Genomic DNA, 72,089 nt, shown 5'->3' on the forward strand with positions numbered 1-72,089 from the left:
TCTAGGTGGTGGTAGTGGCCCCTGGGACACCCAGTCTGATGCTGGCTGGTACATTGCAGTTCCTTTTCTGGCCAAGTCCAAATATGATTTTATGTGTATTCCTATACAGGTGGCTTATTTTTACTACACTCAGTACATAATAGTAATTTCAGTTTTGTTATAACATAGATCCTTCTAATAGCAGCTTTTCCCACACTGAAGCTCTTTCCCTGGACTTGTTTCAGTGCTTCTAAATGAATGGTTTCTCCATACTCAAGACCTGAGGTTTAATTACATAATGTAGGTTCCAATGAAAAGGCAGTAATTCCGCTGGATAAAAGCATCACTTTGTGGCTTTGTTGATGTAAGTTCACTTTGATACGCTCAATGCAAGTAAAGAGCCAATAGGGTTTAGAGGAGAGCTCTCCATTTGAAAGGAGCTGTGAGTGAGGGGCAATGGGGGAACTGCATGAAGTTTGAAGATGGAGATATGGGGGGGTACAGACTTGGGAGGATGAGCCGGGGGGCACAGAGATCATGGGGGAGACCACATGCGCACTGGCCACTGTTTCATGGGTTTCAAAATATTTTCAGAGTGATATTATCAAGGTTAGAATATGAACATATGGCCCTGGAATCATTTCATTCAAGCACCAAATTGCACAAAAACATTTTTAAACAGTATTGCTTAACTATTTGTAACACACTGCACTATAAACTGGTATTGTTTGTCCCCTCTCCTCCTCTTCATATCTTTCTTTCTTCTAAACTATATGATGTTTCCTGGTTCTTATGATATGAATATAAGGCTCTTCTCAGCTTGTTGGCACTGTGAAATCAATGCTGATAATTAAAGGAGAAGGAAAGGCTAATAAAGAGTTAATCTCAAGCTGCAGGCATACCTTCAGTTGTCTCAATAGTGCCCTTAAGTCTCCCCATATTTCTCCCATTCAGATATCAGAAGCCTCATAGGAAAAAAAAATGCTGAGCTGTGTAAAAGTTCCCATAATGCCTCACTCCTGCACAGACACCCAGACCAAGTGAACATGCTCAGTTAGTAAGACTATGAGTCTGCTTCCTGCTGATTGGCTCAGATCCACATTCCTAAGGGGTGGGTGAGTTCTTAGCATTCTTAAGGGAGGGGGGAGCAGGAGAGGGGAGAGAACAGAAAGCTGCGTGTCTCTGGCACAGGAATTACAGACACAACTAATCTTTTTACAGAGAAGTCAGTGCAGCATTTCTGCTTATGGCTGTATTTACATAGACCTTTCTGATAAAGCTTACTTAGTTTTTACCTTTCCTTCTTCTTTAAGACCCCTGAGGGCTGATTCACTAAAGTGCGATAAATTTTATTGCACGTTTTTTTGCGTTAAATTAGACGCGAAAATTAGTGCGCGATTCACTACAGTATTACCGCATGCGTTAAGTCGCATATCGCATGCGTTATTTTTCGTGCAACCGCATGTGTTAGTTTTAATGCAGTGCACTGAAAAGAATACTAACGCATGATTCACAATCACTTAGACGCGCTAAATATTGTATTAGTCTGTGCGAAAATTAACACCTACTTGGGGCAGGAGGTAATTATAGAAAAGTACAGCTAATGAGCTTTTGGCAACACAATAAGGACTTTGCAGTGGGATTTATTCAAGTCTGTGTTGGCCCTAGAGTGATGCAGCCGCCAGTTTGCAGGGAAATGGGCATTTTTAATACAGTAATTTTACGAAAGTATTGGCGTGTATGGCTAACATGGCGTGCGTTTATTTGCGCGACTATTTATATGCGGCTACAATTGATGAAATGTTTCGCCAGGCATGGATTCGCAGCGAATTTTGGGACGTGTTGCGTTTCGCAAAACAATCCACCAATGGCAAAACGCATGGAAAAATTTGCAGTGGAAAAATTTGCCGCATGTCCAAAAATTTGCCGTGAATCCATGCCTGGCGAAACATATCATCAATTGTAGCTGCATATAAATAGTCGCGGGCAACAATTTTTTTGGCCCACGACATTGCAAATTTTTTGCTAAAGATAAACGGAACAGATTCGCCCATCACTAGCAGTTACTATTTATAAGCAGCTACTAATTATATGCTACCATATATATGTGTCGACTATTCAAGTTTGCTCAGGTCTAAAAAAACAAGAAATAATTGCTGGAGAGAACTGCACAGGAGAAGCATCTACCATATCCATGGCCTTTCTGTTTTACCCACTGTATGTGGGTGGGGGTCAGAGAATGAGTTCCCTTAAGCAGTTGGATGTGTGATGAAACCATTTCTCAGGATAGGAAAATCTGGCTCTGACCTTCACGTTGTACTGATCCGGGAAGTAAGTGCTTGTGCTACTGATACCGGGGGCTAGAACTCTGGGAACCGGACTCGCCAGCCTGAAACCTTCATTTATTTAAATAGGTTGATAATGAATCTTAGAGGTGGATTTGGCTTTAAAGTTAATGGGTTTTGTTATAATGAATTATGAATCAAAGGAGCATTAAATAAATCAGTATTTGAAGATGGATAACCTAGTGGCCCTCGGCTTCCAGCCTTCATAGAGCTCAATAGACTCTGAGCTAAATTGCAAAATGCATCTCTGGCGCCAGCGTTCAGTTGGAAAGCTCCGCTCATACTGCAGCCTGGGAATTCCTATCAGAGCTGATGGTGGCAGTAGGGTTCTAACGCCTAAAAAAAACACATCACTTTGATAATAAGTGCCAGATATGACACAAGCGCCAATGCATTCCATTTGTTAACACTGCAATTGCACACTGCACTTAGTTACTGCACTTGTAGTTATAAATGGGCCCCAAGCAGACCCCAAATATCCATTAGGTTAGGCCCAGCCCAGAAAGGCATCACATGGTGTTTCTACTATAATATGATTAATATTTTATAGTTAGATGGGATTTCCAGGTATAGCTTATTTCTGGCTGAATTTGATTGATTTCTACCAATTGGGTCACGTTTCTGGCTTTTCAGCTTTGTAGTTGCCAGCTGTTTGGGAACGGTGATCCTATGGAAGGAAATGTTTAGTACAATGCCAGGCTGGTAGTATCCACCATTCACCCTTCCTTATTGTATCAGTTTCCTTTCAGTTTTCTGTTTGCAATAAAGAAAATGGGGTTACGTGATAAAAGTATTTGCTACTTGAGAGGGGTCATTTACTTATGCAAGTGCAAAGTGTAATTTTTTATCTAATTTGCCATGTTTCTTACCCAGAATGCAGTGTTCGGGAGGTTGCACATGATGCAATTTACATTAAAATGTGAAATCCGAATGTCATCATTTCTGGTGCTCAGTGTCAAAATTACATTTGTGTCACAATCTTAAGGCCACTGTGAGTAATTATCAGTTAAACTGTGGAACCCTGGAGCTACTGACAGTTTGAAGATGGCAGTAGCAACAGGGATCCTCAGTTCCTTGCACACAGGAGGCGGGAGTGACACACAAAACGTAAGTACCTTTAAAGAGTACATACAATTGACACATACAATGGCTGCGTACACAATGTAAATGAGCCCTACAATATAGTGGTTCTGTCCGTACCCTGTAGGTAGCCATGGCCATAAATTATCTTTATTATGTTAGAGCAATATACCGGCTAAAGGAATACAGTAATGTTTATAATGCCAATATAGTGGCTATACAATGTTATAGATATATTCACTCACTATATATATACACAGAAATGATATGATCTGGCAGCATTCATTAAAGGCACTTTTGTCTAAAGCTGCTCCTTGCACTTGTGCATTTTTTGCAAAGCACCATCGCTCATCAGCACCGTTTGAATGAATTGTGCAGAGTGCGCCTATTGATGATAGGGAACCCTTAATCTACTGCAACCTCAGCGCCATGGTTCCCACAGTGGCCCAAATAAATTGACACAATGTTCATACCCAGGTGTCATTTTGACATTGAATGGCCAACATAATGATTGAGCCATTGAACCAGCCATTCTATGCCATTGTGGCCTATTCACATTGACACATCGGCCACAATTGCATTAAGTACATCATATCCTTGCAGACACTATTACGCTGGAACTGTTGGGAAAACACTTCATTGTGTCCAAAATTGCATTTTGCACACTACATATGTGATCAAAAATGAGCCCTTATAAGTCCCACCGCATAGCCTTTGGTCTGGTCCTGTGATATAATTTGAGGGCAGCATATTAATCTGCTTTTTATATTCCTGTCACATTGCTCTATTTCCAGTCAGTCCAAATGACCCAATCAAGTTGCATTAACACACTGCTTCTTTGCGCTTGGAAAGCTTTTGACCACTAGATGGCGCCCATACTTTATTCAACCTACAAAGCTGCCACTTCAACTTGTGCAGGTTCCTGTAGATCCAAGTTAACACTTTACCAGCCTGACATGAAATATTGAAATTAATTTGTATTAATGATCTGGAAATGAACTACATTATATGCTCTATTATCACTCCTCCGTCGGAATAAACATGGGGCCGCGACTCATTTTCTTTGCAACAAGGTACATGACAAAAATAGTTTAATAGTATACATTTGTATTTATACAGTACTAACATTTCCCAAAAGTGCTGTACAATAGAAAGCAGGCACACAGAGACGGAACGGTACAAAGAAAACATATGAATAACAAAGGGGTCCGAAGGCACTACTGGCAAGAACGTACACATTAGGTCCACATTCACTAAGGTTATAAAGAGAAAATATATTACACATCTCCCGTGGGACTGGTACCTTTAAAAAAATATTGTATACTACTAGGCAAGTTCATTTTGATACTGATCCCCTGTAACTCGAGCCACAATCACACAATCTGCCCCTTTATAATGGTCGGGTGATATTATATCAATCAATAAACACCTGTTTTAGAGATGTTGAATCTGTAACCCTCCGGTTGCTATTGAACTGAAACACCCAAGCACCCCATTAACAGCTGAAGCTATTGAGTGGTTGTATGTAAGTGTTACAGTTAATCTATAGATGTAGAGCCTCCAATTGAGAATCTATTTAATAGGTAATTAACATGGCAAGATTATAAAACAATTGATTGGTCTCCCATGTAATTACCCTTTGCAGTGGGATATGCCCTACTGCTTGTCTTTCTGAAGTATTCTCTGTAGACCTCAAAAGAAAAGCTCTTTATAGAAGTCTATGGAGACCACCTCAGATGGCGGAACAATATGGAGGCTTCCACTATGGGCTACAAATACAATTATGCATATATTTGGTCCAATTGTAATCCACATAATTAAAACCTGGCCCATCAACAATACGAGTAAAAATCCTTTTTACAAAAATAATACTATTATTCAAGTCAAACAAAGAGAAACACCATCTTTGTGGTTGGGGGAGGGAGTAATAAAGGTGACCCAACCCCAAAATAAGTTTTTATTTCCATTAAAGGTGACCACAGTTTAGTAAATCAGCTTGTCGCTTAAATATGCCCTTATTTTATACATAAATCGGTTAAATAATTTGGTAGCAAGGGTCTCAGCCCCCCTAACCCACCCAAAGAAATTTAGTTTGGAAAAGGGGCTTCTCCAGGGGAGGTAACGAATACTGCACAAAATAGCTGAATAATACCCACAATGTATCTATGCCCTATACTCACACTAAATATTTCTAAGATATATCTATCCTAACAGATGTGCAGGACAAGGAGTATTAGGTGGTCTGTCTTCTTACATTGGATTCTTCTGCTCTTTGCAGGATCCATTTCAACTGCCCCAGGCTCTATGTCGTCCATCGGAAGATTGGCCTGAAGCCCAAAAGGTAGTGATGTCCTGTATTGGGCGCTGTTCTACAGGTTGTTTGATTATACAGAGGACCTGGTCTGCTGTAATGCGCCACATGGAACTAGGGACACACCCAATCCAGGATTCAATTTTGGATTTGGCAAAGATGTGGCCTTTTTTCAGCAGGATTTGTGTTGGGCTGAATCTAATGTACTTCAGGGGGGCCATGGCAGACCCATCCACAGACAAAAATCTCCATCTGCCTAAGCTCCCATACACATATAAGCCCCATAAATAGATTTGGAACAGCTCATAATCACAGCATTTAAATGCAGGTAACAATATGGCTTCCTTCTGGCCACTTGACTATGGTAAGAGCTAATCCTGCCAGTAAGATCGGTATTTATATTTCTGTGTTGATCAAAGGCTGTTATTGGCACCTATTATAGAGGTGAGTAGCAAAGACAGCGAGTGTAGGCCTGCATTGATCTGTAGATCGCCTGTCCTTTAATAAATAGTTCATGAAAAAAAACTCCTGGCACCCTTCAACTGCACTGTACTAGGACACACACTAAACAGCACCATATAGTTTATTCCACTTACTAAGGCTCACACCATTAAGATGGGAAGGGGAGGGGACAAAAAAAGCCTAGTTTTGCCCAGACCTACTCCTACTGATTGGGCAAAGCCCTCCGCAAGGGCCGAGGGAACAGTTCATTTCTGGCTACCAGTAGTGCCACACAGTCTATGCAGACAAGAGCATATAAATCAATAGCCAATGCTTTCACATTTGAAAAGAAGTCTGAAATACATCACTACGAAGCTTCCAGACATGACAACAGCTTTAACCTCTTAATCCGGACGAGGCAAAAATAGGAAATATATCATTTTGCTGCACCCAGTTGTTGTTATTTTTAACTATTCAAAGTAAAGTTTAAGAGAGATGAATTGAAGCAGCATACTGGGTAATTCAATGTACAGCACGTGTAAACTGGTTACATACTGGATTTTGTGATCCTATACTCAGTGCATCGGATGGAACCAGTGCCAAAGTAATGTCACTGGTATATTTGGGGCAGAAATATACTGGCCTTCAGCTTCAGGACTCCCAACAGAGCAATTAATTCAGAACTCGGGAAAACAATGCACATTTCTTTGATATGAAATCTTCTGTTTGAAGCACGTTATCGCTCAGGGTGGGGGTTGCAAATGGTTTAAAGATGGTTTTGTGCTAATGAACAGCCTGTGGTTCCATAGTGAAGAATCTCAGGTCTCATTCCCTACAGAATTCTTTGGTGTGAGTCTGACAACATGGAAAAGACATCTGCATAAAAACAAGCAGGTCCACCATCTTTGATGCCATTCTATCATTTGACAGGAAAGAGAAAAATATCTGTTCTTTAGGTGTTTCTGCAATCCTTGGGTGGAGTGTTTGTCCCTGATGCTCAAACGATGCTGTTTAGTACAACCCAATCTGATGCTCAATACTGAATTCTACACAGGTGGAACAGACCATTCCAAGGGTAATACATGGATGATGCAACAAGTCTGATTAAAAGAGCCTGTTATGTGAATGAGGTGTAAACAGTGCACTGCTGGGGGTCCTGATTAATTATTAATTAGCCCATTGATCAGTCTGAGCTGAAAAATCATCTGTCCTTCTCCCTGAGTCAGTTACCAGCCTGCGGGTACCAAAGTACATGGCATTGACCATTCTCCCACAGTGGTACTCTGGAACCTTTTGTGCTTGGGTCTTCTCCAAACCTGCCCCAGATATGTCTTGTTGATGTCCATTATTCCCTGTAATGATGAATAGTCGTTGTCAGACCCATGTGGAGACATATCAGAAAATTCAGGTATCCGTAAATATGGAATCCTGAGAACAGGAGGTCACTGGCGTCTCACTTCGGCATACACAGTGTTGTCAGGTACAACGTGCTCATTCCTTTGGAGACCTCGCTGCGCACTGAAATCTATGGAGCTGTACTGTAGAGTAGATTCATCCTGGAAGAAAAATATGCATAACAGTTAGCAAATAATACTGAGCCATACCCTAGCTGTGCATTGGGCAGCCTTCTACATAATCCAATCTATAGATGCAAGCTAATGTAAGCAAGCCCACATAAGTTTTCCAACACTCTATAAGTAAATAACAAATCATGTGCAAGAAAGACCTGTGGCTTAATGTTATTGTGCTTGGAATCCACTGATAGGTAGTGGTGGTGGAATTACATGAGTGCCTGCTTTATTTCTTTATTGCATATATAGCACCCCTTGCTGAAGGTCTGAGGTATCTACACCTCAACCCCATGTTACACTTGCTAAACTTCTATTCTTGGATCAGCATTGCATCCTAATACAGGTATGGGACCAGTTATCCAGAATGCTTGGGACCTGGGGTTTTCTGGTTAAGGGGTCTTTCCATAATTTGGATCGCCTATAATAAGTCTACTAAAAAAATTATTTAAACAGCAATTAAACCCAATATTATTGTTTTGGCTGCAATAAGGATTAATTATATCTTAGTTGGGTTCAAGTACAAGGTACTGTTTTATTACTACAGAGAATAAGGAAATCATTTTTAAAAATGTGAATTATTTGATAATGGGTTTCCGGATAAGGGGTCTAATACCTGTAAACCACAGTAACAGAAAAATGGTTATTAACTTTAAAGAGAAAACACCTCCTCCGCCTTCGGCCCCTTTCTGGCCAATTTATTGAAATTTACCCCACTTGCCCTTGCCTTCTGTTCCCCTTCCTGCTGCCTCTTTTCCCAGGCTGTGCAGGGACACTCAGAACACTGCACTGTAGCACAGGAACCAATCAGCTGACCTGATAGGGAACTGAAGCCTGTCTTTGCTTGTGTGAGTGCAGGGCTGTGATTGGCTCTCCCCCTCCTGTGCTTCTGGCAGGGACCATTAAGATACTCCCACCCCTCATCTGAAACACAGACAGGGACCTGAGAGGATCTATAGGGAGCTCCAATGAACTGGTCTTTTTTTAAAGATAATATTAATTTTTGGCACAAAGTAAAACCAGCACCATATGTTATTCATCACAGACTGTCTCCTTTTACTATGTAACTGCCTTAAATCTAGAATTTTTATTGCTCTGATTTCACTGAATGTAGTGGAAGCAGGATGTCTGTGTGCTATCTATTCCCAACTGAGAATTTATACCACTGCCAAGAATAAAACAAACCCCATTGATTTGCAACTCTCCTTCCATTCCAGTAAATGTTTACAGCTCAATCTCACTCAACTCTATGGTCTCTAATTAATAGACCAGTACAATTTGCTAGTTACAAATCTCATTCTAAATGGCTTTTGACCAAAAGCGAAAATCCTATAAAAAATGGATTTACAGAAAACAGGATATTTCTGTGTCAATTTTGAAGCAGATTCCCCTTGTTTTTTCCAGTTCAATGAGACAGTTCTTCCCTTGGCACCTCGTATATCTCTGAAGAGGTTTTTTAATGATTGCTCTCTCTGTGTGTTGTACTTACCATCTCTATTCCTTGTGCGCTCGTATGGCCTGAGGGAGAGAGAAGAGAACATTGTTAAGATATATATAATAATAATGATTGACAGGCTATCTCTGACAAAAGAAAACGGCTGCGGTTCTTTTTTTCTTTCACTGAAGGAAATCTTGAATCTTGCGGAAGACTGTTGTGCAAGAAGTAGGAGCATTATTTCAAATTCTTATTAATCCTATTCTTAATGTGAAATATATGCCTGATTTTATTCACAAATCACATCAAGAAATAATGAACATAAAATGATAACTCGGCTTCCTGTGTAACCCATTTATTAATATAAATTCATTAACAAAGCAAAAAAAGTATTAAGTCAGCTTCACTTTAGCGCTTCCTGATCCCAAAGAACTTTAAAAAAAGCTGATAAAACTAATTACCAGTCCACTGAGAAGCCCCTGATAATGAACTGCTCAAAAGCTGCAGCTTAGAGAAGGGGGGTTTGTTTGTGCAAAGGTAGGTATGGAACTTTGAGCAAACTGCCCTGTTTATAAAGAAGGAGGAGGGGGTAAGGTCAGTGAATATAGCCTAACTTTCAAATTAGTGCTTAATAATGGCAAAAAAAAATAGGGTAATATGGATATGTTTTAATTAAACTGATCCAAATAAATGTATTGATGACAATTTTGGTCTTATAATTTTGAAATAACAAGTTAGATTAGAACAATTCAAATCAAACTGTTCTGAATCAATGTAGCTTGGATACATTAGCTATTTATTCTTAGTAAATGATTAGGAAAACAATATAACATTGCCCTTAGCCTTGTAGGAAATTCCACCAGTCATTCTTTGGGACATGCGAGATATCAAATCACTCGGAAGCAACATTGGACAATGTTAAATATTCCTTCTGATCGATTTAACAGAATTTGCTTATTGATCTAATTGGATCTAATAGTCAAATAGACTGAATGGCTGCAAATCCTTTAAGAAATCTGCAGGGCTCCCAGTTTCATTTTTGCTCAACCTATGGAGATAAAGGCAGGAAGACAACTCTATTGGCACTTTGTTTATGTTTAATTGTATTTTGGAAAGCCCCATGTACAAAGCAATCTGTATAATGACTGTCAGGCCTGCACGCCCGGTACAATGGCATTTGGCACCGTATAATTGTGCGTGTATTTATTATATGTGATCAGATAACAGGGAGTTTCCAGCACTTACCAGTAAAGAGACAAATCTTACTGAATCATCACAAAAAGGATAATATCTGTGTCACTTCTGCATTCTATAAGCATCTCAGCTTCCAAAGGACTAAAAGGCATGCATACTCTATATACAGGTATGGGATCCATTATCCAGAAGCCCATTATCCAGAAAGCTCTGAATTAGGGAAAGGACAACTCCTGCCATTTTAATCAAATAATTCAAAATGTTAAATATGATTTCCCTTTTCTCTGTAATAATAAAACAGTACCTTGTACTTGATCCCAACTAAGATATAATTACCCCTTATTGGGGGCAGAACAGCCCTATTGGGTTTATTTAATGGTTAAATGATTCCCTTTTCTCTGTAATAATAAAACAGTACCTTGTACTTGATCCCAACTAAGATATAATTACCCCTTATTGGGGCAGAACAGCCCTATTGGGTTTATTTAATGGTTAAATGATTCCCTTTTCTCTGTAATAATAAAACAGTACCTGTACTTGATCCCAACTAAGATATAATTACCCCTTATTGGGGGCAGAACAGCCCTATTGGGTTTATTTAATGGTTAAATGATTCCCTTTTCTCTGTAATAATAAAACAGTACCTTGTACTTGATCCCAACTAAGATATAATTACCCCTTATTGGGGGCAGAACAGCCCTATTGGGTTTATTTAATGGTTAAATGATTCCCTTTTAACTGTAATAATAAAACAGTACATGTACTTGATCCCAACTAAGATATAATTACCCCTTATTGGGGGCAGAACAGCCCTATTGGGTTTATTTAATGGTTAAATGATTCCCTTTTCTCTGTAATAATAAAACAGTACCTGTACTTGATCCCAACTAAGATATAATGAATTCTTACTGGAAGCAAAACAATCCTATTGCGTTTAATGAATGTTTAAATTATTTTTAGCAGACTTAAGAAACGCCCCTTATCCATAAAACCCCAGGTCTTGAGCATTCTGGATAACAGGTCCCATACCTGTATACTGTATAGGGGAGGGTCATTAATCAAAGTGACACTGCAGACTTACCGGCAAAGAAGCCAAGGTGACAATACAAAAAGCACTGAGGCCGTATAACACCATAAGTTCCTCTCTGACATATTTCAGAAAAAGCGTTTTTTTAAATTGATTTGAAAAAATATATTCCATCCCCAGCAAAGTAAAGTCTATAGAACTTTCGGAGTGTTCAGAAAAATTGTGAGAATGCTGTGGGGTGGTGGGAGAGGCAGTCAACTGCACAGGCCTTACTGGGCCCTTTTGTATGGGGCTCCCCAGTAGCCACTATATTGTTACATCTTTGGACCCCCCTCACATTGACCAGTTCATGGTGCTAAGGAACATGAAGAAGCGAGGAGGAACCAAAGGTCCCCTTCACTTCCTGCTGTTATGATTATGTTTGGGTGGCCTAACCATGTGACCCCCCCTTGTGTTTTGGGGGGCCTATATGCCTCTAGTGGCTGGAGAAGATACTTGGCCTTGGTGTGGCCAACTTAAACCTAATTACTGGGCTCTGAAATATGAACAAGCTGTTTATATAGCGTCAAAATATTCTCAGTGCAGCTGAAAGGAAACTGAGATAATTTTCAGTACTAGATTGGAGATTTAACAGAAATTGTAAAATAGAAATGAAATCTCATTACTTTTCAAGCAATTCAAGGACAACTAAAAGTACTGATGGGCAGTAAGCAGGCACACAGAGTTCCTGAGCTTTAGCTAATAGATTTCCCCAGTACTGACATGAAGCCCTGCCTCTACGAAGTCCTTAACATTTAATTCTAACCACTTTAGATTCCTGTTCTCTAAATCATAAAATTCTTTGCAATCCATTCTGAAGTGTCTGTGGTTACAATCAGCCCAGTCTGTGAGCGCTGTGATTGCCAAGCCTCTTCACATAATTTTTCAGGATTCGTTGAGGTTTGGCATGGTGCCGAGAGACTGGCGGATTGCTAATGTGGTGCCATTATTTAAAAAGGGATCTTGTTCTCAGCCTGAAAACTATAGGCCTGTTAGTCTGACATCAGTAGTAGGAAAGCTTCTGGAAGGGGTAATAAGGGATAGGATAGTTGAATACATTGCAGTTCACAATACTATTAGTTTGTGCCAGCATGGTTTTATGCGTAACAGATCTTGCCAGACTAATTTAGTTGCCTTTTATGAGGAGGTGAGTAGGAACCTCGATGCTGGAATGGCAGTTGATGTCATCTACTTAGATTTTGCTAAAGCGTTTGATACAGTACCTCACAGAAGGTTAATGATCAAATTGAGGAATATTGGCCTAGAACATAATATTTGTAATTGGATAGAGAACTGGCTGAAGGATAGAGTACAAAGAGTGGTGGTAAATGGAACATTTTCTAATTGGGCCAGTGTGGTTAGTGGAGTACCGCAGGGGTCAGTCCTTGGTCCTTTGCTTTTTAACTTGTTTATTAATGACCTGGAGGGGGGCATAGACAGTACTGTTTCTATTTTTGCTGATGACACTAAATTGTGCAAAACTTTAAGTTCCATGCAGGATGCTGCCGCTTTGCAGAGCGATTTGACAAAATTGGAAAACTGGGCAGAAAACTGGAAAATGAGGTTCAATGTTGACAAGTGCAAAGTTATGCACTTTGGTAGGAATAATATAAACGCAAACTATCTACTAAATGGCAGTGTGTTGGGGGTTTCCTTAATGGAGAAGGATCTGGGGGTTTTTGTAGATAACAAGTTGTCTAATTCCAGGCAGTGTCATTCTGTGGCTACTAAAGCAAATAAAGTGCTGTCTTGTATAAAAAAGGGCATTGACTCAAGGGATGAGAACATATTTTTGCCCCTTTATAGGTCCCTGGTAAGGCCTCACCTTGAGTATGCAGTGCAGTTTTGGGCTCCAGTCCTTAAGAAGGATATTAATGAGCTGGAGAGAGTGCAGAGACGTGCAACTAAACTGGTAAAGGGGATGGAGGATTTAAACTATGAGGTGAGACTTTCGAGGTTGGGGTTGTTTTCTCTGGAAAAGAGGCGCTTGTGAGGGGACATGATTACTCTGTACAAGTACATTAGAGGGGATTATAGGCAGATGGGGGATGTTCTTTTTTCCCATAAAAACAATCAGTGCACCAGAGGCCCCCCCTTTAGATTAGAGGAACAGAGCTTCCATTTGAAGCAGTGTAGGGGGTTCCTCACGGTGAGGGCAGTGAGGTTGGGGAATGCCCTTCCTAGTGATGTGGTAATGGCAGACTCTGTTAATGCCTTTAAGAGGGGCCTGGATGAGTTTTTGAACAAGCAGAATATCCAAGGCTATTGTGATACTAATATCTACAGTTAGTATTACTGGTTGTATATATATAGTTTATGTATGTGAGTGTATAGATTGGTTAGTATAGGTTGTGTTCTGGGTTTACTCGGATGGGTTGAACTTGATGGACAATGGTCTTTTTTCAACCCTATGTAACTATGTAACAGGCCACTAACTTTCAAATGCTTGCAATGGCAACAACCAGCTCCAGCCCAGTACTGACTGTTATACAAGGATACTGCCCCAATCAGAGAGAGTAGCGACCTCCTGAAACCCCATTACCAGAAACATGGAAAATGTAGCCTGGAACTGTGCCCCCAACAGTGTTTGGATGGTGAAACATTATTTTGTGGGGCTGTAAGTGCTACAACACAAGGCAGATTTATAAAAGACAATAGGGCCGATTCACTAAAGTGCGTTAAAACGTGCGCTATTTATAGCATGCTGTAAAATTTTTAGCGCGTCTAATTTTTCGGGACTTAACGCACGATTCACTAAAAGCATACTTGCGTTAATTTACGCGCGATACTGCATGCGTTATTTTAATCGCGCAGACTATTTTTGTGCGGTATTTGATGGTACATGCGCTAATCAACACCCTGCGTATAAATAGTCGCCATGTTAGCCATTGACGGAACGTGCGCTAATCAACGCCCTGTGTATAAATAGTCGCCGCATATAAATAGTAGCTGCATAGAAATAGTTGCCGCATATAAATAGTCGCCGCATATAAATAGTCGTGCAAATAAACGCACGCCATGTTAGCCATACATGCCAATACTTGCGGAAAACTACTGTTCTGAAAGTGACCATTTCCCTGCAAACTGGAGGCTGCATCACTCTAGGGCAGTGCTGTCCAACTTCTGCGGTGCCGAGGGCCGGAATTACTCTCTCATACATGGTGGAGGGCCGCTAATGGAAGCCAGTTTTGGCCACTCCCCCATTTTAAACCACTCCCACTTCAAACCACACCCATTTTATCACAATGGTCGCTGCAGGGATATCAACCATCATTCATATGTTAAAGAAATATATTATATCATATTAAGACACACCCTTAAATCCATATGCCTCCTCCTCCCCTGTGGATAGCACAGCAACCCCCAGCATGTAATTCCACACCTTAGGAACCATTATGGCTATTTCCAACTGCTAACAAACTTCCAGAACAAACTCCTGCCAGGTTCACCTCCCACAGGCAGCATAGGACAGGCAGAGTATGGCACACACAGGCAGCATAGGGTAGGCAGAGTATGGCACACACAGGCAGCACTCTGCCTGTCCTATGCTGCCTGTGTGTGCCATACTCTGCCTGTCCTATGCTGCCTGTGGGAGGTGAACCTGGCAGGAGTTTGTTCTGGGTGTTTGTTAGCAGTTGGAAATAGCCATAATGGTTCCTAAGGTGTGTAATTATATGCTGGGGGTTTCTGTGCTATCCCTGCAGCGACCATTGTGATAAAATGGGTGTGGTTTGAAGTGGGAGTGGTTTAAAATGGGGGCGTGGCCAAAACTGGCTTCCATTAGGTTGCTGTGCTATACCCTCCCTGCCCTATGCTGCCTATGTGCCATACTCTGCCTACCCTATGCTGCCTATACACAGGCAGCATAGGCCAGGCAGTACAGTACAGTTCTGAGGTGTGAAGAAGTGAACAATGTGGGTGATTATAGCCCTGAGCCTGAGGTGTGAACACTGCAGGGGGTGAACAATGCAGAGATTAAAAGGTGTGAACAACACAGGGGATTACATGTTTAAACAATACAGAGGGATTACAGGTGATAACCATGCAGGGGGCCAGTTAATCTCAGTACTGATACCATTTAAAGCTTACACAAAGTTAAGACATCAAAGCAGCCAGACAGGTGGGGGGGCCACACAGAGGGGGGTCGAGGGCCGCATGCGGCCCGCGGGCTGCCAGTTGGACAGCACTGCTCTAGGGCCAACACAGACTTGAATAAATCCCACTGCAAAGTCCATACTGTGTTGCCAAAAGCTTATTAACTGTACTTTTCTATAATTACCGCCTGCCCCGAGTAGGTGGTAATTTTCGCACAGACTAATGCGATATTAAGCGCGTCTAAGTGTTTGTGAATCATGCGTTAGTATTATTTCGATGCGCAAATTAACGCATACGTTAAAATTAACGCATGTGGTTGCGCGTAAATTCATGCATGCGGTGTGCGACTTAACGCACGCGGTAATACTGTAGTGAATCGCGCGTTCATTTTCGCATCTATTTTAACGCAAAAAAGCGTGCAATAAAAATTAACGCACTTTAGTGAATGAGCCCTAATTTATTATTATTATTATATTATTTTTTCCATTCAAAGTTGAATAAAAATGACATTTTCAAACTGTGAGGTTTTTTTTTCACCTAGTGCAGTTTTCTCCCAACAGAAGCACTGGCCGGGGGTTCCAGGTAAGCGATTACAATCATGGGGGGGGTAACATTTTCGCACCCCCCAGTAAATATTTTTGTTTACACAAGTTTTCCTGCAAATTAAAAAATTCACTGATGAAAATTTGGGTCTATGTTAGTAATTCTGATACGGGGTATATTTACTAAAGGGGAAAGAGAAATTTTGGAGTATTTTCACCAATAATTCCCCAAAAAATCACTAATTTACTGAAAGGAGAGTATGAAAAGTTTTGGAGAATTAAGTTCACACTGTTGAAAATTCTGTTTGCATTGGCGCAAATTCACGTCTCTTTTAAGCTCTCCAGTGTATTCTCCAATTTTACAGCACAAGAATTAATTTCCGCCAAAAGAAATTTCTTCAGGTTGAGGCTTCAGAACTGCCGTTATGGAGACAGAACAACCACTTTTGCATCTTATTATCTACAATTTTGTCATAAAAATTCTGTAGAGAATCTCCCCCACTTCAATTGTATGGGGAAAATCACTGGCAAATATACACAGAGAATTTATGCCAGAAGTACATTTCTCCTGCAACAGTGCACTTATGATTTTTACTAAGTATGAGATGTGTTGTGAAAATACACCTGGCGAATGAGGTGAACTAAGGTGAAGTTAGATGAGGAGAAAATGTATTCTTTAGTAAAAATGACCCTATGTCTAGTAGAACCTTCACTTTGGGCCATGTTTCCTTTATCATACCTGGAAATGAGAGTTTTTTTTCTTTAATCAAAATAATTTACAAGCTCTGAAAAATGAGGAATTTGTAAATGTAAATAATAGGCAGAACCCAACTCCTATTTATAAACAAATTCAGCCATACACTGCCCATAAAACAGACACTTTCAGTTCCTCCTACCTCTACCTAAAATCTAACTGAAAGGCTCAGCCTTTTGCCTTAGCATGGACAGATGCCCATTTACTTCTGAAGAAAGGCTGGATCAGTCCCTGGATTAGCACTGTAATAAGAATATTGATATCAGTCACCTTGTATTTTCTTACTTGCAAAGAATGAACCCAACCTTCTCTTTAATAAAACTAAATTATCTAGAGATGTTTTACAACTTCAGAGCTCTCACTATCCCCCATAAAGGAAAACAACGCCTTCTAAATGAAGATATAATCTAAATTCTAGTCTTCAAAAGGAATATGCAAAAGCACAGTTACAGTATAATCATGACCCAGTTAGTGCCGACACTTAGTGCCCAGCATCCACTGAGATAGCCATCACTGTACAATATAACATAAAGCATATGAAATAAAGTGATTAGGTCGACAGAGGAAACAAGGTGGCTATCCTAATCAGCACACAATCTGATAACTGTGTCACAGCATGTTCTCTGTAATATACAGGAAGGCTCTCAATAATATACAAAAAGGCACTTGGGTAAAGGACCATCACAGATACCTTATCTATGTCTATGTACTGTATATTCATGTGTACAGATTTAAGGTTCTTAAACCCCATATATTATAAAAGGAACAAAGCTCGCCCAGGTGAACTATCTCATAGCAACCATAAGATATTGGTGTTCAAAAAGATGATCAGTAAATGCTACCTGCTGACTAGACCTGCACCTTGAAAGAGGCAAGGTCACTAAAAATGTGGATCATTACCCTACCTTGAGGTGTTAAATTTCAAAACTTATCTGATTCTGATTGGATCACATTGACGGGATATGGGCCAATGGGACAAGGACCACATTTATGCGTTGATGAGCTCTTCGTCCAATAGTATTTTTAAGCCTGTCTTAACAATTGGACAAATGTACTGTGCATAGAGGAGCTTCTTTTCCCGTCTTGCTGATCTAATCTGATGAACAGAATAATAGAACGGCAGCCATACTGTATATGGTCACGTGTTTGAACCACAGGTAAGGATAATGTTATGTTGTAGCTTGTAGTGTGCACGGGGCTTTTCTTTCAGAATCTGTTTAACAAACTGAACTCAGTTTGGATGAATCTTAGACCGATTCGGCAGCTAATCGGCCTGTGTATGGGCACTAATGACGGGCCTGCCTGACCGACATCTGGCCTGCCAGATCTCAGTCGGACAGGTTAAAAAATTTAGTCGGATAGGGGACCGCATCAGCTCACTGATAGCGTCCCCAAACCGACATACGCCTATAGCCGTCGTTCTAATTCGATAGTTTGGCCACCTATAGGTGAGGATATCGGGAGAAGATCCGCTCACTTGGCCACCTTAAGTGTACTAACCATGGCCTGGGTCAATACATGAAGAGGAATTATCCCTAAAGAATCAGGCTTGGACACTATTACACTGGAATTATGGTACTGAATTCTGGGTGAAAAATATGGTGAATTGCACCCATAATTGCACTTTGAACTCTGCACTTGCACTTGTTAATGTTTTTGTCTAAGACAGTGTGGAATCATATCACAACATCCAAAATAGTCATGTATAGAAGAGTAATTAAACCAAGTGTTACTGTCACAATTATCAGTAGTACAATGTGAGTTATTATCTCTAGGCACCAGGTAACGATCCCCCATTGCATTTTCTCACCAATTAACACCTCTCACTTTTCTATCATATATAATTCATTTGCATATTAAATAAAAATTTGTCTGTGAACATTTCCCTTCCTGCTATAAATAATATAATGTATTTCTTACCATCTTTACTTCACTGTAGGTGATAAAAACCTTTGTGCTATGCCCCAGCTTTATACTGATGAATGACATGATAACACCTAATGCGCTAATGTGTCACACACTGTTACTGAAGTGCCGATATTAATGAAAATACCCCATTTTTTATTAACTAAAATGTTATAATCTGATATCAGTCTTTAGTTTATAGACTCTACAACACTTTTTTAAAAATACATTTTAAGGGGGAACCATATTTAAATACAATTTTTGCATAGTAAAAGAAAAATGTTTGTAAATATATTTGTTATTGAAAGCAGATATCTGAACTATTGATTCTGACTCCTAAACAAGGGGCCCACCGGGTACCTGACTAACCAGCCACCCACTACCCAGCCACCTAAGGGTCTGAGCACCCACTGCCACTCCCGACAATGGAACACACAGCCATCTTTAATTTTTTACAGTGAAGTAAGTAGCACAGTGGAGCACAGAGTAGCGGTGGCTGGGGGCGGATAGCTTGCAGGCAGGTAGGAGGCCCAACTGGTTCGGGGCCACAAGGATTTTTCCCACTATCCCGGTGGGCCAGTTCGACCCTGTTTAGGCACCAAGCATGCACATACAGTATGCCCAAGCTACAATCACACCATATTAAGGTGTATTTTTCTCTGAAAAGGACTGGCAACAATAGGAGTCGCGGATGGAAAGCCCTTGGCATCAATTCAGCTTTCTGAAGTCACGCAAAGTTGCCTGCAGGAGGAAACCTTGAATGACTTCAGATTACCGAAGCAATGCGGAGGGTTTTCCACCAGTGACTCCTATTGTTATAGGAGAGATCTATCGTGGGCGACTCAACCACTCTGTGGGTTCTTACCCTAAAGCATCCAGGATACTGTGCCATTTAACGTATTCAGGGAAAGAGGAGGTGCTTGTGTGGGCATGCCATCAGCCTATGTGCTAGGGATAGGCAGGGGGACACATAGGCACCACCACTGGCTAAAGCAGCTGGTCTCATACCCCAATCCTGTCCACCAGTAAAGCTACCACCTGGTTTGTGAGGATCCCACCAGAAACCCTTAGACACTTGACCTGGACCAAAGATTTCTCCTACTTTCTCCTTCCTCTACTGCAATATTTTCTTCCACTATTGTTTTACTTCATTATCTCTTTTTTGATCCCTTGTCTGTTTTTCTTCTTTTCTACTCTTTATCTCCATTCTTATTTCCCTTTCTGTGTTAAACAGGGCATTTTAATACTGTTATTTGTATATAAAAACCCAGCTGCTAATGGGGGGTTGCCTCCACCGACACCAAGAAAAAAGGCACCCTGCTTTCATGAGGTTTGCAGGGTGACTTGTGCCATTTCCTTGATGTTAATGAAAGGCAAGCAGCAATGAGTGGGAGGAGTTTTAATGAAAAGCGCCTTACAGCACCTCCGCATGTAGTGCCGGCAGCAAGATATTCTGCAGATCTTACCATTTGTATTATACATGAAATACACAGCCGCACAATAAAAAAGAAAAAATAGTGAGCTGGATATTCAAAGCAGAAATCATTTCTTACCATTCTCGGTAGATTTCTTCTCTTGCTTGGAAGAGCTGTAATGGAAAATTGGAACACTAAGCATCCTGTTTGTATGGTAGAAAAGGAACCCAAAGAAGGTTATAGAGAGGCGTGACCAGTTACAAGTGCAGTTGTCTATAGCAACCAACTACAGCTTAGTTTGGATCAGTCTAATGCAATTTAGTTCAGTCATGTGCTCCTACAATTGTGCAGTTTAGAATCTACCTTTAAAAATCTGTCCCTGTAGCTTCAGGATTTACTACAGACGAGAGCCCTAGACAATACAGAAAACCTAGAAAAGTTTGTGAAAGAGGTTGATCAACTTACTGCTAACTTTAAAGGAGAAGGAAAGGTAAAAACTAAGGTCTATGTAAATACAGCCATAAGCACTCACTAAAAAGCTGCACTGAGTCCTAAGTAAAAAGAGACACCACATTCATTCATTTTATTCTGTATACATGATTTTCTGTGTCAGACTTCCTTCTCTCAGTTTGCTCCTCCCTCCCCCTCCCATTCCTCCTCTCTCCCCCTCCCTTTTCTCCTCTCTCCCCCTCCCATTTCTCCTTTCACCCCCTCCCTTCTCTGCTGTGTAATCTAAGTTTAAAGCTGTCCCAGAAGCAATGTGCAGGAACAGTGAAGTCAGACCAAACTAAAATGGCAGCTGCTATCTTAAACGTACAGTGAGAGCTTCTAAGGCTGTTTACTTAGGTACGGTAAAGCTTTCTGCAGAATAAATATAGCGTTATATCCTTACTATAATTATATTATAATATTATATAGACTGACCTACTCTAAGCAATCTTTCAAATGGTCTACTAATTATTTTTAATGGCTTTGTATGGTTTCTGATTTATTTATTTATGATTTGTCTTCCCGGAATGCAGCTAAAATGCTATCTTGTTGTCAGGGTCACTGACCCCTGCAAAAAAACTGACTGACTGAGTGGCTTTACTTTAATTTATATTCTTATTTTGTACTGTCTATCTATCTATTCAATCCTACTATTTTTAGACCCAGTAACCAAATTACCAGATTTAAAGGGATGGTTCACCCTTAAGTTAACTTTTAGTAAGTTACAAAATGGCCATTTCTAAGCAACTCTTCAACTGGTCTTCATTATTGATTTTTTTTTATAGTTTTTAAAATATTTGCAATCTTCTGTCTCTCTCCAGCTTTAAAATGGGGGTCACTGACCCCGGCAGCCAAAAACTATTGCTCTGTGAGGCTACAATTTTATTACTTATTTTTCTAGGTCTACTCCTATTCATATACAGTATGAGTCTCTCATTCAAACCACTTCCTGGTTAGTATGGTAGTATGGACCCTAGCAACCAGAAAGCTGTTGAAATTCCAAGCTGAAGAGCTGCCGAACAAAAAGTAAAATAATTAAACAATTAAAAATAATAAAAAATGAAGACCAGTTGCAAACTGTCCCACAATATCACTCTCTACATTATACCAAAAGTTAACTCAAAGATCAAGAACCCCTTTAAATCCCAGTTCTGAAAACCACAGCACAAAAATAAAAAAGTAATTGAAAGAATACCCCCCCCCCCTCATATGATGACCTCTTTCTGTTTCATGTGTAGGTAGCACTTACCTGTGACGTCTTCGTATGCCGAGCAGGAAAATTAATGCAGCGACTAGAGCAATAACAAGTATGATAGCAATCGCAATGCCAGCTATAGGCCCTGGTCCAATGGGATTGTCACTGGGGTTATAATCTGAAAGAAAGAAAAAATGATATTTTCAAACATTTGAACAATGATATTTTTGCTTTCATGCCCGCTATTTATACATAGTGGTACAGGTGGTACAGTACAATCTTGGAAAAAGAAGGATGGTGCTTACTAGAGAATGTTAGTAAGAAGGAAATAGAAAAAGGTGTGGTTTAGTGGATTAGGGGTGTGGCTAGACATAGCCTAGCGAAATATGGGTGTGGCCGATAATCCACAATGATGTTTTGCATAAAGTTAATCTAAAATCCATAAGCCATAAATGTGATCTCCTGCCTAATTATCTTCTAGTAAAATATATATCCTTATGGCTTAGGGGGGCACTAGGCATTTACCTCTTTTGCTTATCCCTAGCTCCTGGCGTTCTTTAACTTTAGTGAAAGCCGACTGTGGGGGAGGGCGATTAAACAAGCTCTGAGCAAGGGGGGGATTTGGCACAATGTCACCCCCTACTCATTCCCCACTCCGCATCTGGCATGCAAGGGTGGGAACCATCGGGGGTTCAACTCGAGCTTACCTTATTTGAAATTTATGACAAAATGCACTGAAAGTAACATTTCTCAGTAAGGTGAATGATAAAAAGCAAATGTAAATATAAACACATGTCAGTTGCTCAGTATACTTATCACTGCCCAATATTTTTTAATAAGGTCGAGGATCATTAAAAATCCATCCCAGGAGCAACACAAGCATAAACACAGTTCTTGGGGTGCCAAATAAGGCCAATTATTGGCTATTTGGTAGCCTCTATGTGGACTGACAGCCTGCCATCAAGTCAGGAATTAAAAAAAAACACCCACTTTGAGACCCCTGAGAGCAACATCCAAGGGGTTGGTGAGCAACATGTTGGAGATCATTGCAACAGAGATCTTTACTTCCTTTGGATTACTATACCTTAAATTTGCGAAAACATTAAAACTAGGGATGTACAGAACCCAGTATTTTGGGTTCTGCCAAACCGCCGAATCCAACCGAATCCGAATTAGCATATGTTAATTAGGATACTGTAGGGCTTAAAATTTAATAAATAATAAATTTCCCCCCCCTAACCTTTAACCCTTCCAAATGCTAATTCGAAGATGCTAATTTATGTTAATTATGATTCGGATTCGGTTCGGCCAGGACCGCGGATTCGGCCAAAACCGAACCCTGCTCAAAAAGGCCGAATCCTAGCCAAATACCGAACTTAATCCTGGATTCGGTGCATCCCTAATTAACACATTGTTATTATTAATTAAAATTTTGAATTATCTGCTTCAAATTAGGGCTTATTTATATCTGCAAATACAGGGAGAAAAGTGCAATATCAAGTGCAATCGCCATGTTTTTTCCCACAATACAGTTTTTTTCCCCAGAATTACAGCGTAATTGTGGTAGCAAGGGGACATTGGGGTATATATTGGGTATATATTTCCTATGTGTAAGAAATGGAGAGAGGAAGTTCGCTGTCACGAAACGCGTAAGACCTCAAGCTGTGTTTTTTAGATGTGCAAATAAAGGTTGATTGATTTTAATATCACCTGTTGCGGCTTTTTTATGCTGACCTGGAGTGCACTACCAATGTGTGAAGTTTTGTAGCAAGGGGACATTGTGCCTGATGCAGCTGCGCTACTACTTTCGCAATTGTGTCTGATTCATGAAACTGAATGCAACAGTTCTCACTTCTGTGCTGAAGCACAAAAATTTTTTGATGTTCGGTGTATGAGCAACATCTGTGCAGGTTGTTTACGCACAAGTGTACTGCACCTATTGGCGCTGTGTGCTAAGGAAAGCTGGAGCCACCCCTTGGTCAGAAGGTTACAGAAGCCCCAGGGTTCCCATGCGTCAATAGGCCCAGCAGCGCTCAAACCGATATTAAATCCAGGAAGGACTGCGCAGCGTCAAGAACAACTATACGGAAGTGCAAAGAGCGCATTTTGAAGTACCTATAGCGAATGGGGATTAACGCACAACTCACTGCGCGAAAAAGGGTGGGAGCGCAAAGTAAATGACTTTTATGGACTCTATGGCAGATGCCTTCCTGTAATTCTGGATAATCGGTTTCAGGATAACAAAAACAGAAACATAATTGGAAAACAAAACCAGAAAATAAATATGATGAAGTTTAATGATTTAATCTGCTCATTATAACAATGATGATGACAATGACCACCCAGGACAAAGTAATGCCGCATCTTACACAAACTCAATACACAAACTGTATTAATAAAGCAACATAATGATGTCAAAAAAGGTGGCTGGCAGGCAGGCAAATAATATTAAACTTCCCTGTATATAATCCTTCTAATTAAACTACAATATGATACAATTACAGTAAGGCTGCTGCCCCACAGAGCAAGTTCATTGCCCACGCTAGATCTCTGCTATTGGAGGAAACAAAGTGCTCCGAAATGCATTTCCACCAGCAACAATAGGAGTCGCTGGAGGAAAGGCCTATGTATTGCTTCGGAAAGCCAAAGAGGCACATCCACCCGCAACTCCTGTTGTTACCGGTGGAATGCAGGCGCATCAAATAGCAGAGATCTATCATGGGCGACTAACTCGCTCCGTGGGCATTAGCGTACGTGTAGCTCACAGACAACAGATTACATCCCAGAAAAGAACTATGGTAAATCTTTAAATGTAACAGAAATTAGTAATCAAAAAGGAATAATTTATATTTTTATGTTTGAATTGAACTAATGATATCTCAACTGCACAAACAACTGGTCATGTAGTTAATTACATCAGTTGCATCAATTACAGTTACATGGAACATGTAAAATAATACAACCAATGTAAAAGTACACACATGTGAAAGGCAGATGGTTACCCTTACAGATTGTACGTTTAATACAATTAAACTTAAATATACTATTTATATATAATAAATATTACATTTTATTTTTTGCATTATGGAAAGTCACAGTATATTTAAAGGGGTGGTTCACATTTAAGTATGCTATACAATGGCCTTTTCCTAGCAACTTTGCAATTTCTTCTCATTTATGTTTTATTGTCTTTTAATTATTCTTCTTTCTATGCTTCAGTTTTTAAATGGGGGCCACTGACCCTGAAAGCTAAAAAACTATTGCTCTGTGAGGCTACAAATGTATTATTATTGTTACTTTTTATTCTTTATCTTTCTACTCAGTTCCTCTCTTACTCATATCCCAGTCTTTCATTCAAACCACTGCCTGGTTGCTAAGGTAAACAAGACCCTAGCGGCGAGATAGCTGCTAAAATTCCAATTGGTAGAGCTGCTGAATAAAAAGCTAAATCAATGAAAACCCACACACACAAAAAAAAATGAACAAATGAATTACAAAGGTGAGCTATACATTTCTGAGATAATGAAAGGTCAGTAAAAGTGTGGCATTGAGAGCCACTGGAGTTATACACAATTCTTTGCCACTATAATTTGTCAGACAACTTCAGTGGGTCAAGGTATATCGAGCACAGTTTCCAATAAAAACCCAATATGAGGTATGAGCCTGGTGTAAAAAATTGAGGTATTTATAAATACACTATATTATGCCAATTAGCCCTTTGTAATCAGTGATTTTAGTGATCATCCTTATATGCATAGGGATAACAACAGAGCTTTAGGGTCGTGGCAGGCAGGGAGATTAGTCGCCCGCAATCGCATACGCAGTGCCTTGAGAGGAAACTTCTGAGATTTCGGCGCCGTGTATGCGATCCCACCAGCAATTTACATTCTCACAAGAGGCATCGCATTTTGGGGAGATTAGTCGCCCGCAACAAGGGAGATTTGTCGCGGGCGACTAATCTTCCTGTCTGCCATGGCCCTTAGGGTGAAGACACACAGAGCTACTAGTATCAGCTACTTGTCATGGCTACTAAAATAGACAATGCTGATCACTTACTGATAATTATCTCTATGTGTGTTTTAGCAGAGACAGTTATTGTCAATATTGTCAATGGAAGGGGATTTTCTGGAGTTCAGTAGCTGTGTGCTAACCTTAGAACTACAGGTATAGGATTTCTTATCTAGACTGCTTTGGACCTGGGGTTTTCCAGCTAAGGGATCTTTGTATAATGTGGGTCTCTATACCTTAAGTCTGCTAAAAAATCATGTAAAGATTAAACAAAGCCAATATGGATTTATGCAGCTTAGTTACTACAGAGAAAATGGAAAGCATTTTTAAACATTAGATTTGCTAAAAATGGAGTCAATGAGAGATGGCCTTCCTGTAACTCAGAGCTTTAAGGATATCGGGTTCCAGAATAAGGGATCCCATACCTGTACACTGTTTGTTTTACACTATTACTGTGTACTTTACACACCTTTATAGCAAATGCCTCTATAAGTGCCTGGCTGGAGCCTGTGTATCTTTTCTGTATACATGCTGTGTATTTGCTAAAGGGCAGTGCCGGGTATCAGACTTACCATTCACAGACACATATACAGAGGTTTCCCGCGAGAGCTTTGTCACTGAATTAGTCCCTATACAGGTATAATTTCCTGCACTCTCAGGTGTGGCCTGTTGGATGTACAGGGTGTTAGTCTGTGATTCCAAATTAGTCCCATTGAATTTCCACTGGTAGGTTGGTGCAGGAACAGAATCAGCAGAACATTCTAATGAGGTGGAGTACCCAGAAGTCACTTGTAGTGTTCCTTTAATTTTCAGATTTTCTGGGCCATCTGCAATAAGAAGAGACCCACATATAATAAAACAAGTGGAACAAGGTGAAATGAGGTACAACTCCCATATATTAGAAATAAGCACAGAATATGAGTGAAATGGTGAAAGTATCACTATATACCACTCATCAACTCTTCAGATTCAGAGAACTGGGTGCTTTAATAGCAACGGCTCAAAATGACGAATGGTAAGTTTGAGAGTTAAGCAGCTCAGTAGTACCTTAAAATCCTGGTCATACCAGCCAGGTAATAGAAATGGAATATCAAAGCATGAAGAAGGGAGTTCTCAACCTTTCATAAACTTCCCACTTAATACCTAAGTTGCAAAATGTAAGATGCCTTTAAGGTGCTTCTGCTTGATAAGCTACTCATTCTACTCATCAGCTGACTCCATAGGCTTCTTATAGAGTCATTAGCACAAACGAATTGCTGTCTTACTGGACAAGGCACTAAACCTACTAGGGTCTGGGCATATTCCCTGGTCATGAGAGAAAAGCTCTATAAATATAACACTTGTGTATTCGGCCACATAAACCTATAATATAAATGTTAATAAATGTCTAATAAAAATGTTTTTTGTGCTACTGAATGTATTGACTCTGTGGTTTGATTAACTATACTGGATGATTCCTATTAATTCCTTTTCATATTCTTGAATTACTGGCTTAATATTTCTAAAATTCTAATGCAAGGAGCAGTGCATACATGTGTTCTGGATGAGTTGTGCAGGGGTACAGGGGGCACAGGGGTACAGTGTTGTATATTTTTGCATGAGCTATAGGAGTCAGTAACATTTTCACTGAATATAGAGAAACCAAAGCAAGAAGTCAATTAATGTAATGTAACTGCAAACCATTTTTGTGAATTGTTTATATGTACATGTTAACTGTTCTGTCTCTATTCTGTAAAGCGCTGCGTAAACTGATGGCACTATATAAATAATAATAATAATTATTATTATTTAGGTTCTAAAATCAAACAGTCATTACTTACAGTTTACAGTTAATGTGTAGGGATCACTGATAATCTTACTGACGGCATTTGAAGCCTCACATCGATATTGGCCGGTATCTGAGCGAGAGATCCTGGGGAAAGTGAGAGTCCTGTTATCTGCAGACAGAGTCAGCCCGGGAGGGAGAGGGACACCATTCTTGCTCCAAAGGATCTGTTCTGCATTATTTGCACTGCATGTGAGGGTGACTGGCTGATTCTCCTGGGGTTCCTTATTGTCTGTGCTGATCCCTGAGGAACTGACAGGCTCTGTAGGTACAAACAGCACAAGACTATCAAATCATAGTGGGAGAACACATTAAGGATTTAGGAAAAAGATAATTTTATTAACTGCACAACAACCAAATCAAATAAAACATGTTTATAAACATATAATACACCAAGATTTGTAACAATATAATTTGTTTCTATAACAACTTTTGCCTGTACAGGAATATCACTTGATATAACATGCTATATTGTGGACGATGATGGAAGATGCTTTTGAGATGATTGTGGCTTCCAGATGACCAGTGTTATATATTCCACTACTTCTTCTTTTGGTTCTTTTGTGTGAACAGGGAATCTGAACCACAGAGTTTCATTGCTGAAAGGCAAACTGGATTTCAGTCAAAAGAAACAAAAATCAGTAGATAGTTAATGGCCTCCATTCTGCCCATTAGCACACTTGAGGAGGTGTAGAACCAGGCTGTAAATTCAACACTGCTGGTATCTGTCGTCCAAACTTCATGTCCCAAAAAATTTTGTATATAATCTCAACTGTGAACTGTAAAGCCTTCTGTGCTGTTACATGGTATTTTCTTGGGTGGGCAAAATAATGCACGTTTGTCCACAAGAAAGGATTCCCACAAACAGTTTGGGAAAATATTCAATCTTTTAGACGGTTCTCCACAAGGGTTTTTTAAAGAACTTGACTTAAAAAATGAACGATATACCAGAGCATTTGTGTAAACCTGCTGATAGAAGGTCCCACAGTTGCAAATACAAATGATCAACCTTTGCCACTGGCAAATTGTTTTGTGAAACTTACATGAGATTTAGCTGCAAAAGAATCGCAGTTGCGTAAAAAAAGGCACGATTGTGTCAAAAAAGGCTCCGGTTGCACAAAAAAAGGCGCATAAACAAAAGTTGCACGAAACCCGCATTTTGAGAATGTTCCATTGTTTCTGAAATCCAGGGCCCCAATAGCAAAAGATATTTACTGACCCCCTGATTGTTTGAGAAGTGACCTACAGTCACCCCTGTTGTATATCTCATGACACTGGCACTACAGTTGTATCATGTATTATTTTGTTTTTAAAGTTATTTGAGAAGCTCTACGGAATGGTAGATCAGGTAATATGAGAAAGATTAAGAAGTGGAGTTGTTGTGTTACTGAAAAGACCACCTTTGTATTTTATAAGGGGCTGAAAGAAGTTGTATTGCAATGGTCATGCTTCACTACAAGAAGTAGCCAATTAGTGTGTTTTAGCAGAGACAATTCTTAGAGTTGTCTATGGCACGGAAATTTTCTGGTGTTTTGTAGCTGCAACAATTAGCTGACTACAAGAAGCACTGTGTGTCATAGCCGTAAAAGTATTAGGTACAGGTATGGGATCTGTTATTCAGAATTCCCAAGCATATTTCAAGACATGATCAAGGGTTAAACCAATCTGTGTAAATGTGGCTCCATGTTCTTTGCTCCCACTTGGTTTAAAGCTGGGAGCTTTAAACCAAGTGTTTCTATCAAAGAACAACAAAACAGCAGTATAACCTCCCTCCTAAAATTTGAGTCCAGTGTAATATAATGAAGCAAAAATGACACAATTACTGTATCTACTATGTAATACAACAGTTTGTACTGGTGATCGGCATTTTCACTGGTGAGGTTTCTGTAACTAATTTTGTGTAAAAATTTCGTGGAAATTTACCGAAAACCACAGAATTTTAACGAAATTTTTGCATACACTGCAAAATGTTCTATAATTTTTAAAAGATACAAAGTTATCTCAAAATGTTTAGTTACATCAGTATCAAGATTGCAAAAACTGAAATTGCAACAACAGCAGTTGTTTTTTTCTGTAACTCCCTGCATCTTATGATAATGTGTTTCTGCACATCAGTATTAAATTCTTCAATTCTTAAAAAAAACAGCTGTGGTCTGTTTTTTTCTGTAACTCCTTGGATGACATAATGCTTTTGACCATCAGCATCAAGTTCTGCAATCCCCCATCAAGACTTACGGTCCTGTTTGTTTCTGTAACTCCCTGCACCCTATGATACAGTGTTTCTGCATGTTAGAATCAAGTTCTACAACAGTGGCTGTGTTTTTTTTCTCTCGCAGGTTGATAATGGATTGGAAAACTTGATACTGATATGTAGACAGACTGTATCATTAGATGCAGGGAGTTACAGAAAAAAACAACACTAGTCGCTGTTAGAATTAGAACTGTACATCTTATAATGCACAGTTTATATACTGTAGCTTCCAAAATGGACTAATAAATGCAGGAAATTACACAGATGAAAGTTCAAAATTGCAGATCTGGGAACAGGGAGACACAGAAGCAGGAAGGTAGGAGGGGTTTCCCTGCTACTGCACAGTTACTGCTGTGACCACTTCCTGTCATAGAATTAAGAGACACGCCCACCCCTCATTTTAGTCTAGCTTCTGACCTGAGAGGTTCTCTGTGCAGTTCTGATATAATTACAGATTTAGTCAGTAATGCATTCAAGTATGCATTCAAAACCTTTTTTTTTCTGCATGATTACATATTTTAAAGATGGGTGAATAATGTAACTGAATATAAATATTATGTAAAATGTCTCCTTTAACAAGATAAGTTTGCCAAAAATATTATGTTTTAAATCTGGAAAGCATCTCTTAATTTTAACATAAGCTAAGACAAATAATAATAATGATAAATCATTTGTGCATGAAATTCAGGCTACCAGGTTTACAAATAGTCCTGTACACATTGTACCTTGCAATAGTAATTCAGTCCTAGATTATATCATACCTAAATTATATCATATTGACGCAATCCCTTTCAGCAACTTAGGCCCTCACCCCCTAAGAACACAACACGGTGTTCACCACATCGTACGTGCGTGCAGGGGCGGGGTTAGGGGAGGTGCGCACCTGCACATTGAGAAGTCCGTGATTGGGGTGGGGGGCCCCGGAGGTGACAGCATCAGTGTACCTTTGCACTAGTTCAGTAAATTAGCTGTATAAAGTGATACATTACTCACCATAAACTGGCAGGGAAACTGTATCTTGTGTTGTACTCTCAGCAGTATACATCAGCACTGTGTAATTCCCCTGGTCTGTAGGAACAAGGCCTGAGATCTGCAATGAGCCATTTGGGAGCCAATTGGCACGAGGGAAATACTGAGGCCCTTTTGTCACTGAGTTTGCAGATGGAATAACACTGAATATTTGGTTATTGGTATCTGCACTTGAACCTTTATACCAGCTGAACTGCCGTATGGTGCCAGTGACCCCAGTGACGCTCAGGGTAACAGACTGACTAACCACCGGGTACTGAGGGATCAGCTGAACCCCAATTCCATGGGCTCCATCCATCCAAGCACTGAGGGAAACTGAAAAAGAAAAATGAATATATTAGAAAATATCTGGGGTTGCACTTTGGAAGCACATTCTGTATGAGAACATACAGAAAGGATTAACATGCACCTGTCCAAAAGTACAGGCGTTTGTATGTTGTGTTTCCAAACATTTTGTTGCACAACTGCTAAGAGAAATCTGGTGACAAAGGGACATTTTTACAAAAAGGAGAAAATCCATCTCGTCTATCTCCTCTAAAGTTCCATCAGTACATTGGCCGTATTTTCATGCCAAGATCACGTACTTGCTAAATATCATAATTACAACAAGAAAAATATGCCATGTAATGTGGATGTATCAGCCAGTGAGCATTATATGTAAACATCGCTATGGCAGCTTATAACCGCTTACCCAATATCTCACTATACAGCTGTGATGGTTAATAATGCTGTAAGCAATCATGCAATGGTGTAGGAGGGACATATATAAGCATTGAGGATTTGACATAGATAATAAGATGCTAGTGTGGCTGCTATAACTGCTGGATTTAATTATTTTAAGTAACAATAATTAGTCCTAAGGGCCTTAATGAAACTCTTTTTGTACAGTAGTGTAGCCCTATCATTTCAGCAACATTTGCTATATTTCTTGCATCCTAGATTGCTAATAAAGGTGTATACAGATTTTACTCCACACACTCCCTACACATGGTTCCCCTCAGTGACTTATAATATCTTTATATTTTACAATAGGGGTAATTTATTCATACCTCCCAACATTTGAAAAATGTAAAGAGGGACAAAAAAAAATGCTGTGCATAGTGCAGCGCAACCTTTTTGACCACACCCCCTAAATACCACTCCCATTTTACAAAATATGGCAAGTTATTTAAAATTTAAAGACATTTCTGGGTGTTTTGGGGTCTTATTTTATGTTTTATTACAGTTTTGCCCTATAATCTGCAAGTCTCAGTTCCCCCAAGAGACCTGTTTAGCTTATTAGCTACAATTGTATATAAGTGCAGGTGTGGCTTGTTAAGTTTTCTGGGCTCTCTGCCAAAAGCTACTTATTTAATTAAGTTTGAGAAACTTTGTATCTTTTTTAGCATTCAGTGCAGGAGATCAAAGGAAAATGGGGGACTATTCAGAAAGAATCTGGGACTGCGGGCTGAGCTGTTAAAATCGGGACTGTCCTGCGAAAATTGGGCCGTTGGGAGGTATGGTATATACACACACAAACACAGCTCTTAATCAGGGATGGCAAGAAACTGGCCCTGGTAACTTTTTAGAGCAGAATTTTAGTTTTTTAAACTTCTAGTCTTAGGGGCACATTTACTAACCCACGAACGGGCCGAATGCGTCCGATTGCGTTTTTTTCGTAATGATCGGTATTTTGCGATTTTTTCGGAAAATTATCGCGACTTTTTCGTTACCAATACGATTTGCGCGAAAAAACGCGAGTTTTTCGTAGCCATTCCGAAAGCTGCGCAAAATCTGGCAATTTTTTCGTAGCGTTAAAACTTGCGCGAAAAGTTGCGATTTTTTCGTAGCGTTACAACTTGCGCGAAACATTGCGCCTTTTAAGTTTTAACGCTACGAAAAAGGCGCAAATTTTAACGCTATGAAAAAATCGCCAGTTTTTGCGCAACTTTTGGAATGGCTACGAAAAACTCGCGTTTTTTCGCGCAAATCGTATTGGTAACGAAAAAGTCGCGATAATTTCCGAAAAGTCGTAAAGGCGCCGAAAAAATCGCAAAAAATACGAAAAAGTCGCAAAATGTTCGTTTTCCAATCGGAATTTTTCCAATTCGGATTCGAATTCGTGTCTTAGTAAATCAGCCCCTTAGTGTGGGAGAGGACAGGACTCATTTTTTTTTTTTTATAAACAGTTACTGCTTGCCTAAGTACTCAGCAAACATTTGTGCTTAGTTAAGTTAACTTTACATATGTAGTAGAATGTCCATTTCTTAGCAACTTTTCTTTTTTTATTTTTTTCATGATTTCTTAATTATTTCCTTTATTCTCCCTCTTTTCATTTTTCAAATGGGGGTCAATCATACCAGCAGCAAAAAATCAATTTCTCTGGGAGGCTACAATTTTATTACTTTTATTACTTATCTTGCTATTCAGCCCTCTTTTTTTCATCTTCCAGTCTGCTGGGTTGCTATGGTAAATTGGACCCTTGCAACCACCTAGTTGTTTTGCATGTATAGTACATTCAATTTAAGCTCTCTTTGACCTGCCATGGGTGCCTGAAAAAGAGTGTGGGGGGCACATAGTTAGTGCAGAGAGTGTTATTGTGGTGCTAAAATGAATCACTTCAGTTTCCCTTTGCAGTCATTCAGAAAGTAGTTTAGATTAGCTGACTTAACATGTAACAGTGAAAAAAGATCTGATTGCTGCATGTGAGGAGCGCTCAGCACTGCATCAAAATGGAGGCACCCATGGGCGTCACGCAGTTCACGGTGCTGGCGTGGTGACATCAGCATGCATGTGCCTGATGTCATCACATTGCGTCCGGCATCAAAGTTCAAAATAAATACGCCCTGAGAACCCAGGTTCAATGCCCGAGTATTGGTTTAACTCCTGAGTGTTCCTGACACCAATATATTTCCTAATTGACTGATTTCTGGCTCTTGACCTTCCTGATTCGACTCCTATGACTGACAGCTGCCTGCCCAGATCTTTTGCCAGGAAACGATTACAAACTTTCTTAACCCTTTGGTTACCACAAATCAGATTATTTCCTGCCAAGCCAGTGCACAAGCTTCCTCCTCAGTTCAGACACCAACCCATGAGTTGTTAGGCCCTGACAGTATACTCGGCCATGGACCCTATTGAGGAAGCTTATCCCGATATTGGAAAAAACCTTATGCAACATAGCAACCCGCATGGAGGCTTATGAAGTTCAGCAGGCTTGCATAGGGCAAGTCCTGAAAGCCCTACTCTCCCAGATGCCAGCCACTCCTTCAGTGTCTGGAAATCACATGGCTGCAGCAGTTCTGCCGCCCCCTGCAGCTACAATTAAAGGAGAAGGAAAGGTAAAAACTAAGTAAGCTACTAACTAAGTAAAAACTAAGGTCTATGTAAATACAGCCATAAACCATAAACAATCACATAAAAGCTGCTCTGAGTCTTCTATAAAAAGAAACACAGGATTTCCTTAGAAAAATCCTTCATGGTATGGCATGTTGCTCCTCTCTCCCCCTCCCTTCTCTGTCCTCCCCCTCCCCTCTCTGCTGTAATCGTTGCTACCAGCAGCCAAAGTACGGAAGTTACTGAGACCAAACTAAAATGGCAGCTGCTATCTTGAACACACAGAGGAACTTCTAGGGCTGTTAACTCAGATATAGAAGAGCTTTCTACAGAATAGCTTGCACTATTGTTTCTTTGATGCCCCTGTCCGTGTAGCTGCTGCTCATGCAGATTCGCCTAGGAGGCCGCGGTGCTAGCCAGTATGCCACTGAATTTAGTATTCTGGCCACAGAGACTGCCTGGAACAATGAGGCATATATGGCTGCTTTTTAGTAGGGGTTGTCTGACAAGTTAATGAGGTGTACGTGGCTGCTTTTTGGCAGGGGTTGTCTGACAAGTTAAAAGATAACCTCCAAGGAGCTTCCTAAACAGCTAGAGGATGTGATTGCTCTCAGTATCAAGATTGATACCCACCTTAGAGAGTGTCAAGCGGAGAAAGATTATTGCAAAAAGTTCCAGCCCATCCTGGCTCCACAATTTCAAAGATATCCAATCCAGAACTCTCCTCCTCAGGCCCCATCCAGAACCCCTAAGGAGCCTATGCAAGTCAGAAGGGCACATCTCTCTGAACAATAACAACTTCAGAGGCATTCAACTGTCCTGCTTGTACCGTGGTGACAAGGCTCACTTTCACAACAACTGCCCTCTCCAAAAGAATTCCCACAGATTTCTGCTCCCAGGGCAGTTCCAGCTGGCTTCTGGAACTGTTAACTGTAAAGCCCTCCTTGATTCAGGAGCTGCAGGGAATTTTATGGACTCTGGCTTTGCCAAGCATCTTGGTATTCCCCTTTTTCCTTTGTATACACCCTTGCGGGTTTTGGGGATTGACACCTGACCCTTGACATCCAAAATCATCTCTGAGACAATGGGGGGAACTACCTCTGACTGTAGGGTTTCTACATAAAGATAAATGATCCTTCCTCATTATCAATTGCCCTTCTGCTCCAGTGGTATTAGGTCTACCTTGGCTCCATCTACATAACCCAGTTATTGATTGGGCCATCAGCCAGATCTCCCACTGGAGTTCATATTGTCGCAAGAAGTGCCTGCCCCCCACATGTATCCACAGATTACCAATTGCCACTGTTGTACTTCAAGGCTTGCCCACGTAAGGACTTTTCGGATGTCTTCTGGAATAAGTCAGCTGAAACTCTTCCACATCACTGTCCCTGTGAACTGCCCCGTCAATCTCTTTCCTGGAACTATGTCCCATACCTATATTCTTTTTCCTGCTGAGACCCAAGCTGCGAAGGAGTCCATACAAGATAACCTCCAACATGGGTTCATACAGCCCTCTTCCTCTCCTGCTAGGGATGGCTTCTTCTTTCTGAAGAGGAAAGATGGTGGTCTTGACCTTGCATCGATTACAGGTACCTCAAAATGATAACCATTAAGAACCGTTACCCCCCATCTCTGAGCTGTTTGACCAACTAAAAGGGGTTAGGGTTTTCACTAAACTGGATCTTTGTGGGGCCTACAACCTGATCGGGATACGTGAGAGGGACGAGTGGAAGATGGACATTATTAGTCACAAGGTACCTAGAAGTGCTCACTCAATTGAGGCAAAATTCTCTTTACACTAAGCTGGAAAAGTGCATTTTGGGAGTCCCCAAGATTCCCTTCCTTTTCTATATCATCTCTCAGGAAGAGTTTAAAATGGATCCTGCCAAAGACAAGCATCAAATAGGAAGTTACACCCATGTGCTTACTTTTCTAAAAAATGTTATTCTTCCAAACAGAACTATGATATTGGGAACTGAGAGTTGCTCACTGTAAAGTTGGAAGAATGGCATCATCCCATCACCATCTTTACCGACCATACGGATCTAGAGTATATACAGACTCTTACTTTGCACGATTTAATTTTGTTATTACTTATCATCCAGCCTTCAAGAACAAGAGGCAGACACTCTCTCTAGAAGCTTTGTTCCTGAGGATCACCATAGCAAGGAATGTGATCCAATTATTCCCCCTACCAGGATTATCGCTTCCCTGCTGCCACAATTCGCTTCTCACATTCAGTCTGCTTAGTCTTCTGTACCTCCAGACACTCCAATTAGCACGGCTTACATTGTTCCAAACAAGCCAGGCATCCTGGTGTAAAAAAAAACCTTGGACTTGTTAAATCATCTTGCATTGTGGCCATCTATGCAGAAAGATATCAAAGACTTTGTTGCCTCTTGTTCCGTCTGTGCTTCTTCTAAGCCCGATGGCACTCCTTTATTCTCTGGCACCACATCTAAAATGACAGTTCTCAAAGCTACCACGTGGGTCTCGACGCCGTCGTGGTGACATCAGCAGGCAGGCAACTTACATCATGCCTGATACAAACAAAATAAGAACCCAGGTTCAATGCCCGAGTATAGGTTCCAGGCTCCTGAACCTTTCCGATTTCACTACAACTTTGACAGCCGCCTGCCCAGATTTTTTGCCTGGAAACAATTACAAACTTTCTTAACCCCTTGGTTACTGTGAACCAGATTATTTGCTGCCAAACCTGTGCATCAGATTCCTCCTTGGTCCCGACTCCAACCTATAAGCCGTTAGTCCTTGCACTGCACCGTTTCATTTCAACACCTATGTTTGGAAATTGGCCCTAGTGAATGAGGACTATGACAAATTTTCGAAAAGGCCCAATAGTCAATGACAGGTAGACTTGTGATATGTTCGAGGGAAACAACTACCAATGGTAACTAAATAATCTGGTCAATTTATTATACATGTCTTTGATTTTTTTCATTTATTTATATTTTCTGGATTTTAACAAATTAAGATTGATACGAAAGTACATAGAAAAGTAAGAAGAAAAGAGAGTAGCAAGAATCCTATGGTGGTCAAGCTTAAAGGAACAGTAACACCAAAAAATTCAAGTGTATAAAAGAAATTCCAATATAATGTACTGCTGCCCTGCACTGGTACAACTGGAGTGTTTGCCTCAGAAACACTACTATGGTTTATATAAAGAATGCAGCTGTGTAGCCATGGGGGCAGCCATTCAAAGGAGAAAAGGCACAGGCACTTAGCAGATACGAGATAAAACACTATTGTATTCTACAGAACTTATCTGTTATCTGCTATGTAACCTGTGCCTTTTCTCCTTTTTTCCAGCTTGAATGGCTGCCCCCAGGGCTACACAGCAGCTTATTTATATAAACTATAGTAGAGTTACTGTAGCAAACACACAACATTTACCAGTGCAGGGCAACAGTACATTATATTTCTTTTACTTTAAAACTCTTTAATTTTTTGGTGTTACTGTTCCTTTAACTTGTGGACACAGCAAGCTGTTTAACCTAAAACAAATAATTTATTTTATGCCTTTGTAAATCAAGAAGTCATTCCAGAATTACAGGTTTTGTAAATTTTGGGAGACTAAAGGGGGTTATGTAGCTCAGCTGGCGAGTGACTTGCACCATTAAAAAAACACTTAATTACTTGTAATATTTCTATAGCTATGTAAGGCTAACTATGTCCACCTTTTATTTTTTTTTACAGGGTACCGATCAGTGTTGATTCAGTCTATAAGTTACACTTGCACTAAAAACTTTTATGATATCCATCCATGAGAAAACATCACACTACCAATCCTAATTATAGGTTTAAGCTATAATTTGTAGGCAGGTGCTGAATATTTTACATTTCAGTCAATTTTAATATACGGCAAAAAACAAAAAACTCTCATATTTGCACACATTTTTAATTTTTTAAACATGAATGTATCTTCATGTATATATGTCTATATTTTTATATATGTATAAAAAATATATTTTCAGACTGGCACACTCTTATTAAAATTCCATATCTTTATTATGAGCACATCACATAAAATGCCGACATTTCAGTCCTCATTAGGACCTTTCTTAAGGATTTATATATGTATGTATATATATATGTATATTATATAAAGTATGTCTTTTACATTTACAGTGCGGTCATGGGAAACAAACCCTGCGATATATATAAATATACACAGTTACAGACACTATGTGGAATGTATAAATGGACATAGGAACCACTGTTTCACCATCTCACCGATATTTATAAACTTTCACTGTGTTCTGCAATTCGAAACATGGCATGGCTTGCATTAGGTTCTTACCTGAGAGGTTAGGGCTAGTGATGAGCGAATCTGTCCCGTTTCGCTTCGCCATGGCATGAAAATTCGCGAAATGGCAAAAAAATTTCGAAACACATTTTTTTCGCGATTTTTTTGTCGCCCATGTCTTTTTTGTCACCTGCATCTATTTTTTGTCGCTCGCTCCCTTTTTTGCGTGACCGCGCCCAATTTGACGCGTGACAAAAAAAATCTGCGCAACAAATTTTTCCGCTGTAAATTTTCACAGAAGTTTCACGAAACAATTCGCCAATGGCGAAATGCAGAAATTTGCTGCGAATCCATGCCTGGCGAAAAAATTTGCTCATCACTAGTTAGGGCCGATAAAAGCTTAAATTACCTCTATTTTGCTCTATTATAATGATATGCATAGTTAATAGGCAACTCTTCGACCATGGCAGTGTCAAGGTAGCCTCTTATGCCCCAAAATGTAAAACATAAGCTTTATGTTATGCTTTACAAATGGTGTGGAATTTTACATTATGTACAGTATAAACTTCTTTATACCCCAGCATCTGTTACCTACCCAAGTGCTGTTTGGATTCTTGACAGGTTTTGGTATAAATAGTTAGACAGTGTATCTAGACTGATCTAGATGCAGTGGTAGAGTTATAATATAGGCATGTAAAACATACCGGTCTCAGGGTTTTTATTAATTATTTCTGCTTCTATTTGGAGTAGCCATTCCACCAGTCTAACCCTGCCCTTTAAACGCGTCCATTATATAATCCTTTCTCTTGGCTTCTGTGCCATCATCATCCCTAGGCCTTACCCTATCCGTGCCCTATATCCTTCCTCATTTGGTGTAAAGTCCTTTTTTATCTCCTATGGCACGTGCTGTAAGTATTTATAGCTCTTTGTTTTTGTCCTTTCCTTCAGGCACTATGATGCTGCTGCCTGTGTTGCCATGGTAACAGTATCTGTATTGCATCAGTCTTTTAGCCCTGTCAGTCTGATTATTATTTCTCTAAGCTTCTGCCTAAGCCTTGCAATTCCTGGAGAGCCGCTGTGCCTCCTGTGTAACTGTGTGTATTTAATATTGAAAATAATTAACTGTTGCGCCACATTTTTTAAAAAATATCTAAGCTTACATGCCAAGTCAAGGGGACAAAATTCAGCAAAAAGGCCACTAACATCAAAATGGTCAGTATATAATTGTATATATATATATATATATATATATATATAAAAACATTTTTTTTTTTTAATATATATTATATGTCCCTAATGGCACACTGGGCAGTTTGGGGCATTTTGTCTGCAACAATTAATCTCTCCATAGTGCATCAGATCCCCTGAAATGTACAACCCCGCCATTTGGAAACCCCGCCATGGGAAACTCTATTACAATGCTGTCCAACTTATTAAATGTTATGGGCCAATTATGTCTCATCCAGTGTATTTGAGGGCCTGATTAAATTAAAATGTTGATGTCATCCAACTAATGACCGGCGCCCCTGCCTTATTCCCCTTGGGCACAGAGCAATTGCAGGCCAGGCAGAGTTAATGCATTCTTTGTCTCAGAATAAACACACATAAAGCAGTAAATGGATAAATCCATGAACATATATTCCTTTTAACTTTACTTCTCTTAAAGGAGCCAAAATCTTAGGCACCCCCAAGTGACTTTAATCGCCTACCTTGTACCCCGGGCTGGTGCCCCTGTTAGGAGAAAACTGCACCAGCCCGGGGTAGCTGTAGAGAGTGTTTCCTCTTCCTTCTGTCGTCAAAATCCCTGGGCCGGCACAAAGCTAGCCTTTTTGTTAAAGTTCAGCTTTTCACTCTACTGGGCATGCACAAGTGCGCAAAGAGGGAAAAGAAGACGCTCGCTCGCAAGTACCCCAGGCTGGTGCGATTTTCTCCTAACAGGGGCACCAGCCTGGGGTAAAAGGTAAGCAATTAAAGTCACTTGGGGGTGCCTAACTTAGTGACTTAGCCTTTCCTTCTCCTAAGAAGTTGCTTTTCTCTCTGCCAAAAACATATACTTGCCTGATGGTTAGATGATTCCATTATTAAACAAAAGCACTATATATATTACTGACTGATGAATTTAGCAGACAGCCCTTATATAAGCAAATGTATTATTTAATGGTAAGGGCAGTGCATAGGGTTGTTGCCTGGACAGTATTTTAGGTAAAAATGATGCTTAATGCCAATGTTATTAACAGGGCACAAAGATAAAATTTAGGTTGGTGTTTTTCTCAGAAAAGGTGGAAACCCCTAGTATTACTGCCACAAAGTTGTTGGGATGTGGGGAAGGGTTGCTGCTGGGGGTCCCACCAATAGAATATTTGCCCTGAACCAACAAATGCCTTAAAACTGCCATACAAATACATCAGCCTAAAGTATGGATGTAACGCTGTAAGGGAGTATATTTATACATGTAATACATGGTATTACAGTTTAGGGAATAGGGTAACATTAAATTATAATTATGTGGACCATGGCTCTTTATGCAGTTTCTCTATTTTTGCAAATTTGTTCATGAGTTTTTGGCTCGTAACTTAGGACATAGCCCAGGCTTTGCTAGACTTAGCCGATACTGAGGGTTTTACATACAGAGAGAGGATAAACAAGTCTCTCTCATCCTTGTGATACTACTGAATCCATAGTGTGGTTAACGTTCAAGAATTCCTGGGTACTGCAGTTTGGGTCTATCTGTTTTTTATACAGTTATCTGGCCCAGTCTCTCCCATGGAATCAAACCTATTGTATATCTTTTGTAGCACATTTCATAGACTTCTTAAAAATAATCATATTAAATTCAATGCCATGAAAAGCAGCACAACCCAGGTACTTATGATTAGTAAGCAATGTATTATTTGTATATTTGCCCAGGAATTGTATTCTGGTGCCACAAGTCCAACGTGAATGTGTTAAAGGGAATGATTTTGTAATGCACAGCACTGGCAAGACACACAAGACAGTCCTTACCACTTGCCATAGGGCCCCTTATAAATACAGCACTAAAGAACATATGAATATGAACTAATGTTTAGATGAACTAGTTGTATAGACTGAGGCCTGGGCCCTCTAGCTAGTGCAGAAAAGGGGTCGCCACGCTTGTGTTATTTAAAATCTTGACAGGAAGCCAGGCAGGTGACATCAAGGGCGGAGTCGATGACGCTGGTGGTGGGTAGAGATGTAGCGAACTGTTCGCCGGCGAACTAATTCGCGCGAACATCGGGTGTTCGCAAGTCCGCAAATTCGCGAACTTTTCGTGATGTTCGCAAGTTGGGTTCGCCAGCACCGAAAAAATCGCAAAACTTACGATAACGGTACGAATGCTCCGAAAAAATCGCAAAACTTACGATAACGGTACGAAAAAATCGCAAAACTTACGATAATGGTACGAATGATCCGAAAAAGTCGCAAAACTTACGATAACGGTACGAATGATCCGAAAAAGTCGCAAAACTTACGATAACGTTACGAAAGCTCCGAAAAAGTCGCAAAACTTACGATAACGGTACGAATGATCCGAAAAAGTCGCAAAACTTACGATAACGTTACGAAAGCTGCGAAAAAGTCGCAAAACTTACGATAACGGTACGAAAGCTCCGAAAAAGTCGCAAAACTTACGATAACGGTACGAAAGCTCCGAAAAAGTCGCAAAACTTACGATAACTTTACGAAAGCGCCGGAAAATACGAAAAAGTCGCAAAATTACCGATCATTTCGAAAAACGGCGTGTGTGTCAATTTTTCAGAGGTTTTTGCCCTTGATCCCCCTCCTGCATGCCACTGTCCAGGTCGTGGCACCCTTTAAACAACTTTAAAATCAGTTTTCTGGGCAGAAATGGCTTTTCTATTTTTTAAAGTTCGCCTTTCCATTGAAGTCTATGGGGTTCGCAAAGTTCGCGAATATTCGCAATTTTCGGCGGAAGTTCGCGAACAGGTTCGCGAACTTTTTTTTTGAGGTTCGCTACATCCCTAGTGGTGGGACGATCACATTAAGGTGACAACTTATGATGTCAGGAGGTGTGGCTACAACACAGCCGCCAGTAACAGTGCAGAGTCCTTTCCAAATTTCAGACCTTTGAGATCTGGACAAGTAGTTTTGAACAGGACAGCTTGTGTAGAAACTGGATTGTATGTATGTATGTATGTATAACTTTATTTATAAAGCGTCACAAGGGTACGCAGCGCTGTACAGTCTTACAGAATACAAAATTACACACAGGGAGGACAAGTGATATAATAAATAAATACAATAAATACATATATGTAAACATATATATATAAGTGCCATGTGGTATGAGACACAGTAGGAAGGAGGTCCCTGCCCCGTAGAGCTTACAATCTGAGTGGTTGGGTAACATACAGGCACAAACTGGAAGGTAAGAGTGCATCAGGTATGGGCATTTGCCCTTAAGCGCAGGACTGGGCAAAATAATGACTTAGTGCTACAGAAGGTAACAGCTGAGTTTTTTCTTAAAGAGAGTGGGTGAGTTTTCCCTATGGAGGGATTCAGGGATAGAGTTCCAGAGGTAAGGAGCAGCGAGATAGAAAGGTTTAAGACGAGAGAGCGCAGTGGGTGTGGATGGTGTAAAGAGACGGAGGCTCTGAGAGGAGCGGAGGAGACGACCAGTAACATGCAGGGAGACCAGTGAAGAAATGTAGTGAGGAGCAGAAAAGTGAAGGGCTTTGAATGTCAGCAGAAGGATTTTGTAAGCTATCCTTTGCTTGACAGGCAGCCATGCTAGTGAGCTTAATTGAGGCTGAACAGGTTCCCTCTTAGGAGAGAGCAGGAGGATCCTGGCAGCAGAGTTTAAGATTGATTGCAGGGGAGAGAGGTGGGAGTCTGGGAGGCCGGTTAGTAGGAGATTGCAGTAATCTAAGCGGGAAAGGATAAGGGCATGGATTAGTGTTTTAGCTGTTGCTTGTGAAAGAAAGGGGCGTATCTTGGCAATATTGCGGAGGAAAAAGTGGCAGGTTTTGGCAGTGTTATTAATATGGTTAGAGAAGGAGAGGGACTGGTCAAAGATAACCCCAAGGCAGCGTGCAGAATTTACAGGGTTGATGGTCATGCCATCAATAGTAATGGTGAAAGGAGGAGGAGGGCCAGGTTTGGGCGGGAAGACCATGAGCTCTGTTTTAGCTAGGTTAAGTTTGAGCTGGCGTCGGTTCATCCAGGAGGAGATAGCCAGGAGGCAGTTACCAATCTGGGTTTGGACATCAGTGGTTAGTGCAGGGGGGTCTAAATATATCTGGATGTCATCTGCATATAGGTGGTATTTAAGACCAAAAGAAGAAATAAGGTTGTCCAGTCCAATACGGGAATATCTGGGAACCCTATTTACAATAGATCTCTGTTCTTACCCTAGGAAACTGCAGCAAATTAAAGCTGAACCTCCTGTCTAGAATGACAGAATGTTGGCTTCCTGAAAGTGCCATCTTTAGAAATCATGTGACATTCCAGTCCCTATAAATCAGTGGTTCTCAACCTTCCTAATGCCGCGACCTTTTAATACAGTTCCTCATGTTGTGGTGACCCCCAACCATAAAATTATTCCTAAGACCATCGGAACTATGTGTTTTCCAATGGTGTTAGGCGACCCCTGTAAAAGGGTTGTTCGACCCCCAAAGGGGTCCAGACCCACAGGTTGAGAGCTGCTGCTATAAATGAAATACCAAGCCACAAAGAATTACTGGACAGTTCTAACCATTGCTCAATGGGAGCTATGGGAAGAGAGAGAAACTGAGCAGAAGACAAAGGAAGAACATTGTGTTACAGTCTGTCCAGCCATGGGCAGAAATATATAAAACTCAATTTTTTCAAACACAAAATTGAGATACAACAGTAAATTTACATTATATAATAACGGAGTGACAAGCCCGGCTTGGTTACAGGAGCTAAGCATTATTTCCCTATTGCATACAAGTCACACCCTGCTTGATATAAAAATCTCACTGAAGAATTTTTCTAAACCATTGTTACCATAGCAACTGAAGCAACAGTCTTTCAAGCAGCAGAGCAACAGGCAGTAATTAGCAATCCTTAGCACACTGGGAGTCCAGGCATGTTACTTAAAGGGGCAGTACCCCTCAAAATTAACTCTTGGTTAGTTGTATGTAGGCAGTGGTATTCTGAGAAAATCTGCTATGTTTTATAACCTAGCAACCATGAACCCAGGGATATTACCCACACCAGGGCCTTGGAGAAGAAGAGCTGCGCCCCGGATTGAGGGAGGAGGCACAGGTATAAGGCTGGTAAGATTCTGGGCCTTAGGTGCCCTTTTATAAAGGAAAATGCCAACTGCAATAGGAACAACAAAACCTGTGAGGAACATGTCTCTTAATGACCTAGTTAGCACATACGCAGCATTTCCTCTTAGGATACATGGTCTTTCCTTTCCTGTCAGTATAGTGGGACAGATTATCTAGATAAACATACCTCTGCACTGAATAACCTTTGCCCTCTGCTCTCTTCTGACTGAGGGGAATGATAAACAAAAGTTTCTCAATTGATTTATGCCAGGAATTTCCAGGATTAAGAAGGTTTCAGGAATCGAACACCACTTCCCACTATGCATGAATGTGCCACAGCATTCCTAAATGAAGGGATTTTCTCTTGTTTTTAATGAGTCTGATGAGCGTATGTGTTTTTAAAGGGGACGTTTTTACTGCAATGAATTAAAAGTTACTTTTTTTGTGTCATTGCTCTATCTGCCACTGGGGAGAATAAGTTGAGAGAATTTCGGTGTGCCCTATATAAAGAGTCTCTTTTCCTCTGCTTATTATTCCAAATATAGACTCAGAAGCAACTGGCTTCTACCGCCAGTATATATATACTGTATATAGATATATACTATTATAGCCTTGGGTATGCAGACTACTTCTCATTTTTGTACAGGTATGGAACCTATTATCCAGAATGCTCGAGACCTGGGGTTTTCCAGATAAGGGATCTTTCCGTAGTTTGGATCTCCATAACTACAGTCTGTTAAAAATCATTTAAACATTAAATAAACCCAATAGGATTGTTTTGCCTTTAGTACGGAGTAATTATATCTTAGTTGGGATCAAGTACAAGGTACTGTTTTATTATTACAGAGAAAAGGGAATCATTTAACCATTAAATAAACCCAATAGGGCTGTTCTGCCCCCAATAAGGGGTAATTATATCTTAGTTGGGATCAAGTACAGGTACTGTTTTATTATTACAGAGAAAAGGGAATCATTTAACCATTAAATAAACCCAATAGGGCTGTTCTGCCCCCAATAAGGGGTAATTATATCTTAGTTGGGATCAAGTACAAGGTACTGTTTTGTTATCACAGAGAAAAAGGAAATCATTTTTAAAAATTAGAATTATTTGCTTATAATGGAGTCTATGGGAGATGGCCTTTCTGTAATTTTGGAACATTCTGGATAATGGGTTTCCGGATAAGGGATCCCCTACCTGTACTGCTTATGTCAGGAATATCCGTACTCAGATCGCACAAATAAACAAAGTTAGAATGTTGTAGGGAATGGTAGGGGGCTGTTTGAAGGTATCAGGTTGGACATAGCTGCCTTAAAGGGGCACAGGATAAAATAAGTTGGGGGGCGCAAGCCTAGCTGAGGAGAGAATTCTTCTTTTGTTTTCCTCACATATAAGCAGAACTATAGCTATATGACTTTTGTGATCATTTACTGTATCTGTACACTTCTTGTGAGCTAAGGTAGTTAACCATCAAAACTCTCATGTTTGCAGTTTTCCTGTGAAGAGAAATGACTTGTTTGGGACATATTTAGGAAATATGTGGTTTTAGCTGGGGGTATTTATGCTATCTGGCGCAAGATGAAAACAAGACCAAAAGGAGAATGGTCTGCACATAAATAGAAAGGTTTAGGAAAGGATTGGGGTTTAAAGAGGCATGGATAGGTGGATCAGGGTGGGTTCTTGGATTTCGTAGTAAAATGTGGGTAACTATTTTATTATTGAGCCCAAGAGAATCAACAGATTTGCCAGTTGTGCCTTATTTTTTCAGACTCTCTAACTTAGATGGAGCACAGGGCGTAGTCAGGGTAGAAAAGGATGTGGCAGGAGCATAATGGGGTATTGTCTGCTCATAACAGGGCATGATGTGGCATGGTCAAAAAACCTTTCAAAATTCAGTCTGGGATAGTAAACAACTCTGTTTTTAAGGCAATGACTTGTACTAGAAACTGGCTTTGATTTTTAGTCACCATTATCAAATGAAAACAGTAATAAATAGCTTTTTTTCTGCAATAATAATCACAAGTTTAAGAGCAGAAAGGGGAAGAAGGCAACGCAATGCTGTGACTCATATGTCACTCACACACCCACATACACAACTCCGCAGATTTCCCTATATTCCATTTGCAGTGAAGCTCACAGATGGTGTGACTGTAGAATGTATACTGAATAGGCATGTGATGTATTATCGTTACCAGCTGGTGAGCTTTTCTATCTTCATCATCATCATGGTTCTTTGTAAGAAAGTACATGAAAATGCACCCAACTTCATCTTAAAGTCTCACCTGAGACACTTGTTCATTATTCCTGCAAGTAGAACTTTCCCAGTGTTGGGCTGGGCCACCTAGGGCTCACCAGAGAGCCTGACTTTCAGGGACCACTTATGTACAATGTAAGGCAAAAAAATGTAGGGCAAAATGTTATTGGTTTTACATAGACCTATGGTAGGAATAAGATAGTGTTGCTGGGAATTGTTGGTCTATGTCCCACTCCTCTGATCCTCTGACAGGTCAGTACAAACTTGGTTATGTTGTTGGTCAATCATTTGGGTCACAATACAAAATCTACTTATCCACTGGGTCCTGAAGGAAAATGTCCAAGAGATTTCGGCTTTCTAATTGTTCTGGTTATGACTTTTTTCATTAAGGCAATGTAAAATGATTAAAAAAGAGTGAAAACAGAGCACACCTCAGTTCACCAGCCCTAGCTATATATTAACTTGAAGAGTAATTTAGTGGCCCAAAAACTGTTCCTGTCTTCTCTATTTCATATACATGGGAGATCCCTGACAGTGCCAGGACTAGGCAGGACAGTCTAAAGATACCCTAGTGAGCATTTTCAGGCTGAAATGCTTCATGGACTTCTCCACCATCTGTAATGTGCTGCTAGATAAAAACTCCCAGAGTGCTGCCAGCCTTAGGCAAATAGCACACAGAGATTCAGTTTATACTAGGATTTACTGGAATCGCATAAAGATGACAATACATGTGATGTGGTTTCACCCACTGAAGAAAAAGTCACAGCAGGCAAAGCGCCCAACACAATAGGATGAGCTATATGTGTCATCTGCACGCTCAGCAGGAATAAAGGAAATGCTGTTCCAATAAAGGATCTTCCGTCTCATATCCAGCGTGTGTAAACTCAGTGTGGCCTTGAGTCAGTTATTCATTCAGAAACCTAAATTATTCATGCAACTGCTGCCGTCACAGGCGGCCTGTGCAATCCCAGCTGTCACTGATCCACAAATCACAGGATCCATGTACGGGCTAATATGGAACTAGGATGCTCTACAAAAGCTGAAGGGTCCCCTGTTGCCTAAATCAACCCAAGAACATAGAACAGAGCAGTCAGGTAAATAGTTGGGAGCTAGTTGGGTGTAAATGGAAAGCTCTTGCTCAGAAAAGTTGCATAAACTTGAACCAAGGTGGTTTGGCCAAACCTGAATTCCTGGTTCAGCCCTGTTTCCTGAACTTATCTGGCCCATGACCCTTCTGCTTGCTGACCTTTGTCTGTAATCAGATGTTCCTTTTTGGTGTCAGTCCTTGACCTTTGGCCTGGCCCTGCCTACTCTGCTCTCTAATCCTAATAGAGAGAGATGTCTGATGATTCTACTGCTCCCTCCCTGTCTACAGCTCCTAGTTCCAGAAAGTTTACCAACCCCTGGCCATGACACAAAGCCAACTCAAAAAACATCCAAAACACCTTATGAAAGATTTATAAAAGAATGTTAAATAAATTCTAATGCTTCTGCATACTTTAGCCTTTATTAAAGGACATGAAATCTCTAGTTAGGTTCTGACACATTGGGCTTGCCCTCTTACACCTTGGGTCATCTCTGCTCATGCCATATTGTTTTCTTTGTCTTTGTTGTTCTGGCCCCTGCAATTTCCCCACTGTCAGTTGCTCAAATAAACACTTTCACTAAGGATACTTGCGTCAAAATATGCTCTTTGCACCTTCTGCACTCTGTTCTGAATTGAGTGCTGTTGAACCTACTGACCCAGGGGAACAATGGAGATACTGGCACCTTTAGACCAGGAGGGCAGGTTCCCTCAGCCCCTGGAGCCAACTGCTGCACTTCAGTTGCACCAAAAGAATAGGGTTCACACATCACTGCCAAACAATGGAAATTACACCAGGAAAACACCAGAAATATTCAGTGCAATTTGCTTTGATGCACACACACAATTGTGCTAATTTTGATGAATCAGTTGCAGTTGTTACAGGTACAGCTCAACTGCACCAAGAGCACTCCACTTTGTGACCACAATGATGCTGGAATTCAAAAAATGCTGCATTGTGGGAATAAACATGATAATTGCACTCAAAATTGCTCTTTGCTCAGTACACTCGAGAACATACATGTGCCCTATAATCTGCCAATCATATTTTTTATTCATCCCACATTTATTTATACACAGAGCAGTATCTGTAATATTTATACAATGGGCTATATTTTATGGCAAGTGGAAAAGAATTAGGGTCAAGCTAATGTGGTTCCAATATTTACAGGAACAATGGAATGAGACAGCAAGCAGGAAAGGATAAGAGCCTTCCATCATAGGCAGGGAAAGCTTTTGACTGCATATTAACGAGGCTTTTGAGGAATAAATCAAAGTCAGGGAACTGATTACTGAGAATTATCATGCTTTTATGGAGGATTGCTTGCATCAGACTAATCTGATTACCTTCTTATGGGAAGGAAAATGGGAAACTGTATCAGGATAAGGAAGGTTATATAATATATATTTAGATTCTGCTTACGATTCTGTATCAAATAATATACTGGACATACAATTTGGGCTCTAGGTTTGTACTAACAGCAGAGAGTTAAAATAAAATGTTCCAACTGGCCCAAGCTGGTGCACCGCAGGGATAAGTATTTGACCCCATTCCTTTCAGCGTTGTAGATATCAGCCGGAGCCAGCAAAATACTGTTGTGTATGAAAGGGTGATACAGGGGCAAAGTCTAATGTTGCTTCTTCCTCAATCATTTCTAAGGGCACGATGCACAAAAAAAAGCACTTTACAGAATTATTAGAGAGAAACGAGAAAGGAATCTAAGAGGTTTGTTATGGGAGCAAGCTAGCCAAGCTGGGTGTATTTACATAGGGATAATAAGAAGATTGGGAATTGGACTGTGGGCTGTTTTATTAAGAAAGGGCATCTGAAGCTAAATCACTAGTGACTGATCTAGGGAGCAATTATCCCTTGCACACAATAAAGCAGATATTGAATTGCTACAGAACTGTACAGTACTTATATTTGTAACTTCCACTGGGGCAGGGACTGATATAAATGATGGACAATCTCTGTAAAGCTCTGGGTAATATGTTGGCAATATAAATATAATAGATAATAATAACATTCAATCATTTATTGGCCAAATCTTTTTCCCAAAAAAATAACAATGCCTTGGTGACAGAAGCACAAATTATTGCTGCTCCTTCTGTAGTTTAATGTGTATATACAAAACCTTTCATCTATATTTTCATTTAAATATATTGGGTATATGAGGTATAGTACTCTATTATCTGTATATGTACATACATAATGAGGTCCAAATCCTTTTATTACTATTTAATTAAATGCATGCAACCTAGCTGAAAGCTGCAATATTGTTTTCCAAAGCGAATTATAAGGTCATAGCTTAGTGTCCACAAATCATTCACACTCTACGTATTTATATACAATACACAAGAGCATGCAAGACCAATTTAAAGAACCTTATTTGACGTACCCTGAATAATCAGAAGCCAACTTACAATAATAAATCATAACTGATTATTTTTAACAACCTTAAAAGGTATATTTATCATGCTGTGTAAAAAGTGAAGCATTACCGGTGATGTTGCTCATGGCAGCCAATCAGATGCTTTGCTTTGGTTTTCTAACTGTCGAAATCTAAGTGCTGACTGGTTGCCCTGGGCAACATCAGCGGTAATGCATCACTCCACTTTTAACACAGCATGATAAATATACTCCAGTTGTTCAGCATCCCTTTGATTGGCAGTTCTTGAAAACAGGGCCCGGATATCCTAATACTTTATTATGTAACCTGTAACCAATGGTTGTTCGTTTATTACAAGACCCTTGTTTGTAACAGAGTAAAAGTGCTGTGTGACCTCTTGGCTATATAATAAATGTCTTGACCTTTGCACTCAATGGCACCTTCCACTGATATACAGTATAGATTTATAGGAACCTTCACTAATATACAGTATAGATATAAAGAGCCTTCCACTGATATACAATATAGATATATAGGAACTTCCATGCTATATAGAATAGATCTATATGAACTTCCACTCATATACAGTATAGCTATACAGTTCCATCTGCTGATATAAAGTGTAGATCTATAGGAGCTTCCACTGATATACAGTATAAATATATAGAACCTTGCACTGATATACAGTGTTGATCTATAGGATTAAAAAAGTTGTCTTCAAAGTGCCTCTTAACTAGCATTCTGCATTTGTACCCACAATTAATATTAATTGCCACCTAGGCCAATCACCTGCTGCCCACACCTAGCTAAAATAACAAAGGACAATTTATTTCACAATTTAGATCTATAGGAACTTCCACTGATATAGAGAATAAATAATTTATAGACTGTAAGCTCTTTTGGGCATGGCCATCTTCACCTGTTGTATTGGTTGGGTTATTGGTTGCTTTGTATGTAATTTGTATGTCCATTGTATAAATCCACTTATTGAACAGCACTGCGGAATATGTTGGTGATTTCTAAATACATGTTAAAAATAATAATTCCATCCACTGATATACAGAATAGATCTATAGGAATGTCCACTGATAGACAGTATAGAACTATAGGAAGGTCCACTGATATACAGTATAGATCTATAGGAACTTCCACTGATATACAGTATAGATCTATAGCAAAGTCCACTGATATACAGTATAGATCTATAGGAATGTCCACTGATATACAGAATAGATCTATAGGAACTTCCACTGATATACAGTATAGATCTATAGGAACTTCCACTGATATACAGTATAGATCTATAGGAACTTCCACTGATATACAGTATAGATCTATAGGAATGCCCACTGATATACAGTATAGATCTATAGGAACTTCCACTGATATACAGTATAGATCTATATGAATGTCCACTGATATACAGTATAGATCTATAGGAACTTCCACTGATATACAGTTTAGATCTATATGAATGTCCACTGATATACAGTATAGATCTATAGGAACTTCCACTGCTATACAGTATAGATCTATAGGAACTTCCACTGATATAAAGTATAGATCTATAGGAATGCCCACTGATACACAGAATAGATCTATAGGAACTTCCACAGATATACAGTATAGATCTATAGGAACTTCCACGGATATACAGTATAGATCTATAGGAACTTCCACTGATATACAGTATAGATCTATAAGAACTTCCACTGATATACAGTATAGATCTATAGGAACTTCCACTGATATACAGTATAGATCTATAGGAACTTCCACTGATATACAGTATAGATCTATAAGAACTTCCACTGATATACAGTATAGATCTATAGGAACTTCCACTGATATACAGTATAGATCTATTGCAAAGTCCACTGATATACAGTATAGATCTATAGCAAAGTCCACTGATATACAGTATAGATCTATAGGAACTTCCACTGATATACAGTATAGGTATAAAATGACTTAGGTATAGAATGAATGTTTGGGACCAGGGGTTTTCCAGGGATCCTTCCATAACAGGAAGTGATGCAAAAAAAAAAAAACAAATAAAAGTCTATAAAATGAACAGGCCAATGTTATTTAAAGGACAGTTATTCATGTTGAGAAATACAGGCTGTTTTCATCATAAATATGCTGCAATGTGCCTTGTGCCTGCACTGTACAGATATATACATACTGAAGAGATTCAAACATTTCTCCTTGACTTGTCTTAATACACAAGTTTTTGGGCACAATGATAACTCCCATAATTCTCCCATGGTCATGAACGTTCTGTGATCAGGAAGCTGAGTTTTGCTTGAAAGGAAACAAGTGAGATTCCAGCCAAGAGAACAGCTTTAGACTGGTGCCATGCCAGGAATCTATCCATTCCATATAATATCCATTAACATAGCGTAAATGCACTCTGCCCAAGATGATACTAAATTAAAAATACATGAAGATGTGACTTTTTCAATTAAGCAGCATTACTATGCACGGAAGATTAGGCTCCTGGGATATGAGGTTTTAAAGAAAACTGGAAGCTTGCATTGAAATATATTTCTTATAAAGGTTCTCTCTATAGTGATAGGTATTGAGGTCCTTACCAGGATTTAAACTGGTATAAAAACTTATGAAAGAACCGTAACTTTTCCATAGACAATCATTTAAAAAAATCTGAGATTTTTATATGTATGTAAAAATTCTACCGAAAGCAGTTTCTAGCTGGCTGCTTATATTTTCAACACTTCTGGTTCTGACTGCTGAAACAATATAGCAGAAGACAATGACCTGGGAAGAAAACTCCTGCTACATTGTTTCAAGAGTCAAAACCAGAGAACAGAAAGTGATAAATACTGTTTTTTTTGGATTAACACTTGCATATAACTTTAAAACCGTGTAAAAGTTTGAATTAATATATACAAGTATAGGATCCCTTATCCAGAAACCAGTAATCCAGAAAGCTCAGAATTACAGAAAGGCCATCTCCCATAGATTCAATTTTAACCAAATCATTCACATTTTTAAAATGTATTTCATGGGAATCCTCTTGGAACATCGAAATGCAATAAATTAACATTTCACAAAGTGCTACAGACAAAAAGAGGATGAATGTCAGCACACGCGTCAGCATGTTTCTGTCGAAAGTTGTATTTCATGCCACAACTTTATGCACATATGATGCAATTTGCACCTCTTGGCTTTTTTTTTTAGCAAAGATTGAGAAAGAAGGTTCTTTTTTTTGTAATCAGACCCTCCTGCCCCTTGTTACATAGATCCTATTGCAGTCACATGTATGTTGAGAGAGCAAAGCTGACATAAAAAATTATGGGGCCCCAGGCTACTTAGTCAGCCCTAAGTAATGGGGCCCCAATGAGACTTCTAATCCTCCCAGACCACCCCCATAACAACAAAACACACCCACAATGCACCAGACCATCCCTACCTGCCCCCCCTTAATAATGATCCTGAGAAAGGGCAGCTAATCAGATCAGTAGAATATTCTCAGGGTTAAACCAGTCTGTATCCAATCAAAACATTAGACTATTCACATTGCCAAACCATCCCTCACCCATCTAATTATAACAATGGACCTCTCACGGGTCTACACCACCGTGTAATTATAATTAAAGCAAATGAACCATCAAGTAACAACGCCCTAAGCAACAGTAACAGCCTCTAGTCTATTTGGCCTTGCGTTATATAAGACTCTCTAAAACTCAAAATTAGCAATATCACAAAAACCACCGTCCTGTATCTTCCCTCTAGTGAGGTGCCGCTTTCCTTTTTTGACACCAGCTTGTAGCCAATCAGAGCATTACAAGGCTCAAAAATATTAACAAAGCCAATTGGCAGCTTCAACAAAAAAGACAATATAATAACAAATAGGAAACAGACTCAGACTTTACATTATGTAATAAATGCTTCATAAATGTAACATATGAACTTTATCTGTAAATGTTTTTTTGGCACATTACAACTTAACATACAGAACCCTTAAACTGCAATATTATCCCACTGCGTGAGTTTGCTCTTTATTTACGTGAGACAGAAGGAATGGGATCAGGGATGCCAAGACGGAAATTACCAACCAAGGGAGGTAGAGATGTGGTGAGATGAAATGAAGACGGATAATTATCTCCCCTGGTCCCCTGGCAGTGCCAAGAATGCTTCAGTGCCCAAAGGCAATGTATGGAGGGACAGGGGGCTGGTGGAATACAGGAGGCATGCAGTATATGAGAGATACAGGGTTGGGAATGCAAAGAAATTGTGTAAGAGTTTATTTTTTAATTCATTGTTATGATTCTATAAGGGAGAGGTTGCCCTAAAGTCTGTGTTAATGTATCAATTGAATTACACAGCATTTTAGTTGTTTCATGGATTTCAGATATTCACAGATAATGCTTATAAACCCATAACATTTACAGCTCTGTGACACCGCCCTATGTACAGTTCCATCTCGCTGTTCCCACGTACAGTTCCATCTCACCATTCCCATTTACAGTTCCATCTCGCCATTCCCACCTATAGTTCTATCTCATTAGCAACAAGTACTGTTCCATCTCAACACTCTCATGTACAGTTCTGCCTCATTAGCAACAAGTACGGTTCCAGAACACAATTTCCATATACATTTCTATTTTGCCATTTCTATGTATATGTCTATCCTTAAGCTTAGCCCTAAGCATAGGTTCACCCCACTATTACCACACCCCTCACTAGCCTCAGGTTCAGTTCTATATCACCATTGCCATGTATAGTTCTACCCAACTAGCCCCAGGTACATATCCATCTCACCAGTGCCATGTACTCTTTCATCTCATCACTAGCATTTACAGCTCCATCTGACTAGCCCATAATATAGTTCCATCACACCATTGGCATTTACAGCTCCATCTGACTAGCCCATAATATAGTTCCATCACACCATTGGCATTTACAGCTCCATCTGACTAGCCCATAATATAGTTCCATCACACCATTGGCATTTACAGCTCCATCTGACTAGCCCATAATATAGTTCCATCACACCATTGGCATTTACAGCTCCATCTGACTAGCCCATAATATAGTTGCATCACACCATTGGCATTTACAGCTCCATTTCACTAGCCCATAGTAAAGTTCTCACCAATGCCATACAGAGCTCTTACTAGCCCCTACTCCATTTCCATCTTCCCAATGCCATGTACAGCTCACATGCAACAAGTACCTTCCATCTCACTATTTCACTAGCCATAGTATAGTGCCATCTCACCATTGGCATTTACAGCTCTATCTCACTTGCCCATAGTATAGTGCCATCTTACCATTGCTATTTACAGCTCTATCTCACTAGCCCATAGTATAATCCCATCTCACCATTGGCATTTACAACTGTATCTCACTAGCCCATAGTATAGTCCCATCTCACCATTGCTATTTACAGCTCTATCTTACTAGCCCATAGTATAGTGCCATCTCACCAATGGCATTTACAGCTCTATCTCACTAGCCCATAGTATAGTGCCATCTCACCATTGGCATTTATAGCTCTATCTCACTAACCCATAGTATAGTGCCATCTCACCAATGGCATTTACAGCTCTATCTCACTAGCCCATAGTATAGTGCCATCTCACCAATGGCATTTACAGCTCTATCTCACTAGCCCATAGTATGTCATCTCACCACTGCCATACAGAGCTCTAAGTCACCAGCCCATACTATATTTCCATCTCCCCAATGCCATGTACAGCTCTGTCTCACTAGCCCCAAGTATATTTCCATCTCACCACTCCCATGGACAGTACCATTCTCAGCACCCCCATGCACAATAGGCAATGCCATCAGGCCACCACCCTGTACTGTTCCATCACACCATCCTTATATACAATGCCAGTATATACAGTACCAAATGGCCATCCCTTTGGACCACCTGTATATACAGAACCAAAAGGCCATCCCATCATACCTCTCTCATACACAGAACCATTGCATTTACAGACCTGTCCCTTCAGTCACCATCTCTACAGCCTGGCTTTTATTTGACTATAAAACACACCTCTGGCTATATCTGAGCTGGGGGCAAAGCTATTACAGTGTGGGGACCCCAATCCCACCCCCACCCCAAACCATTTGGTGCCAATGCTCTTACCTGCCAGCATCCAGCAGCACTGTGTGAGGAGGTGCCGGCAGCCAAACATCTTGCCCAGAGATGAATAAAACGCAGTGCCAAATCGCTCCTTCTGCGCCTCTAAAGCAGCCAGACACTGGTATGTGGCATCCCCCCGTATGGCAGCACAGCCCCTGCCACAGATCTGCTTTCCTTTAGCAGCGGTTTCACTCTCTCTCTCCCTCCCCTCCCATAGTCACATGTCCCGGAGACTGCCGCTGGGGCTGCCCCTTGCCTAGGAGATTGGAAGGAAATGCCCCCTTTCCACTTCTATCGATCTGTGCTATTATACCCGCTGGGCCCCTGGGCCCGGAATAGACACAGGCAGGGGTAACGGTGTCCCCCAAATCCGCCCAGTGTGCCCCCCCCCAGCTAAATGCACGGCCCTCCCACTCCCACTCTATTCCCTGTAATAACCAGTCTGTGTGTACTGGATACATGGGGTCTGTAATCCGGGAAACGCATACAGCGTGTAACCTACAGTCTGTGCGACACGCAGGGTACAGTGCGACAGTTAGTGGGGGCTGTGCAGGGGCCCCTGGTGAGCAAATCACTACTGTCTCTAAAGTAGCATGGCAGCTCCCAGCAGTCTCAGTGTAGGTGACAATGGCTTAGGTGTGTGACAAATATAGGTATCAGGGGGGTTACTGACCCAACTGCTTAGGACTGGGCCAGAAAGTGATCAGGTTCTGTTAGAGTTGGGCTACTATTGTCATAGTTTGGCAGAAGTTGCAGCAGAGTTTAGTGTGTGTTTATGGTTGGAGTGTCAGATTAGAGCAGCTACAGAGAGATCCTTTCATGTCCTACTGTGCCAGGGGGGAGACTTATTTCAGCAGGGTGTGTGGGAGGGCTGGAGGTGAAGGAGGAGCAATTGCAAGGATGTTAAGGGCAATCAACTTTTTACCCTGGGGCCCCTTCAAAAGAACCTTTGATGCTGCTTCTGACTGAACACAATTGCCAGTACCCTTGCTTTTGTGGCCCCATGCACTGCCTGCGGGAAGGTAAACTGCAACTGGATCCTAAGGCCAGGGCTCTGGAAATTGTTATATAGAAATCTTGTCATAAGGGTCTGCAAAAGTTTTTGATTAGCTGTCTGGAGGGCAGACATTTGTGGTTTAATTGAAATCATGTTTAGGAAATACAGGGTTACTCTTAGTACAAGTTGATTCAGGGACTGATCCAATTGCCATGTTGGAGTCAGGAAGGATTTTGTTCCTCCTTTGGGGCGAATTAGAGAGGCTTCAGATGGGGTTTTTTGCCTTCCTCTGGATCAGCTAGCAGTTAGGCAAGTTATATATAGGCATTATGGTTGAACTTGATGGATGGATGTCTTTTTTCAACCCAACTTACTATGTTACTATGTAATTCCCAGGTTGCAGGTGGACACATTATTGTCACCCTGCTCTGCACTGTTTTCAGGGGTATAAAGATCCGTTAACGTGCACCCTCCCATCCAAAATATCTCTTTTTTTACATACTGCTTCCCCTATATACTGTTTAATGTCCGCTGGGGAGAGCAAATGTCCCAACACAATTTCTCAATGTGCGACTGGTAGAACTCTACAGTAAATTGTTCCTTAGTCAGATGTGGTAAATATGTTACTTAACAACTGGCTTCCTCTCAAGTATTCACAACACTCCAGCAAACAGCAAAGTAATTCAACATATATCTAATCTGTAGCAACTTTCTAATATACATTACACCAATTCAGTTACTTCAGACTTATTTTATATATGTGATTGCAACAGAAAGCAGTGTCTGTTTGCCCTTTGCTGTTCTGCTTTCAGTTTGCCAGACTACAGAAACAATGTAGGACTGATTCGGCAGCTTATCGGCCCGTGTAGGGGCAGGAACGAGGGGCATTCTCGACCGATATCTGGCCTGAAATCGGGCAGATATCAATCGGGCAGGTTAAAAGATTTAGACGGATCGGGAACCCCCCGAACCGATTGCCCCATTGCCGCCATTATAATTCAATCGTTTTGGCCCCAGGGCCAAAGGATCGAATTAACCTACATTTTCCCCGATATTGCCCACCCGTAGGTGTGGGATATCTGGAGAAGATCCGCTCGCTTGGCAACCTCACGTGTATGGGCACCATAAGGGACAGATACTGCTTAGCAGTTATATATACTTACAGTTATATATATGATATATATACTTACAATGGTTGAGATTTTCTAATGAATGTATACTTAGAATTACATTTTTATTTATTATGCAAAAAGCAATGTTTCTAATGCTTTGTGTGAAAATCTCTTTTAAGGGCTCTGGCACACGGGGAGATTAGTCGCCCGCGACAAAACTCCCTGTTCGCGGACGACTAATCTCCCCGAGTTGCCTTCACCTGCCATCCCACCGGCGAAAATGTAAGTCGCCGGTGGGATGGCATACGCGGCAGCGCTATTTCGCGCAAATCGCCGAAAAAGCCTTGCGAGGCAACTTCGGGCCAATAAGCAAAATAAACAAGCAACCAAACAAACAAGTAATTGCAAGTTTGTATATGTTGACAGGGAGACTGGCCACCATCCAACTTATTACATAAGATAAAAGTTTTATGGCAGCAGCAGTGCAGGCGGTTGTACCTGGGGTGAACCAACTGGTCACTTTTCATAGAAAGGAAAGTACAAGTATGGGACCTGTTATCCAGAATTCTTGGGACCTAGGGTTTTCAGGATAAGGGACCTTTCCGTAATTTGGATCTCCATAACTTGAGTCTGGTAAAATTCATTTATATATTAAATAAACCCAATAGGGCTGTTCTGCCCCCCCAATAAGGATGAATTATATCTTAGTTGGGATCAAGTACAGGTACTGTTTTATTATTACAGAGAAAAGGGAATCATTTAACCATTAAATAAACCCAATAGGACTGTTCTGCCCCCAATAAGGGGTAATTATATCTTAGTTGGGATCAAGTACAAGGTTCTGTTTTATAATTACAGAGAAAAACAAAAACATTTTTAAAAATTAGAATTATTTGCTTATAATGGAGTCTATGGGAGATGGCTTTTCCATAATTCGGGACTTTCTGGATAACGGGTTTCCGGATAAGGGTTCCCATACCTGTATCACCAAGTAGTGCGGTTTTGTTGTGGTAACACAGTTTAAAACATTTACCCCAGAATATCTCAGTATTCCGATGTCTCTGCTGTTGTTCTGTAAGCTATGTTTGTTGTAAAGAGTTACTTAAGGGCTCTGGTACACGGGCAAATTAGTAGCCCGCGAAAAATCTCCCTTGTCACGGGCGACTAATTTCCCCGAACTACCATCCCACCGGTGAAAATGTAAGTCGCCGGTGGGATGGCACACGCTGCGCAGGCGATTGCGGCAAATCGCCGAAGTTGCCTTGCTAGACAAGGGAGATTTGTCGTGGGCGACTAATCTCCTCGTGTGCCAGAGCCCTAAAGTGCAAGTAACAACAGTAATGAGAAAGAAGTCTTTTTACAAATATAGTTCACAAGCCTGCAATTTCATAAATCTGGCAATGGTGCTAGAAGTACATTAGTCAAGGCATTTCCCCGTTTCCCCTACTGTTTTTTTTGCCAGAAAGTGTTTACAGCCTTGAATCTGCTCAAAATTCTATTAATGAGAATCTAAGCACTGCACAGCCACACTTGTTGCCCAATAATGTAACATATAATCAAGGTTAAGGCATGCTGGGAGCTGCAGTCCAGAGACATCAGGGCCTCCAGTTTCATTCAAATGCATTATAATCCTCCAATGAGAATCCCAGCTGATCTGTGTAAATCCGGATCCATGTTTTTTGTTCCTGCCACTAGAACTGAAAGCATTAAGCACAGTTTCCCAGCACATGTGTGTCCTTTATCCTTATGTCTGATTGCACTGTAATATAATGAAGCCAAAATGACACAATAATCTCTGTATGTTATATAACAGCAAGATGGCTGACATAGTGTTGGTAATCAACATTCTCAGTGGTGAATTCTCTTGCATCTGTAATTAGGTTTTTCGTCAGCAGAATGCTCATTGGTGATTTCTGTTTCCTATGTATAATTATGTTTTTTGTCAATTTCTGTATAAAACTAGGGATGGCCTTATGGTTGGTTTAGAACCCCTTTAATGATACAGATTTGGCAAGTCACTCAGTTCAAGTCTATGGGGAGTTTATGGGAATGGGTAATATCTTTTTCTTACCCTTTTTTGGTCATGAAAAACTGACAAATGTTTGCAAATCTGGGGTAGTCACGGTTTCTATTCACAGCAGTTACTGCTCACAAAAAAATGTTGAGTAATGATAAATTTACCCCCCCAAGAGTCTTTTTTCATGTGTTAACCTGTTGAAAAGGTGTCCTTGGACGGATTGTTTTCTGATGGTTTAAGCACTTTAAAATGCTTTCTCAAAACAATTAAAATTGCCACCCTTGCCTCCCTTGTCAGGCAATCTGTGGATTCTGGCAAATGCCAGAGGGGCTAATGTAAGATGCCATAGACAGTCACTATTTATTGTGTTGGTGGGGGGCTGTTTTTATCCTCTTTGTACTTAAAATGCCAGGGCCTATTTTGAATCACAGTCCTGCCTCTTGCATTGAGGATCAGCGCATACCCAGTACTGTATGTATTCTGCACAGAAAGGGCTACCCTCCTCCTCCTAGGCTCCGTCTATGGATTTAGGGGAAAGTATCCCATGTCATATTGCTTTTTTTTTCTACATAGGTACCCCACTTAAAGTGCCAACCTAGGTATGGGCCCCCAGATTGCCTATAAAGGGAATACAGCCCTGTCTGTCACCTTTTGTTGACTGGGAGCAACATGAAAGTACCAACAATGATCCTTATGGGAGTGTGCCGTCCATATCACACTCATTTTAGTGCAATTCTTTTGTAGAAAAATGGCTCAGCGACAAAATAGCCCAGAAAATTATTTTCAACTGGTAGGATAGAACTATGGAAAGGCAGAAGAATGTATATAGTATAAAAGCTAAAAGCAGCCTGTTCTGCACCCAAGCAGTATAAGCAGGCAAAGTGGAGCTTTTGTAAAGCCTTTAATACATAGCAGCACAGCACCAGGAAATGTACACAATACACACCCATGGTGCAACAATTCATAAGTATAATTATTATATCTAATTGTGATGAATGTGGAAAGCTTAGGTTCGGGCCATGCATTGTGAACACACAAACAATAGTCAGTGGTATGAGGAATTGACTTCCTGAAATTGCTCTCTAAGCCTTTTTGGGGGTGCGAATGAAACACGGGCAGCAACTTAATGGTCTAAAATGAGATATGAGGAAGCAGTTAGACCTTGATATGGCTATAAGCAGCTCATCACAAGGCTGCGGAATTCCATGTCACTTTTATTGATGACAGTTGCCAGGTGGATGCTCAGGGCTTTAGAAAACATTGCCAGTTTAACCCTTATTCTAAGGGAGTAAACAGCAAATTAAGGTAAATATGCTCGCCTGAGCAATGTTGAAATCTGTTCTAAATGAATATTGACATCAGAAAATCCGATACAATCCCACACTGGCCGTGTTTTTATTTTCATTGACCACAAGAGTTTCAGATATCACAATTACTTGTACATTTATATAATCTCGGCCATAAGGCCAGAAAGCACTGCTATTTTTGAACAGAGAGGAAGTTATTATAATCACATTAACTAGAAAAGCTTTAGCAAGCGCAAATAGTGGCTACAACTTTTCGGAAGGAGCATAAATCAGCTTTTTATGAAACAATACTACTTTAAATAACATTAATCATGGCACCAATAAGGGGAGGTCTATTATGAGCTGATTGTGTACAAATATTTCTTTCCACTATCAGTGTTTCATATACAATAACATATATATTGTAATCAGGGTGAATTCTCAAATTGGTCAGTATGTAATGGAATTGAGTGCTCCCTCATCTGCCCCTGCAGGATCATGTGTTATCTCTACTAATATAAAGATCCTGCAGAGGGTTTTGTGATACTAATACATACAGTACTAGCATTCTGACCTGGGCTGAACTTGAAGTTTGCTCATACAGTATTAGTACAGGCACTCCCGGAATTACAATGAAATGCTAAAGAGGAGAGTGGGGAGTGTACCAAATTGTTGGTTATGCACCATATTTAAGATATTGATGTTTTTGTGTGGTGTGCCATGGCCAGGAATGAAAAATTACCAATTTAAAAAAATGCTTGTGATTCTGTAGTCACGTGCACAAGAAGACTCACAAGACCAGTAGACTCTAGCTAAGATAATTACTGAGTACTTTGGGTTACAGACAACCTTGCCTGGCCATTAGTTCATAAACTACACCCAGCTCATAACAAGGCATTCATTTGGGCCCCCTTAGCTTGTAACAGGCTATATAGAAACATTGGGGTAACAGTCACCCTGCTATAGTTCCCGGGGTACCCAGGGCACAAATAAGCACTCACCCCTAATCACCCCCCCAACTGGCCTTCAGGCTGGGCCCCCTTAGCTCATAACAGGGTTACAGATATATAGGAACATTGGGGTAACAGTCACCCTGCTATAGTTCCAGGGGTACCCAGGGCACAAATAAGCACTCACCCCAAATCTCCCCCTAACTGGCCTTCAGGCTGGGCCCCCTTAGCTCATAACAAGGTTACAGATATATAGAAACATTGGGGTACAGTCACCCTGCTATAGTTCCAGGGGTACCCAGGGCAGTAAGTACTCACTTCAACCCTCACCCTAACAAATTAAAAGGCCAAATTAAATTCAGGACCCAAGGACTGCAAGGCAGAGGGGGTAACCACTGAGTCACAGTGCTGCCCCTTTATAGCAAACACAAAGGTGTATACATTAGCAAAACCAATCTTTTTACAGTCTAGTAATGCAAAGTAACCATTGTTCTATTTACTGTTATGAGTCTATGGTTATAAAAGTCATTTATTGCAAAACATAAAGTTGCGACTGATATTTGTATCCAGTAGCAATTACAGTTACAAATATCTTTTGTAGCATTGCTCATTTTTAATGAGTGCTTATTGCTGCTTATAATCATTATTTCTTTATTTATGCTTGCGATTCCCCTTTAAATTCCCTTATGCAAACCGTACATTTTGCATATCATAAAGACAGAAAGGGAACTAAGACATGAAAACAGAGAAACAACAGCTTAGGTCACGTGACTTCAGTCAATTAATCAGTCAGATTACAGGCAGTGGGTAGAGAAAAAATGGTGTTATGACAGCCCCCCAAGATCTTATTCAGGCCTGGAAACCACGTGCCATGTTTGGTTGATTAAATCAGCATTTTAAATTGATTTATATTGTTTATAAAAAGATATGACCACTTTTTCTCTTCCTTCTTCTCACCATACGTTTCTGGTTGTCTGTAAAACAGAAGTCAAGATATAATCATTGCTCTTTATCTAAATCACTAATTATTGTTTTATAGACTAAGGATATGGGGCTACAAAGCAATAGTTTAACCATATGCCTTTGTTATCCCTTATCCCATATGAGTGGAGGAAAGCAGACAGGGCCCTACACTGCTTTACATTTGCAGTTAGAGAGGTGGCTATAAAAGTACGGGTGAGGGGAGATCCCACGGTTTAAACCTCAGCTACTGTTGGTTACTAATCTCACTGCTTAAGCCTTTCCATCAGCAATTCACTTTATTGCTGGCAGGAAGGCATTTGGGGGAGATTAGTCATCCACAGTAGGTGAGATTTAACTGTGGGCAGCTAAGTTCCTGTGTGCCATTGCCCTAACTGGTAGAGGGAGGACCCCCCTTCTGTACCAAGGCTACTGACCAGTAGAGCACTGTCACAACGCGACTCCCTTTTTCTGCTCGAGGTGCTGGAGAAAGAGTTTGATGCAGGGGACCTGTAATTTGTACAGTACAGGTATGGGACCCATTACTCAGAATGCTCAGGACCTGGGGTTTTCCGGATAAGGGATCTTTTCTGTAATTCGGATCTCCTACCTAAAGTCTGCTAAAAATATTATTTAAACAGTAATTAAACCCAATAGGATTGTTTTGCCTCCAATATGGATTAATTATATCTTAGTTGGGATCAAGTACAAGGTTCTGTTTTATAATTACAGAGAAAAAGGAATTGATAATTAGATTGATTAAAATGGAGTCTATGGGAGATGGCCTTTCCGTAATTCGGAACTTTTTGGATAATGGGTTTCCGGATACCTGTATAACTAAAGGTGGCCATACACGGACCGATTTTTTACTTACAAATGACCGATTCCCGAACGATCCGATGCTATCGTTAAGTTATCGTATAGTTGGTGGTGTACGAACGATCGTCGGCCCACTAAACGAGCCGACATTATCGTCCCCAAAATCGATCGGCCAGGTTTAAAAATTTTGGTCGTTTAACGATAAAATCTGCCAGTTGGTGTGAGTGTCAGACATTTGTCTTTCAACGATTGTTCTCTGCGCATGTCACGATTGCCAGCAACGACATCGATCGTACGTAGATGTACGATCGTAGGTATTTTACGATAATGATGCGACAAAATCTTTCCCGAATTATCGTTGCCCGTGGATGGCATATCGTATGGGAACTCGATCGCCATACGATCGTTTGTCGATATAATCGTTCATCGCACAACGAGCGAAATCGCCTCGTGTATGGCCACCTTTATGCAGAAGGAATTAGGCACCTTAATCAGAAAGACTTTTTGAACCCACAGTAAATTGGAATAAGGTACTTTTTGTGTACAACAGGGGGGAGGCAAATGTGAAGGAACAGTCTCACCAGTGAATAGATACCCCAGAGAATTGGATCCTCTCCAGCAAGTAAAAATGTGCCTAACAAAAAATAGTCCCAACATTCAGGGGGGTGTCACCAGGGGACTCCACACTTCTCAGTGGAGCAAAATGCTGCTTTTGCTAAGCTAGTTGGTCGATCTCACAATCTTATATGAGCTATGCCAAGAGCTGTCTTCTCCTACCATTACCTTGTTCAAAGGGTGATCCCTAATTTCTCTAAGGTTGTTGGCCACCTAAGGAACAAAGCTAGAAACTGGGGCCTTATGCTCAAGGCCCCCAGCACATCCAGTCCTGGTATTAGGGGGAGACCAAAGAGGATGAGCCAAGGACTGGCATTAATCACACTACCCCTGGGCCAGTCGGGAAACCTCCTTCCCATAGGGCATAGGCTACAGACTGGGGACTTTTGAGTTGCAGGGGAATTAACTCTTTGTTTCTCTATATTATATATTTAAAACTAAAGTCAATCTATATACTTTAGATTGATTTTTTTGGGGGGGCCGAGAAATCTTTTTTGCAGGTCTAATAACTGACAGTAATCAATGAGATATTTGCTTCCAAAAAAGCAGATCAAAAACTAGAACTGCTGACTGGTTGCTATAGGATACTAGACCTGCAACAACTATTAAATTACTTTTAGTTATTATTAACTCCACAGTAAGCACCACAGATACTCTATACATCTGTATAGCCTGGTTTTCTTCATTTGTACATGCTATTCTCTTGATATGGATGGTGCAACACAAACTTGGTTGACAACAAAGTGTGTAACATCCGTAAGGGCCCGGCACTTCTCTAAATGTTGCAAAATAGTAACATAGTAACATAGTAAGTTGGGTTGAAAAAAGACATATGAAAAATTCCTTCCTGATTTCAAGATGGCAATCGGACCCGTCCCTGGATCAACTTGTACTAAGAGCTATCTCCCATAACCCTGTATTCCCTCACTTGTACTGAGAGCTATCTCCCATAACCCCGTATTCCCTCACTTGTACTGAGAGCTATCTCCCCTACCCCTGTATTCCCTCACTTGTACTGAGAGCTATCTCCCCTACCCCTGTATTCCCTCACTTGTACTGAGAGCTATCTCCCATAACCCTGTATTCCCTCACTTGTACTGAGAGCTATCTCCCATAACCCTGTATTCCCTCACTTGTACTGAGAGCTATCTCCCATAACCCTGTATTCCCTCACTTGTACTGAGAGCTATCTCCCCTACCCCTGTATTCCCTCACTTGTACTGAGAGCTATCTCCCATAACCCTGTATTCCCTCACTTGTACTAAGAGCTATCCCCCATACCCCTGTATTCCCTCACTTGTACTGAGAGCTATCTCCCCTACCCCTGTATTCCCTCACTTGTACTGAGAGCTATCTCCCATAACCCTGTATTCCCTCACTTGTACTGAGAGCTATCCCCCTACCCCTGTATTCCCTCACTTGTACTGAGAGCTATCTCCCCTACCCCTGTATTCCCTCGCTTGTACTGAGAGCTATCTCCCATACCCCTGTATTCCCTCACTTGTACTGAGAGCTATCTCCCATACCCCTGTATTCCCTCACTTGTACTGAGAGCTATCTCCCCTACCCCTGTATTCCCTCACTTGTACTGAGAGCTATCTCCCATACCCCTGTATTCCCTCACTTGTACTGAGAGCTATCTCCCATACCCCTGTATTCCCTCACTTGTACTGAGAGCTATCCCCCCTACCCCTGTATTCCCTCACTTGTACTGAGAGCTATCTCCCTACCCCTGTATTCCCTCACTTGTACTGAGAGCTATCTCCCCTACCCCTGTATTCCCTCACTTGTACTGAGAGCTATCTCCCATACCCCTGTATTCCCTCACTTGTACTGAGAGCTATCTCCCCTACCCCTGTATTCCCTCACTTGTACTGAGAGCTATCTCCCCTACCCCTGTATTCCCTCACTTGTACTGAGAGCTATCTCCCATAACCCTGTATTCCCTCACTTGTACTGAGAGCTATCTCCCTACCCCTGTATTCCCTCACTTGTACTGAGAGCTATCTCCCCTACCCCTGTATTCCCTCACTTGTACTGAGAGCTATCTCCCATAACCCTGTATTCCCTCACTTGTACTGAGAGCTATCTCCCATAACCCTGTATTCCCTCACTTGTACTGAGAGCTATCTCCCCTACCCCTGTATTCCCTCACTTGTACTGAGAGCTATCCCCCTACCCCTGTATTCCCTCACTTGTACTGAGAGCTATCTCCCATACCCCTGTATTCCCTCACTTGTACTGAGAGCTATCTCCCATACCCCTGTATTCCCTCACTTGTACTGAGAGCTATCCCCCATACCCCTGTATTCCCTCACTTGTACTGAGAGCTATCTCCCCTACCCCTGTATTCCCTCACTTGTACTGAGAGCTATCTCCCATACCCCTGTATTCCCTCACTTGTACCGAGAGCTATCTCCCCTACCCCTGTATTCCCTCACTTGTACTGAGAGCTATCTCCCCTACCCCTGTATTCCCTCACTTGTACTGAGAGCTATCTCCCCTACCCCTGTATTCCCTCACTTGTACTGAGAGCTATCTCCCCTACCCCTGTATTCCCTCACTTGTACTGAGAGCTATCTCCCCTACCCCTGTATTCCCTCACTTGTACTGAGAGCTATCTCCCATACCCCTGTATTCCCTCACTTGTACTGAGAGCTATCTCCCATAACCCTGTATTCCCTCACTTGTACTGAGAGCTATCCCCCATACACCTGTATTCCCTCACTTGTACTGAGAGCTATTTCCCAAACCCCTGTATTCCCTCACTTGTACTGAGAGCTATCTCCCCTACCCCTGTATTCCCTCACTTGTACTGAGAGCTATCTCCCATACCCCTGTATTCCCTCACTTGTACTGAGAGCTATCTCCCATAATCCTGTATTCCCTCACTTGTACTGAGAGCTATCTCCCCTACCCCTGTATTCCCTCACTTGTACTGAGAGCTATCCCCCATACCCCTGTATTCCCTCACTTGTACTGAGAGCTATCTCCCCTACCCCTGTATTCCCTCACTTGTACTGAGAGCTATCCCCCATACCCCTGTATTCCCTCACTTGTACTGAGAGCTATCTCCCCTACCCCTGTATTCCCTCACTTGTACTGAGAGCTATCTCCCATACCCCTGTATTCCCTCACTTGTACTGAGAGCTATCTCCCATACCTCTGTATTCCCTCACTTGTACTGAGAGCTATCTCCCCTACCCCTGTATTCCCTCACTTGTACTGAGAGCTATCTCCCATACCCCTGTATTCCCTCACTTGTACTGAGAGCTATCTCCCATACCCCTGTATTCCCTCACTTGTACTGAGAGCTATCTCCCCTACCCCTGTATTCCCTCACTTGTACTGAGAGCTATCTCCCATACCCCTGTATTCCCTCACTTGTACTGAGAGCTATCTCCCATACCCCTGTATTCCCTCACTTGTACTGAGAGCTATCCCCCATACCCCTGTATTCCCTCACTTGTACTGAGAGCTATCTCCCATACCCCTGTATTCCCTCACTTGTACTGAGAGCTATCTCCCATACCCCTGTATTCCCTCACTTGTACTGAGAGCTATCTCCCCTACCCCTGTATTCCCTCACTTGTACTGAGAGCTATCTCCCCTACCCCTGTATTCCCTCACTTGTACTGAGAGCTATCTCCCCTACCCCTATATAGATTGTAAGCTGTACGGGGCAGGGACCTCCTTCCTCTTGTGACCTTGACTCTTAACTTATTGCTGCTGTATTTATCTGTATTTATTATTATACTTTATATTTATCTATTATCTTATTAACACCCTGTTTGTATTAATGTATTCTACTGTACAGCGCTGCGTACATAAGTAGCGCTTTATAAATAAAGATATACATATACATACCCCTGTATTCCCTCACTTGTACTGAGAGCTATCTTCCATAACCCTGTATTCCCTCACTTGTACTGAGAGCTATCTCCCATACCCCTGTATTCCCTCACTTGTACTGAGAGCTATCTCTCATACCCCTGTATTCCCTCACTTGTACTGAGAGCTATCTTCCATAACCCTGTATTCCCTCACTTGTACTGAGAGCTATCTCCCATAACCCTGTATTCCCTCACTTGTACTGAGAGCTATCTCCCATAACCCTGTATTCCCTCACTTGTACTGAGAGCTATCTCCCCTACCCCTGTATTCCCTCACTTGTACTGAGAGCTATCTCCCATAACCCTGTATTCCCTCACTTGTACTGAGAGCTATCTCCCCTACCCCTATATTCCCTCACTTGTACTGAGAGCTATCCCCCCTACCCCTGTATTCCCTCACTTGTACTGAGAGCTATCTTCCATAACCCTGTATTCCCTCACTTGTACTGAGAGCTATCTCCCCTACCCCTGTATTCCCTCACTTGTACTGAGAGCTATCTCCCCTACCCCTGTATTCCCTCACTTGTACTGAGAGCTATCTCCCCTACCCCTGTATTCCCTCACTTGTACTGAGAGCTATCACCCCTACCCCTGTATTCCCTCACTTGTACTGAGAGCTATCTCCCATACCCCTGTATTCCCTCACTTGTACTGAGAGCTATCTCCCCTACCCCTGTATTCCCTCACTTGTACTGAGAGCTATCTCCCCTACCCCTGTATTCCCTCACTTGTACTGAGAGCTATCTCCCCTACCCCTGTATTCCCTCACTTGTACTGAGAGCTATCTCCCCTACCCCTGTATTCCCTCACTTGTACTGAGAGCTATCTCCCATAACCCTGTATTCCCTCACTTGCTAAGAATCCATCCAGCCCCTTCTTAAAGCTATATAATGTATCAGCCAGCACGACTGATTCAGGGAGGGAATTCCAGAACTTCACAGCTCTCACAGTAAAAAATCCTTTCCGAATATTTAAATGGAACCTCCCTTCTTCTAAACGGAGTGGGTGCCCTCGTGTCCGTTGGAAGGACCTACTGGTAAATAAAGCATTAGAAAGGTTATTATATGATCCCTTTATATATTTATACATAGTTATCATGTCACCTCTTAAGCGCCTCTTCTCCAGCATAAACAGACCCAACTTGGCCAGTCTTCCTTCATAACTGAGACTTTCCATACCCTTTACCAGCTTAGTTGCCCTTCTCTGGACCCTCTCTAACTCAATAATGTCCCGTTTGAGCACCGTAGACCAAAACTGAACAGAATATTCTAGATGGGGCCTTACCAGCGCTCTGTAAAGGGGAAGAATAACCCCCTCCTCCCATGAATCTATACCCCTTTTAATACAGCTCAAAACCTTGTTTGCCCTTGCAGCTGCTGCCTGGCATTGCTTGCTACAGCCAAGTTTATTATCTACAAGGACTCCAAGGTCCTTCTCCATTATGGATTTGCCTAGTGCAGTCCCATTAAGGGTATAAGTGGCTGCATATTTTTACATCCCTGGTGCATGACCTTACATTTATCCACATTAAATCTCATCTGCCACTTAGCCGCCCAGATTGCCAGTTGGCCAAGATCCTGCTGCAAGGATGCCACATCCTGGATAGAATTGACTGGTCTGCAGAGTTTTGTGTCATCTGCAAACACTGATACATTACTTATAATACCCTCCCCTAAGTCATTTATGAACAAGTTAAACAAAAGTGGACCCAGTACAGAACCCTGAGGGACCCCACTGAGAACCTTACTCCAAGTAGAGAACGTGCCATTAACAACCCCCCTCTGTACCCGATCCTGTAGCCAGTTTTCTATCCATGTGCAAACGACTTCACTAAGACCAATAGACCTTAGCTTAGAAAGCAGTCGTTTGTGGGGAACGGTATCGAATGCTTTGGCAAAATCCAAATAGATTATATCTACTGCATCCCCACTGTCCAGCTTCTTACTTACCTCATCATAAAAAGCAATTAAATTGGTCTGACATGACCTGTCCTTCATAAAGCCATGCTGATTACTGCTCATAATGGCATTCTCCACTACATAATTTTGAATGTGATCCCTTAACAAGCTTTCAAATAACTTGCCCACCACGGATGTCAAACTTACAGGCCTATAATTGCCAGGCTGAGATCTTACTCCCTTTTTGAATATGGGAATCCATAGGTACCATGCCTGATGAAAGCAAGTCTGAGAATATCAGAAACAAGGGCCACTGTAATTCTGCCCCTAGCTCTCTCAGTACCCGAGGGTGTATTCCATCTGGCCCAGGAGCCTTGTTTACATTTATCTTGTGTAACCCTTTAAGCACCATATCCTGTGTCAACCACTGTGTAGTTGGAGCTGAGGCAACAGTGAAGCTATTGGGTGGGACTTGGCCCACTGGCTCCTCTACTGTATACACAGAAGAAAAGCACTGGTTAAGCACATCTGCCTTTTCTGTATCCGCTGTAACCATATTGTTACTATAACTCAATGGGACCCCACCCTCAACCTGCATCTTTTTACTATTAATATACTTGAAAAACTTTTAAGTATATTAAATATGTGTTCTATTAAATGCGAAAGCAGGCATTTCCCTGCAATTAAGTCGAATTTCCTTAGGGCAGGGCATTTTTGGGACTTAAATTTGTCTCTACGTGTGTTTTATCTCCCTTGTCGCAGGTGACTAATCTCCCCGAAATGCCATCCCACCAGCAACAATGTAAATCACTGGTGGGATCACATACCCGGCAGCGAAATCGCCAAAGTTTCCTCTCAAGGCAACTTTGTGATCGCGGCGCCGCGTATACCATCCCACCGGCGATTAACAT

The 72,089-nt window shown here is 40.9% G+C and overlaps 1 protein-coding gene across 1 annotated transcript; it reads right to left on the bottom strand.

The window, feature by feature from the left end:
• Positions 1–4,478: 4,478 nt before the first annotated feature.
• On the bottom strand, positions 4,479–57,001 carry ceacam8l (carcinoembryonic antigen-related cell adhesion molecule 8-like). Its single transcript, XM_031905855.1, has 8 exons — positions 56,635–57,001; positions 30,892–31,242; positions 27,643–27,909; positions 26,395–26,649; positions 21,869–21,992; positions 20,269–20,303; positions 9,214–9,242; positions 4,479–7,712 (listed from the first exon to the last, which is right to left on the bottom strand). The coding sequence occupies exons 1-8, from the start codon at positions 56,681–56,683 to the stop codon at positions 7,599–7,601; spliced, it is 1,224 nt and encodes a 407-aa protein (XP_031761715.1). The 5' UTR covers positions 56,684–57,001; the 3' UTR covers positions 4,479–7,598.
• Between the last annotated feature and the right edge of the window lie 15,088 nt (positions 57,002–72,089).

The sequence above is a fragment of the Xenopus tropicalis genome, chromosome 7 (assembly GCF_000004195.4).
Source record: "Xenopus tropicalis strain Nigerian chromosome 7, UCB_Xtro_10.0, whole genome shotgun sequence".
Classification (NCBI taxonomy): Eukaryota; Metazoa; Chordata; class Amphibia; order Anura; family Pipidae; genus Xenopus; species Xenopus tropicalis.

What these genes read in the sequence shown, in the direction of transcription:
- ceacam8l (XM_031905855.1), bottom strand. Translation starts at nt 56,683, where the DNA reads ATGTTTGGCTGCCGGCACCTCCTCACACAGTGCTGCTGGATGCTGGCA. An exon ending in GGCATACGAAGACGTCACAG is followed by an intron (nt 20,304 to 21,868) that starts GTAAGTGCTACC and finishes TTTCCATTACAG; the next exon opens with CTCTTCCAAGCAAGAGAAGA. An exon ending in GCGCACAAGGAATAGAGATG is followed by an intron (nt 7,713 to 9,213) that starts GTAAGTACAACA and finishes TTTTTCTTCCAG; the next exon opens with GATGAATCTACTCTACAGTA.